The sequence below is a fragment of the Colias croceus genome, chromosome 22 (assembly GCF_905220415.1).
Source record: "Colias croceus chromosome 22, ilColCroc2.1".
Classification (NCBI taxonomy): Eukaryota; Metazoa; Arthropoda; class Insecta; order Lepidoptera; family Pieridae; genus Colias; species Colias croceus.
The window spans coordinates 2,643,921-2,716,009 of NC_059558.1; the positions used below are offsets into that span (position 1 = coordinate 2,643,921).

Genomic DNA, 72,089 nt, shown 5'->3' on the forward strand with positions numbered 1-72,089 from the left:
GAGGATCAACGAATATAAATACAAAATTTCAAAGATCTAGGTGTTGGAAATCTTCACTTATATAAATTAATACTAAATTAATTTTTCAAGTATGACAGCACTTCTTCCCTCTACTAGAAGTATGGCAAATATAATAATGGTCACATTTTATCAAATACTCTCCAAAAATCCAAATGCAATACTGGTACAAAAAGTTTGGCGAAATAAAAATTTTTTGCAGATTTTCGGCGGTATGGCGACCATTTGGAATCGTCCGAAAAGTATGGCATGGCGATTTTCGTAAATGGCTGCACGACGATGGTTACCTGTGCAAAAGTTAGCCTGATACAAATGGTTGAATAATTGTTTTATTTAAATCAACACATTCGCGTCGGTATGGCGGGCTGTAAGTCACAACGGAAAAGTATGGCATGACACTACCGCCTACTTCTTTTTTTATGGGCTATCGGTAAATTCTAAAATTTTTGTGTTACAAATCGTTTGACTTTCGCTATTTTCCGACGAGTTCGACTAACGCCCACGCGACTAAGCCGCCGGTACCAGCGTTCACACCATCGTTTTTCTTTTTGTCATTGCGTACTAAGACCCCTGTAGAACCGCCATCCTGTTAAAAATGACTCGAAATTTTGTGTCAGTATCTCCCGGTCTAATAGATTAAAGCATCAAAATAAATCAACAGAACAGTACAGTTCTAAGAAATATTTCAAGATGCATCATGTAAGTTGTTAAAAGTAGCAAAAAAATTGTTCATTTTAGTACCTGAGAGGCTATAAAAGTATGGATACGACGTTTCGTAAATCGTAATATTTTCAAGGTATGGTTCTTATGAGTATAGTGTTTGTTTTTTTACTTACGCATATTCAAAAAACTTATCTATTCTAGTCACATTCCGGTAATGTAGCAGACAGTTTTTTTTTAAAACCCCCCATATACTAAAATACTAACCAGAGAGCTGCCAACAAAATGATTTCAATGCTAAATCTAACGTTTTTTGGATAAATTTACACTGCATTTGAGTAGTTGATATATTTACACATTTAGTATCAGTACTTTCATAAATATTTGCTAATACAAAAAATGAACATTGCAGTCACAGCTAATGATAAGATCAAATGTAGTCCTGATTTCGTGGGATATTGCTTGGAGAAAACAAGGGTTAGCAGCACTCTCAAATAATGATGACTGTAATCCGAACGAATGACGCAACCGTGGGAACTACAATTATATATTTTACCCAAAATATTGCCAATAATAATAAATATACCCCCCCCCCCCCCCCAATATAGATACTTAGATATATATTTTTAATAAAAATGAAACCTACGTAAATTAAGAATTAAATACGTAAAAATATTACTTACGAATACATAAATAAATATACAGCCTTAATTGTCTTATTGTTCCACGATTTGGACGAATATACTTTTATTCCCACTGAACTGGCGACAAAAAGCGTTTCAGAGTCCTGTGTGTCCTGAGTAGCTGTGCGTATAGGTAGTGTTTGTGTGATGTGTAACTGTTAAGAGTGATGTGGCTCAAAGCAGGTGAACACGCACAGTGGAACGTTGCACTGCCTGCAATATGCAGTTGTACGTTTTTTACATACAACGCAAAATCTGCGCTGGCGTTCGTGTTGCTTTCCGGCCAGAAAGTCATACTGAGCCGGAAAGTGTCCCACTAGTCCAGCTGTAACTGCTGAGGGTGAAGGTGGCTTGTGTTTTGCGACCAATTCCCTTACCAAAGTTTCACGGAACTTTCGGTGGGTAATAGGTTGCTGTGTGCGGAGGAGTATGAACGCATTCAGGACACTAACATTGAACAGTCGTCTAAAAAACTTTTTGTACCACACCCGAGTACGCCGCCTTTCTAGTGGGTACATGGCAATCATTTGATCTTTGCGATCAACACCACCCATGCACACATTGTAATCGGGTACTATTGAAGGCTTTAGTACGTCGCCACACTTTACTGTTGCTAACCCATGGTACGTCGAGATAAGAGAAACGAGGTTCTTATCTCGCCATACCACCAGATCCACATCGCCTGAAGTGCAGCCACGAACTTGACCTACAGCCAAAGCTTCCTTGGTCAGATTAGCCAGTTCAGTGGGAACAAACTGACGGTTCAAGCGGAGAGTACCGGCACAGTCAAACCCCCGTACCTTTAACTCTCGCGCAAGCGCAGGAGAGTTATAAAAGTTATCCATCCAAATCGTGTGGCCCTTGTGCTCAAGACCATTGAGAAGTTTAAGCACAAGTGCCGGCACTTCCCCAGACAAAGGACCATCTCGTGGAGATTCGTCATGCCCTACGTGCACTTCAAACCGCCACAAGTAGCCAGTCTGGGACTCACAAACCTCGTAGGTTTTGATTCCGACTGTGGCTGCTTTATTTCGGATGAATTGATTAATATCTAACCAACCCTTCCACTGTGTCAAACTTTCATCTAATGCAATATTTTGTGATAAAATATATAACTGTTGGAACCGCTTGTTAAGATGGTCTGTAATAGGACGCACCTTAAAAAGCTTTGCCTCCGATCGTGTCATTGTGTCTGGGTTGCAGTCATCATTATTACAGAAGTGGAGACATTTAGAAAGCAGGAAGTAACGGCCACAGCTCATCGTTGCCGGAAACCCAGGAGAAGATAGTAAATCCTGGGCTGTATTCCAGTATGAGTCTACACGTGATTTCACAATAATCCCAGTCGCTAGGACTATTGCGAAATACACGTACAGCTCATCTGGATTCGTATCCCGCCATCGCGTGATACGACTGTTTGGCGAAAGTAGGCCCTGATCAATCTTGGCCGTTACCACTTGCTGAGCATATCTATTTGTCTCCACTGAAATGTGCTCCATTATTTGGCGATCCCATATAGCAGTAAATGCCTCATATGGGCTCGTCAATGGAACTGTGGGACCACAATTAATCTCGGAGAAAGGTTCCTTTCTCAATTCAGGACGAATTTGAGATTCTGGAAACCCTCTCCACCTAAAATCAAATTTATTGAATGGTTCGGCTATAGTTTCGAGGTCGGCGCTGGGTTCGGGCTCGGCGTTGGGTTCGGGCTCAGCGCTGGGTTCGGGCTCAGCGCTGGGTTCGGGCTCGGCGTTGGGTTCGGGCTCAGCGCTGGGTTCGGGCTCGGCGCTGGGTTCGGGCTCGGCGCTGGGTTCGGGCTCAGCGTTGGGTTCGGGCTTGGGCTGCAGGCCTGAGGAAAGTTGAGGTGGCCACTCAAAGTCTATGTTTGCATTTATCGGTGGCACCTCAGTCTCTTCCTCAGACATAAAAAGTCTTTCAGCCCTCCTAGGCAACTGTACTGGCTGAACTATATCTTCATCTTCATCATCGCTGTCAGCATCCTCTTCACTGCCTGTGTAAATAATAATAATAATATACTGTAGTCTGTTTTACCTATGACGCACGATAACAGATGACGCCCATAATTTTTTACCGACTTCAAAAAAAAGGAGGAGGTTATCAATTCGGCCGGTATGTTTTTTTTTATGTATGTACACCGATTACTCCCGAGGTTTCTGAACCGATTTACGTGATTCTTTTTTTGTTCGACGCGGGATGGTGTCGAATTGGTCCCATAAAAATTTCATTCGGATAGGCCCAGTAGTTTTTATTTTATGAGCATTTTTGTCTGTATTTGTAAATGTTGCAAGTGCAAGTTTGAAGTCGGTTGTTTTTAACGCAGTTATCACTTGTTAAATATTTACTTACCATAATTATTCAGGTCCCTTAAAGGACGAGCCCTGACGGCTGATGGTGAAGATGAAGCCCTGGCTGGTGGAAACCTTAGAAAATAAGAAAATCAGTACCGGTATCGCAATAACTAAAAATATAATTTTGCTCATTTTTGAACTTACAAGCATCGCCTCGAAGCCGGAACCTCCTCGCCCTTACCAGTAGAGTCATTATTTCTATAACAACAAAAAGAGCAGTGTTATTGTAAATATTTTTTTACCATAAAATAAAACTTTAGTAACAAATAAAATGAATGAAAACTTACGCGGGTCTCTTAACAGGGGTAATTTGCAGAGTTGACTGCCCGCTCCCACCACATTTAACATTCCTGCAAATATAATATGTATTCGATGTTAATTGTTACAGATAATAACTAATTGCATTTGAAAATTTTAAAAATTACAGTATAATAACAGAGCCGGAGATGGTGGAGCCGAGCACATCAGAGGCTCTTTACTCTTGAAGGGGGAGGCGTCCATTTCTTGGAAGGACGACCATAAGGATTGGAAGGACTATAATTTAACATTAATTTACCCTTCAGGTACTGTCCTCACTGGCGGCAGCTTCCTCGTCCTCTTTCCGTGCAGTGGCCTTTCCATAGCATGGACCTCGTCAAAGCTATGCAACGCTCCACTAGTTACACTAAAATATAAATTAATTGTTTAAAATATTTTGTTCATTTTTAGAATAATAATATTTATAAGAATTTGTGTTAATAAAAATAAGACGCAATTACGAGCCAGAAACTGAAGGCCTATGAGCACCAAGACCAGCACCACCTCGAACCCCGCGCGTAGTCGCTCCACATCCACGTCGTCCCCGAGATCGTCGTTGTCTTTTTATATAAAAAAGCAAAAAAAAAGATGGAATAACCTTTCATTTGTGTATATTTTTTTTATTTTTTGAAGTTATACTTCTTTTGGCGCGATGGAGAAAAATGATGAGAGTGAATTTTTACGATGCGCGCGCACACTGACACTTAAATTTAACAGCATGAAGTTAGTTCTAGGTGGTATGAAAATTGATAACTATGTTCAAGTTGTATATTCTAGTATTTTTTCCATACGCCAAAGAAGCGCCAAAGAAGTATAACTTCTAACGCGTGTACATAAGACATAAGTACACACACTCTTTTTTAACGTACATTTCTAATTAAATGCAGTTTCTAATAATCGTCGATGTATCGTTTAGCGATATGAGCAAGACAAATAATCGAGTCATGTTTATTCGATCATTGATGCGTATTCCCCACCAGTCTATGGTGGAAAGAAGTATTAAGTAGTAGTAATTAAGTAGTAATTCTATTCGTAATCTTCGTTCCGTATTCGTAATCTCTATAGTTTCGTTATTTCCGTTCGTCCGTCAATCAATCCTCACTTTACCATCGAACCGGTTATGGCTAGAAAGATGAAACTTCGCATGGGCATTGGTATTTATTACGCCGTCAAAGTTCTAAAATATTTTTTTTTTATATTTTTCTGGGGTACCTCCTACAATCTAAGTTAGTACTTTAAATTAATTAATAATATTCGTGTACTTTTTATTTCATTTCGTTCAGACTGTGTCATTTACTTTTATTACTACTTTTGATAATGTTCATATGGATATATTTATTTTATTGAAATGTGATGTGATGAATAAATACATAATATTCAAATACAAATAAAATGGCTTTTTCCATATTATGTGTAACATGCTTGAAAAATAGCATATATTGCTTAAAGCGTATATTATGAAGATACATGTATAGTATTTTTATGAATATAATAATTATTTTATTTTTATTTCAACAAAATTATTATTTTTTAATATCGATACATCGATACAGCTTTTCATTGTTTACATCCCTTTAGAGCGACTGTTTTATTATGTATATGTTTATGTGTGATCCATGTTTGTGTGCAAAAACAGGCTAGTGTCACAGTTGACAGATATATACGTACATACAGTTAGGAAACTAAGCCCCTGCGATGAAATTATGACGTAAGCACTGTTATAGCTATAGGGCTGTTACCTTTTTGATATTTAACCGACTTCAAAAATAAAGGAGGAGGTTATCAATTCGGCCTGTATATTTCTGTTTGCTTTTTTGTTCACAGTTGATTTTGTGGTAATTTTGAGATTAAAACCCGTTAAAATACAAAAATGGTGTAGCCTAAATATGAATTTACAAGAAGAAATAATCCGAATTAATACACCTTGTAAAATAAATACGTTTTTATCAGTGCTATATTTCGAAATCTTGCTTGTTAATGTACCGGTAAAACTGTAAATTATAGGACGTGGAGTTGAGAGTCGTCAATTTTTTTGTGGTTAGTTATTGTCCTATGGAACCTAAATCTGAAATTTCACAGCGCGGAAACTTTTAGTTTTTGAGTTACGAATTTTTGAAAATCGGAAAATTGCTATAGAAAGTTACTCCATCTTGTTTTTGTTACGCATATTTATTATTTTGTCAGTGTCAAATTTGGCGTAAAACAATTCGAGACGCTCAATTGTTTAAATTGTTTAACATAACCTAACTTGTTTCGAGTTACGAGCGATTTTTTTTTTTCGTAAAAAGTTAAACAAAATAAATTAAGTGTCAACTGTCAAATTTGGCGATTGATTCCACGTAAAACAATTCGAGACGCTCGATTGTTTAAAAAAGTCTAACATAACCTAACCTAACTTATTTCGAGTTCGGAGCGTTTTTTTTTTTCGTAAAAAGTTAAACAAAATAAATTACTATACATAATGATTAGAAATGTTGTACTTGAAATGAATCACGCTAAGCAGGTACTGCGTGTCAGGTTGACATTGTCAAAACAATAAATATGCGTAACAAAAACAAGATGGAGTAACTTTCTATAGTAATTTTCCGATTTTCAAAAATTCGTAACTCAAAAACTAAGAGTTTCCTCGGTGTGAAATTTCAGATTTAGGTACCATACGACAATAGCTAACCATAAAAAAATTTACGACTCTCAACTCCACGCCCTATAAAGTACAGTTTAGCCAATGTACCTAAATTATTTATAATGCTTGATATTATTTGTATTATACAAATATTCAATAATTATTTAAACCAGAATTTACAATACTTGTATGTAGGTATACCTACTAAATTATTTTTAAAACGATAAATTAAATTAATTTAAAAAGAAACACAAAATATGCAAAAATAAAATAAAATAGTTTGACAGGCTTAGTGCTTGACAAAGTGGTGACGTCACGTATCGATAAAAATATATTAATTATAATATCTATCTTTTTCTTCCCTAATATTTACGTAATAGGCATGACGAAAGATTTTGAAATCCTCTTCCATAATGTGTGTATACGTTTACTATACAAGAAAAACCCTATATTTCGGTAATATACTTAAATTTAACGAAGATAAAAGCCATTTTTCAAAAAATATTTATTAACTGTGCCAAAACAGCTCGCAGGTGTCATGGCGTAGGCGTGACGTCACTCTTTAGTAAATACGTAATTATTTGTACGCATTGCGAAGAAAATTAAAAAAATATTTATTTAATATGTGTTATAGAATCGAATTTCAAAGTTTATAAGTGGTGTGCATTATTGCAGTGTGAATCCACATAAAAATAATGCTCAAAAATGTGTTAGTAATTATTTCAAGCGAGAAAATAATAAGAAATGATTCTATAAAGTTGGCGCGCAGAACCCCGAAACCACGTATTCGTGAATTCGCAATTATATTTCTGTTCTGAGTCGATAAAGCATACGTGAAACAATAGAAAATAAATAAAAATGCGTATTCTCAACATATTCATAACAACAAAATACATCTGACGTGAGTTGTTTACTTAAGCGTGACGTCACGCGTGTTTTAGTCAAAATGGCCAACTGCAGAGTTTCAATGTTTTATTTTATTGATAATCTCATTAATCTTAATGTTTTTAAGATTTTTAAGTCACTATATTTAATTTATTTATTATACATTTTCCCTTAAAAACACTAATACGATCATTTATGGATACTGTCGTCATGCCTATTATGCACATCAATTTAAACAAGATTCTTTTAAGGTTTCCATTTTTTTAGATTTTTGTGCTCTTCTAGATTGCGTGATGAATGAAAATAGATGCAATCTTTAAACAGACTGGACTCCTAATAGTGACTATTTATAGCTATCATTTTGGTAGAAAATATGTCAACATAATTTAAAACTCATGCTGCCATATCTATAGAAATTAGAAATTAAAAAATAGTCTCTTTTTAACTTGTAGTCAGATACGGTATTTACAAATATATTTATTGAAAGGGCTACAAACTGAAACAATCGATATTGGGTCATTGCGCCTGTTCGCGTCCACCTGCCTATTCGCGTCCATTTTGCGGATATCTTTTAGAAAATTCACGAAAATAAGTATACTTTATGTAAAATTGTAATAAGAAAAATTTCCGATAATTACCTCAATGTATAAGAGACATGCACACTTATTCAAATTATGCCTGCGCACCGCCTATCCTATTTAAAAAAATATTTAAGTTTGGCTAATAAACGAGAGAGCTAAAACGCGCGGGATTTTGAGAAAAAAATAGTGCGCAGCGTCGCGTTTGACGGTAAGTATCTTATTGTTAAATGTGAAGTTTTGAATATGTAACTGTTTCTTTTCTTTGCTAACAAAACATGGAATAGTATGGATTATAAATAAGCTTATTTCTCTTACAATTAATAGCTAAAATAAGGTGGACGCGAATTACTACACCGAATTTGTACAACTTCCATTTTGCGTCCACGGTGGGCGCAAACTATACCTGTAGTGCATAACAATAGAACATATTGCGTCCACATTGTTTTTCATTACGTAGCAATGAATTGTTTGTTAAAATATGTAATTTAAAATAGATTGTAAATTTTTGACTAAGACCACAAGCTGTTAATTTAAATTTTCATTCAAATTAGCAAATTTTTATGCTATTTTTTCATTTTAAAATGGGTATTCTAAGAATGAGACCAGTATTTTTGAGAATGAGAGTCAATAAGTCTGTGGTTAAGAAAATAATATAAACAAAAAGGAAATTTAATTCATTAGAAACTAAAAAATAGGGTAGGTAGGTAATCTTAATAGAACTGATTATTATTTATTTTTATAACGTAACTTTGTTTTTTGTTAATTTTTGGTTCTAATAATGATGAGAAGATAAATATAATTAAGTTTTTCCAGTTTCCTTACACAGTGAATTATATTAATAATAATGTTGATTTTAGGGTTCCGAACCTCAAAAGGAAAAACCGGAATCCTTGTAGGATCACTTTGATATCCGTCCGTCTGTATGTCCGTCTGCCGGTCTGTCTTTCTGTCAAGACCCTTTTTCTCAGTAACGCGTAGAGGTATAAAGCTGAAATTTATTTTGAATACTCAAGTCTACGGTCCCTTGAAGCAGTGAAAAAATCAAACTTATAAGCCAAAGCAATCAAAAGATACAGCCGTTTATGCTGCAAATTTTCGCAAATTTCGACATTCGCAAGGGAATCAAAACCTACAGGGTACTTTACGTGAACACAGACACTTGAAGTTTGGTACGAAGCAACGTCTTATAGCACAAATAAGGGAAACATTGAAAAAATAATCATTTACAGTTAAAACATATGAAAAAAGACAGGTTAATACGGAACCCTCGGTAAGCGAGTCCCACTCGCATTTGGCCGGTTTTTATTAAATAACTATATTCGTAAATAAATAATTTATTAAAATCTAATTTTTATTTGCATTTATCTGATAAAATATCACCCAATACACTCTTAATTCCTTTTCTAAGCTGGTGGACGCGAACTGGTCCACGGGTGGACGCAAAAAGGAATTTATGGACGCGAACTGGGTAAAACGCCAAATTCTGCTATTTGTCTAGATAAATAAAAACCACATGATATTTCCAACACAATTGAAAGGAAATCATAAAATAGACTATGTAAGGAACACGTTACATAAATTTTGCGTTGAAATTTGTTCTGGAACATTTTTATTTTCTCCTTCAAACTTTCCAACTGCACTAAGTGGACGCGAACTGGCGCAATTACCCTTTATTTAATGTGAAGTGTATCCTTGACATCACTTTACAAACTTTTTTCTACACATTTCTACACTATGTACCTATCTTTGTCATTCAAAATCTGTGGATGTGTCACCCGCTACTATCGATCCCCCTCAATACCCTTAGCCCTTAGGATACTCGTAAACACGCTTGCTTGTGTGCGTGAGCCATTTCGGCTTAGCATTTCGGACGTTTTGTATGAAGTTTCCTTACTGTATGTACTTATCTGTATATTGTGCTAGTGTGTCGATTTTGTAATAGTGTGAGTTTTGTAAAGACACAAATTATTTTTGTGAATGTGTGATTTTGTTTCATAGTGTGAGTTACCCTCCCCGGCCCCCGCATCAAAATCGGCAGAAGCCAGAAAGTTTAGTAGAACATTTGCCAGCGTGCTCCATCCATTACTTGATGATCCAAGCTTAGGTAGCATCCCAGAAACACAAAAACATGGCTATCATACTGTATGCTGTTGACGTAACCGGCTCCCGGTATGATACTAGGTACGTAGGTACCTATATTACGTATATTTCACTACATATTTTCATGTTTTTGAAAGAAATATAATGAACCTATGAAATATATCAAAACTAATTAGTTTCACGTTTTAGTCTTCGCCACTCGCCATCAACTTGCCTTTTTATCCATTTCTGGCTGAAATATGACGACAACAAAAGCGTCATCACGCGTTCTACATTGAACATGCTGATAGTTACAGTCCGATTTTTAGTGAAAATTAACAGAACTATTAGTTTATATGTATAATCAATAATTACTTACCCTCCCATCGTTTCTTCTAATATTCAGCGAATCACTAAGATAAAAACAAGTTTTCACCAACACAACAAATAAGCAGTTACATAAGCGATGGCGGAGTTTTGAATGACTCCGGAGTCCGGACTCGTCCTGCGTCCAGTGTTAGCAACCTGAAGTGAGCTGATTATCGTACCAGAGGCGTAAAATTATCGTTTTATATGCGCTTATGGTTCGAAATTATCGTACTTTTTTGAATAAAGTGAATTTTAAGTCAATAAATCATATAAATTGTAATATTGATAAGTATGCAAGTCCCTATAGTTAATCTTTGTTTAACTACCGCTGTCAAATCAACGGGACACTGAAACCCAAACGTTTTACGTGCCCTACTATTCATTATGTACTCTTTGGTTTTACGCGTGGTACAGACTATAGACCTGAACCGATTCCATTTCCACTTTATGTTCAATAAACGCGCCAAGTTTAAAATTCAATCTGACAAAATTTCACTGTTCCCATGAAAGTTCGATATGAAACACGTCAAAATTTCATATTTGTATGGGTGAAATAATATAAATTCTCGAATTTTGCATGATAGAAATTATCGCACGATAATACTATGCTATCGTACATCGTACGTAGGCACAAAATTATCGTGTTTGTACAATAATTATCGTACGGTTCCGAACACTGGACTCGTCTGTCGAGACTCGAGAGTCGAGTGTCGTCATTCGTGTTTAAATTTTTTTCACTAAAACAGCGCGAGTTTTGGCGTCACTAGTCGGCCTGTTTCTTCTATAAGCATTTCTAACGTGTTAGAAAGGAAAGGGTGATATACAAATACAATGTTGTTTTGCTCCGAGTACAATGACGTTCTTTATGGTGAATCGCAAAGCTTCTGCTAAACGGAGAATTGTAAAAAGAAGGTAAAAAGTATAATTTTTATTTTATTTCACAATATTCCTTCGTCATTAGAAGCAGGCTACGCATTGAGACCATCATGTTGGCGCATGAGTTATGCAAAAATAATATTTTGTAATGCTTTGCTTGCCCATACCTGAAAATTGTAGGTAAGTGATTTTCAGGATCGGATCAGTGTTTCCGTAGATTACACCCTACAAACATACTGTACCTACATAGGAGGAGGTAAAAACGATTGGTTACTTTACCAACCATAATACAGTCTTGCGATCTTACTTTCAATAAGTAAGATCTAGGGTAATTGCGCCAGTTCGCGTCCACTTAGTGCAGTTGGAAAGTTTGAAGTAGAAAATAAAAATGTTCCAGAATAAATTTCAACCCAAAATTTATGTAACGTGTTCATTACATAGTCTATTATAAGATTTACTTTCAATTGTGTTGGAAATATCATGTGGTTTTTATTTATCTAGACAAATAGCAGAATTAGGCGTTTTACCCAGTTCGCGTCCAAAAATTCCAGTTTGCGTCCACCCGTGGACCAGTTCGCGTCCACCAGCTTAGAAAAGGAATTTAGAGTGTATTGGGTGATATTTTATCAGATAAATGCAAATAAAAATTAGATTTTAATAAATTATTTATTTACGAATATAGTTATTTAATAAAAACCGGCCAAATGCGAGTGGGACTCGCACACCGAGGGTTCCGTATTAACCTGCTTTTTTTTTCATATGTTTTAACTGTTAATGATTATTTTTTTCAATATTTCCCTTATTCGTGCTATAAAACGTTGCTTCGTACCAAACTTTAAGTGTCTGTGTTCACGTAAATAACCCTGTAGGTTTTGATTCCCTAGCGAATGTCGAAATTTGCGAAAATTTGAAGCATAAACGGCTGTATCTTTTGAATTCTTTGGCTTATAAGTTTGATTTTTTCACTGCTTCAAGGGACCGTAGACTTGAGTATTCAGTATAAATTTCAGCTTTATACCTGAACGCGTTACTGAGAAAAAGGGACTTGACAGAAAGACAGACCGGCAGACGGACATATAGTCGGACGGATATAAAAGTGATCCTACAAGGATTCCGGTTTTTCCTTTTGAGGTTCGGAACCCTAAAATCAACATTATTATTAATATAATTCACTGTAAGGAAACTGGAAAAACTTATTTATATTTATCTTCTCATCATTAATAGAACTAAAAATTAACAAAAAACAACGTTATATTATAAACGTTATTTAATAGTTCCTAATGAATTAAATTTCTTTTTGTTTATATTATTTTCTTAACCACAGACTTACCTATTGACTCTCATTCTCAAAGATACTAGTCTCATTCTTAGAATACCCATTTTAAAATGAAAAAAAATAGCATAAAAATTTGCTAATTTGAATGAAAATTTAAATTATCAACTTGTGGTCTCAGTCAAAAATTTACAATATATTTTAAATTACATATTTTAACAAACAATTCATTGCTACGCAATGAAAAACAATGTGGACGCAATATGTTCTATTGTTATGCACTATAGGTATAGTTTGCGCCCACCGTGGACGCAAAATGGAAGTTGTGCAAATTCGGTGTAGTAATTCGCGTCCACCTTATTTTAGCTATTAATTGTAAAAGAAATAAGCTGATTCATAATCCATACTATTCCATGTTTTGTTAGCAAAGTAAAGAAACAGTTACATATTCAAAAATTCACATTTAACAATAAGATACTTACCGTCAAACGCGACGCTGCGCACTATTTTTTTCTCAAAATCCCGCGCGTTTTAGCTCTCTCGTTTAATAGCCAAAATTAAATATTTTTTTAAAATAGGATAGGCGGTGCACAGGCATATTTTGAATATGAGTGCATGTCTCTTATACATTGAGGTATTATCGGAAATTTTTCTTATTACAATTTTACAGAAAGTATACTTATTTTCGCGTATTTTCTAAAAGATATCCGCAAAATGGACGCGAATAGGCAGGTGGACGCGAACAGGCGCAATGACCCTATTGTATCTGCGTAGTATTTTCTTTTTCAGCAATAAGGGAAGGTTTAAAAAAACAATAATTTAGAGAAAATATAATTTTATTCAAAACAACCACAACATTCATTATAATATTCTTAGAAAACTAAAGCTTTTGATTTAAAACGATAACAGTCTGTCGAAATTAAAATAATAAAACTTAACATAATTAAAGCTCAAAATTCTTTTATAAAACAACATTAAGATCAAATAATACTTATTTCTTATAATAGTATCACAGTGATATATTTTAGAAATATAGGTACTTATCGAATAAGGACGAACAATATAGATTTAAAAAACAAAATATGTACTTTAAAATATATAATCATCATTGAAAATGTCCGCTACAAAAAACTTATTTTTATGAATTTTTACTTTTCTGTTGTTTTCATTATCAGCGGCATATTTTTAACATGTTAATATCTAACTACAACATAACTTTTTTATTTTTCCTTCACTTACGCTGAAAAAAATATTTTGACAATAATATGTTGGTACTTACTTAATAACAAAAAATATTTTTTTTCATTTTTTTTTGTATTAAAAAACCCATCTCAGTAAGATAAACAGATATATAATCATCAAATATATAATCATCATTGAAAATGTCCGCTACAAAAAACTTATTTTTATGAATTTTTACTTTTCTGTTGTTTTCATTATCAGCGGCATATTTTTAACATGTTAATATCTAACTACAACATAACTTTTTTATTTTTCCTTCACTTACGCTGAAAAAAATATTTTGACAATAATATGTTGGTACTTACTTAATAACAAAAAATATTTTTTTTCATTTTTTTTTGTATTAAAAAACCCATCTCAGTAAGATAAACAGATATATAATCATCAAATATATAATCATCATTGAAAATGTCCGCTACAAAAAACTTATTTTTATGAATTTTTACTTTTCTGTTGTTTTCATTATCAGCGGCATATTTTTAACATGTTAATATCTAACTACAACATAACTTTTTTATTTTTCCTTCACTTACGCTGAAAAAAATATTTTGACAATAATATGTTGGTACTTAATAACAAAAAATATTTTTTTTCATTTTTTTTTGTATTAACAAACCCATCTAAGTAAGATAAACAGATATATAATCATCACAAGCGTCCAACACAGCTTGTCGTAGAGTTTCATCTCTAGATTGTAGTGCTGCAGTATGCTTTGGTAGGAAGAGACACATTCGTGCTGAGTCTCCCCAGGAATAGTTTAGTGTACCTGGCATTGACAAAATTAAATATTAAATATAGGTATGTAAAAAACAAATATTTTTAATTTTGGAAGTAATTTTTAATAATTTAATATACAGGGTTACAGGAAAAGTCGATGTAGATCCGTTAAGGGCATGTATTACACATCATTTCTGAATGATTTCACTATGTAACCCCCCATCCTAAACTTAACCGTTTTCGAGATATTCGAGTTTTAATTTTTTTTATGAAAATGCCCAATTTTTCGGCTATACAATTGAATATTTTGAATATTTTTGACTCTTATGATTATTTTTTTTGTTTTTTTACATGAAGAATGAGATGCTTAATTACCTCAATGACTAAAATTGCACGTAAGTTAACTAAATAGGTCATTGTAGACGATCGAAACTTAAGAAAATAAGTACAAATTATAAAAAAATATTTTTCGTTTCTGGATATCTAAAAAAATTATTATGGCACTTGCTCTGCAGATGTGCTTAAAAACATCTACATTTTATCAGCTATCCAACGAGGTATAACAACCTAGGGTTGTATTTAAACTCATAGAAAAAAACATAGTTGAAAAGGTTCAGGTAGTAGGTCTAACGGGTCCCTCGGATATTGTCCTTCAAGTTAATCCGGTGCATGTGAGCGAGACAACTTTCGATTTATGCAGATGAGAGTGAGAAAAATAATGTGCAAAAACAAGTTTGGGGATACAAAATACCCATTGTTTTGTATTTGGTCGTTTGTTTGCTTGCCATCCATTTTAGTCTACTCATGCGATTCGTCCATGGTAGATGCAAATTATTGTGCTTTCGGATTCCCACACGACTTATGTGTGTAACTTAGGTGACCTACTAATGATCTCCCATTACTGCGGGACATGTGGTTTCAACATGATGGCTGCCCTGCTCATTTCAGAAGAAGCGTTAGGGAATGGTTGGACACTAACTATCCTAACAAATGGATTGGACGAGGTGGGCCTTTACCCTGGCCACCCAGATGTCTCGACCTGACCCCCATTGATTTTTATGTATGGGGGCACATGAAGAGCCTCGTTTACAGTGAGCCCAACCCCATATCGTCAGTGGAAGTTCTCAAAGAAAGTATAATTAATGCTGCTAACGACATAAGAAGAACATTAACCACATGGTGTAGTGAAAAGTGGACTACGTGAAAGAATGAGAAAATGTGTGTGAAATAGAGGTGGACACGTAGAACATGAACTATAAAATTTTATTCAAAAACATTAGGTGATTAAATGTTATTTTGAACTGATTTATTGTTTCATTTAGCTTACTACAATCACCGACGATCTGTATGCCAACTATGAGTTGAGCGTGAGTGACTTTGTATGCCACCTAGCGTTAACAACGCACCGATTACGTTATTTTCCAAACAATAGCCAGTAACTGACTAGTTACTGGACGTAAGTGACTACTTACGCTGAAGTAATAGTTGGCGTACTTACGGTCATTATTTGTACGATCGACGATGTGAACAAAAAAAATGCTATAAAACTGAATGATCTCCTAGGTCAGGATAGCGGGATATCGATGGATGCATGAAGGTTGTACCTAGCCGAGGGAGGCCTATGTTCAATAGTGGAAGCCAGTAGGCTGAAATGATGATGCTGAACTTAAGTCAAATTAATTAGATTAAATAAGGACTATTTATTCTGACTGCCATGTAGCCTTAGAAACTAAGTTTCACCTTTGAGGTTAATAAATACCCTAGAGTGTTATACCTCGTTGGATAGCTGATAAAATGTAGATGTTTTTAAGCACATCTGCAGAGCAAGTGCCATAATAATTTTTTGAGATATCCAGAAAAGAAAAATATTTTTTTATAATTTGTACTTATTTTTCTTAAGTTTCGATCGTCTACAATGACCTATTTAGTTAACTTACGTGCAATTTTAGTCATTGAGGTAATTAAGCATCTCATTCTTCATGTAAAAAACAAAAAAAAATATTCATAAGAGTCAAAAATATTCAAAATATTCAATTGAATAGCCGTAAAATTGGGCATTTTCATAAAAAAAATTAAAACTCGAATATCTCGAAAACGGTTAAGTTTAGGATGGGGGGTTACATAGTGAAATCATTCAGAAATGATGTGTACTATATGCCCTTAACGGATCTACATCGACTTTCCCTGTAACCCTGTATTGTCTTATGTCAGCGGTGTAGTTGAAAGCTTACTAAATGGCACTGTTTAATTAATTGCTTGAATAATATTCAGTCATTTAATTAAAGAACTAGTAAATGGATTGGTATAGTATTTTTCAAAGACCCGCTTGCCTAGACAAGTAATTCAAATTTCAGATACCATTTACCACTTATCGGTGAAATCTACACGATTAGGACCATATATTTATTAAAATAAAAATTTAATTTATATTTAAGCCATTTATAAACATTTTACATAATATTTCAAAACGAAGCAGGTGTACATCCTTACCATAGTACTTGAGCGGCCACTGGTGCGGCGTATGTGAGCGCGTCAACAAACAGGATGGGGTAGCGCCCGGGGTCAATACCCTCGCCGGCCACCATGGGCAGGAACCTAACTTGTGCCATACTACATCATCATAACTGGAAGATATTCATGTATATTAATTTTAATTAGATATACTTATATTTTAGTCTTAGTTTTATAAGCAAAAGTTATCTTTAAGACTGGGTCGGTTTCTAAATTGAGTATTTGGCCACTCAAACTATACTTAAACGCTATTTAAATATTTTCTTGTATGTGAAATAAGTTTTCTTTAAGAATAAGAAATAAGCCGAAAATAGTCGTTTTTCATATTAGGAATATAATTTTTAACGGATTTAAAATACCATTAAATCAGTTTAAAATTCTTCAATAAATCTACTGTCTTCCGCTACATTCCTTATACTATTCAAAATATTGTCTTCATTTAAAAATTAAAACGCGTTTTAAACCCGTTAAAAATTTAGTTTCTCAACTCACCCAACTTTAGGTCCCCACATGCAACTAGGACATATCTCCAGGTTTTCCTTGTCTTTTTGTATGGAACAAATTGTTCTAGTGCTAGATAGAATCTTCTCAACTAATGTTACTGGCTTTTTCTCCTTTTTGGGAGGATTTTTTCGGTCTGAAAACAAATATATGATTTTTCTGATATCATATTTTAAGAAGTAGGTAATCAATAATCATTATTAATATAATTTATTAATGTTTAAATGTAGTTATTGATAAAGTAAAAAAGTAAAAAAAAAAAAAACACTACACATACACATACATAAATAAGTATAAATAAGTAGTAACTTTGAATTATGAAATAAGTCACTCATATATTTTGTCCTTAAACTCAATAAAACTTTCATAAAAATTTCTATTAACTATTATATTTATAATTTTAGTTTTATAGCATTCAAATGCTTTATAAATATAAAAATAGACATTATAATTAACTCACGTATAATAGATACCAGCCACTCCCGTCTACACACAGTATGGAAGGACGCAGGACAGTTCACACATTCTCGCAGTCTGTCAGTTTCTCCGCACACTAGACACCAGGTTGTATGCACTGTGACTGGCAGGTTACTTGCTGAACGCTATAAAACATGTTATAATTATTATTAAACTAGCTTACCGCCCGCGGCTTCGCCCGCTTTGTCTTAAACCTAATAAATTATATACTAAAACCTTCCTCTTGAATCACTCTATCTATTTAAAAAAAACCGCATCAAAATCCGTTGCGTAGTTTTAAAAGATTTAAGCATACAAAGGGACATAGGGAAATAGGGACAGAGAAAGTGACTTTGTTTTATACTATGTAGTGATAATATTGAAAACCTGAATAATATAGATAAAAAAAATGCTTAAACCCTTGATAAGTGTTCAAAGTTTGAATTAAATCTGTCCAATTAAAGTGGGTCAAAATCGAGTCTAAATGAGTCAATTAGATACGAACATACATGTGAAGCTAATAAACAAGGTAAAAGTGTCTTGAAAAATTAAGCTCTGTCATTATATATAAGATTTTTGAACAGCTGCAAAAAATATTTTAAATATGTAGGTATTATTAATTTACTTACACTATCAGATACTTCCTTATCAACCTGTTTATACACATGATTATATCTCCAGCATTGATGCAAATAATTTTCTATTTCCTTCTCCGATACAATATTCTTAATAACAGTCTCAAATTTATCCTCCGTGCTTGCGTCTACATTTTGCAAGTAATCCAGGGTGTCATCATTAGTGTTTATTAGAGCGAAATAATACTCATCAAATAGCTGCTCCTTACCACGTCTCACAAACTCTTTGAAGGCATTTTCATATTTACTCTGAAAAATATAAGTGATATTATAATTTAATTAAGATTTTATTGTGTAAAAATATAATTTTGGAAGTAGCTATAATTCTCAAAAATTATGAGTAATATCATGGACCCAATATACTATATTGGTCCATGGTAATATTAAGTACATATCTCTATATTTCATATATTTATTATTTAAGTATTTATCAGTAATAAAATAACTTGGCTCATCATTTGCAGTGTAAAAATTTCATTATGATTTGTTAATATAAATAAATTATTAATTATTAATAGATTTCATACCTGTTTTAATGGCATTTGTCGGATCTCATAAGAAACGTTGAGGTCAGGCTCCTTAGATTTGGATGGTTTCACATTCAATGGTAGAGTGTGATCTTCTTTTAATTTCCTCTGTAAAAGAATATTTTTTTTTAAATAGGTAAGTATTATCACTAGGATTATTACTATAAATTACACACTACACAAAAGTTAATGCCTTCTCCACACTACTCGCGAAGTTGAACGAGGTTAGACGAATAGAATAGTGTAGAGAGGCACTTCGGCTAACTTCGTCCAACTTTACCTCGCCTCGGCTGACTTCCGTTTGTTGTCGGTTTTTGCGCCCGAGTCAAAGGGCACGAAGTAACCTGAAGTTCGTTCTGAATATGAACGTATGCGTTCCTCGCGAAGTTGAACGAGTGTGTAGTGTAGCACCGCGGACTTCAGTCAACTTCGGCCGAGTACTTCGCCGAGGAACTTCGCGAGTAGTGTGGAGGAGGCATAAGAATTTAATTTAATTTAAATGCAGACCTATTCAAAAGTCAAAACCTCTTTAAATTCTAAATTAATAGAATTTACAACATAAACCTTAGCAACTGTAGGTACAAGGACACAACAAATAAAATATTCCTAGCAATGTTGATTATATTAACAAATGTTTAACATTTTTACTTTTATGTATTGAAATTCCTAAAAGTTTATATACTGGCTTCAGCCTCTCGACTACGCTCGCGCATTATTTATATGGAGGACAACGAACATACTCATGATTATAATAAGTATAATAATTGGTTTTATATATTAATAAGTACCTAAATTAACTTTTTACCTTTCTTGGTGGAGCTGCTGGTTTTTCCTGTGGTTTCTTAGGTTCCAATCTATTCGATCCGTAGAAAGGTCTGGAACGCTGAGCAAGGAACATGCCTGTGTATGGAAGCCATAGCCTCTGTTTTGTTCTTATAATTTCCACGTAGTAACATAATTCTTTTGTTATCTTTATCCCATCACCATCCGGGGATATACCTAGAACTGTCATTTGCAATGATTATGAGTCTGATTATAAAATAAACAAAAATAAATAACTTTTTGATAGTCGAGCAAAATGAAATACATTCAGCTTAGTTAATTCTTTTGTTAACTGTCTTAAAAGACAAAATAAATTAATACAATGTAAACAAAACACAACCTTTTTCGTCATAAAATAAACCTTCTTCATTTTTAACAACTTGAACCTTAGCATATAACTTCTTGCATATTCTTCCAAGTGCAATATCGCCTAATTTCCAGTTGTAAATAGGATTCATTGTGTATTAAAATAAATATTAATTAATAATAAAACAGTATGTTGCAGAACGTATGCCATCTAAAAAATCAAAATATTACCTACAGATGATAAATGATTTTCGTGAGAAGAAAAGGGAAATAGTTAAATGTTTACCGACAGGAAAACTTGTCTCGTTTCCGTCGACAATTCAATATTATTTTTGTACCTATAAACATATTAATTTAATATTATAGGTACCTATAGTAATAATTATTACTCAAAAAAGTCTAAGTAATAACCATTGATTTAAAGCATAAAGAAAAGCGATTATTAAACTTATTTCCGACAAATTGTATAGAATGGAGTACTAATTTGATCATTTGATCACTACTTTGAGAATCAAACTCGAATCAAAGCATGTTCATACAATGTTCATATATTATTATATAAGAAGTTCTTGTAAAGGTTTATAAACAGGAATATTGATAAATAATTGTGTTTTATTTTTATTATTTTATAACATTCCAAACGTATTATGTTCTTTTAAAATAAAGAGAGCCTGCTGGAAAATTTTCCCCTTAACATATTAAGGCGGGAATTTCAATTTTATAGAATTACGATTGATATGCTATTGTTAATATTCTATGAATTCCTACTATTATTACATAATATTTTTTGAAAAATGTATAAAATGTAGTAATACTAAAACGTGCCATAGAAAAATTCTTTTGGAAAATATACAACATTCCTTTAAATTGGCTTTCTATATAAATTCACGTTATTTCCACTGTAAGTTATCAATTAACAAACGCGTTAATAAAACATTATTATAATGAGTAAGATTATCTTTTTCTTGTTGGGACTGACGATTTGTTCAGTCGCGATCTGTAAGGAGGTAGGATTTAAGCATGATGTAGAGGAATCTGTAGAAGACGATGGAAAAGTAATGTGCATTGTGACTGCCGTTTTGAATTTCTTGTCGTGCCTCAAAAAGTACATTCCCTCGGACTCCAACCCGGAGGCGGAAGGCAATCTTCGCGGTACGTGTATCCAACAATTCGTGCAAGATATAAAAGGCTGTAAAAATTCATAATGGTGAAATGGTATGTTTTTGTTTAAAAGAAAATCGGTTTGTGTAGACTTTATTTAGTGAGACAGCTAGCACCTACCTACTTTGGTTGGACTAAATAATATATTATAGTTAGTCTGGTTTCATTTTTTCACTCATTAAACGTTCTTAATTATTTTTTATATATATAGTACTATAAAATCCTTCGTCGCGCCCGTAAACTCAAAAACTATTAAACAGATTTTCATTCTGTTTTTACCGTAAATAGATAGTGTACCTAGTTCTTGACGATGGACTTAAATTTAATAAAAGGTTTATTATTATCAATTTTTGCTCACTAACTTTATCTTTCAATGTAATATTAGAAATGAGAATTAATTATGAATAGGTAGATGAACATTATTAAATTAGGTATTAAATAATGTATTTGTAATGTTATTTTTCTTTTCAGATATGAAGGCAACTCTCCTGAAACTGGCGAATTGATTTAAATATCCGTTATAATAAATATGAAGCATTATTATTTGTGTTTCTTTTCGCATTCATCCTACGCATTTTTTTTACATCTGTAGTATTTACCCAAATCTTTATAATTGAACATTTTTTTTGAAATATTTGATTTAAAACATTTTCTTCTTTCCAAATTCCATAACTTTATTACAAAAATCTATGTGTTTGGAATTCAAAGATTACAATACATAATAACGCCATCTATTGTCGAATAGCATTACTACTATTTTTATAAACAAACAACAGTCGCACGCCATCTAGTGTTGAGAAGCAGATTTCAGTATTGAATATCAGTCAACAGATGGCGCTAAAAGCCTTAACTTCTAATAATGCTTTTGCTATAAATTCTGTTACAATGAAAGCCATTCACAATGCAATTTTTTTTTATTTAATGCAGTGATTTTAAAAATATAATAGGTACTATGTGAATACTGTATGGTATTTAAATTAAATAGCGCCGCTTAAAAAATTAAGATTATTAAATATTTTAACTACCGCAAATAATTTAACTAATAATTTAATTTAAAAATATAAATATTTAAATCTAAATTTAAAGCTTTACTAGGTACAAGAAATGTCTTATAAAATTAAGGTGTTTTTCTTTTTATATTCCAATTATCATAAAACTTAAAATTTAACAATTAAAATAACTTCCAAACACTTAATCTCCAAGATAAAAACATACGCAGTATATCAATGACATAGCCAAAAGCGGTACAATATATAAGAAATAAGATGCTGTGCTCTGATTGGCTGATCTTGTGAGAGGGCGTGGCATTACGCACAGCTTCCAATGGTACATCGATACCTAGGGACCAGATTTAGTTGGGGTTATCTACGTAATAGTAGGTACATTACATACTCTGTGCTCAATAGATGTTTAGATTGCGCGGGAATGTCATTTGTTATCTGTGACAGTTTGTACCTACTTGGCGGGAAATCTGATTTTAATGATAATCTTAAATCTTAGTGATTTTATATTGAACATACGACATATTGTTTAAAATATACTAAGCATACCTAATGCCCATAAGATTTTTATCTATACGTACTTTCGTTAAAATATTATTATTTCATTCGTCTGAACAAATTATTACAACAATAATAATATCTAGATATATACATTATACATCGTTATTAGTCTAAAGATAAAACCATAAGTTGCACTTGCACCCCGTGCATCAACATTAGGTAGATATAATTTAAAAATTAAAATATATTTATAAAAATCATTCTCTATAAGTTTATCAGAACACGAACTGGGAAAAATACTCCATTTTTCATACACCTAAGTAATTAGATAGAGCATTTGCCGGACCAACTACCTAGTTATTTTACATTTTGAGTTCTTTTTATATTTACCTATCGAACCTTTTTTAGTCTGTTTTACGGACAGACAGGAAGAAATTACCTACCACCAGGACTGTCCGACTGATTGACCCGTTTACATATACTTACCTATTATGAAATCGCATACATTCGTATTTCATACCTTTTTAGTCTCTTTTAATTCGGACAGACAGGAAGAAATTACCACTAGGACTGCCCGACTGGTTGACCCGTTTACATATTATAATATTATGAAATCGCATACCTACATTAGTATTTCATATTATATGTAAGTAAGTACAAACTAGCTGCGTCTCGCGGTTTCACCCGCGTATACCTATGAGTTGTTCCTTGTCGTAATGTGTCTGTGTGTTCAGGATAGAAAGTAGACTAAGCCTTATAACATCATCTATCTGTCAGTGTATCAGTATCGTCAAAATCGGTCCAGCCGTTTTAAAGATTAGCCGGAAAAAACAAACAAAAAAGGGTAAAAAATGCTATTTTGGTAGTTACTTATATTATGGTAAATAGTACTTAATTTAATATGAATTTAGTTAAAAGTGGTTATTAAATACTAGCTTTCCAACCGCGGCGTCGCGTCGCCCGCACAGTCAAAGAAAAACCCGCATAGTTCCTGTTCCCGTGGGATTTCCGGGATAAAACCTATCCTATGTCCTTTCTCGGGTATCAAAATATCTCTATACCAAATTTCATGTAAAATTGGTTCAGTAGTTAAGGCGTGATTGAGTAACAGACAGACAGACAGAGTTACTTTCGCATTTATAATATTAGTATGGATTACAAACGGACACACCAATTTTATTATTGATATAGATATTGCGAACAACTCGCAAGGTGCGTCCTTATTTATTGTAAATAGTGAAAGTAAAAAGCAGATGTGGCGGTTAATTTATGGCTTTCACAGCACATTGGCATTATTTGATAGTTATGAAGATTCGCTTGTGACCGATTTGTTAAAAGGACGATTGGAGTGGAGGAGTGACGATTTATCAGACGAATTTTTTATCCAAACAGTATGTAGGTAGGTACCTTTTCGCAAGATCTTTTTTAATTAACAAAATATATTTTATAATTTCAAGTTGTGCTTTCGTCCCTTTTAATATATTTCTTTATTATAATATTATTGATTTAAAAATTATTAAGTGAAACGGTAATCTGTAAAGTCGTGTCTAGTCTAGCCTTAGTCTAGCTTTACATTCGACAAAATGTAGGTATAAAAGAAGCCTATTGAACCATATATTATTTTTGTTTGCAGATTTCATATTTTGTCTCAATATATTTAATGAACATAATATTTAAAAAAAAACATTAATAAAATATTTAACAACCTAAACCTTACTATAATCCATACGCCATTATAAATGCGAAAGTAACTCTGTCTGTCTGTCTGTTACTCAATCACGCCTTAACTACTGAACCAATTTGCATGAAATTTGGTATAGAGATATTTTGATACCCGAGAAAGGACATAGGATAGGTTTTATCCCGGAAATTCTACGGGAACGGGAACTATGCGAGTTTTTCTTTGACTGCGCGGGCGATGCCGCGGGTGGAAAGCTAGTTATATACTTATTATAAACGCGAACGCGTTTTGAAAGTAAGGTTTGTGCAAGAAATTTAAAAGATAGAGTATAGCCGCGGACTCGTGTACTTATACCTATATAATATTTTTTCGTAGCTACTGTTATTAAAAGTACCTAACTCAATACATTTCAAAAATAAAATACATTGCCATAATAATTTTTATATCCTTTCCAACAAAATCAAGAAAAGTAGCTTAACTTCTTACATTAATCGAGAAAAAAAAATATTTTCTATCGTTTCGCTTAATTCAAAATGACCCGAGTCAGATCCGTTTTCTATTGAGAGTAGAGACAATTGGTTTTTTAAGTTTTTTGTTGTATAGCGCGTGCCGTTAGCGATCTTCCTGTACAGGTGAATGGAGAAGTAAAAAACATTTTGTAGAAGCTTGTCATTTTGGTTTTAATAGATAAAAATGAGAACTAACCCTTTAGTGTACGCACACAGAAAAACAATAGAAGAACTTTAAACTATACGGAAAAGGAACCAACTTTAGGCGAAATTATAAAGCAGAAAATACCTTTAACATATTGCAATATATTAATATTATTATAATACATAGTACCTAGGTATCTATCTCTGTCCAAAATTTCAGAAATATATATCATACATTATCAGCAATTTGTTACTTAATAATAATTTTCAACTATAACAATTGAAGGATATTGCCATATTGAACAACTGTATTAAATAGTTAGTTAATAGGTAGTTGGATTAGATTTTCTTCCTTCAATCTTCAACGGAGCAACGTCTTCATTTTTTTATAATTATTACTGATTTTTTAAGGCTTAAGCGAAAGTAATTATTTTATTAAAAATCGATAACAAATTTTCTACAGAACTGTACACTGCACCTCTATTGTCAGCATCTGTCGTATTCTTTTTGGTAGTTCCGTCTTTTTTTTTGCTTTTTGTCGGTCTAGTTATGTCTTTATTAAATGTTGTATTATTTTTAAAACTATAGTGTAATGGACCTTTGATAGATCCCTGTGGAACTCCGTAGTAAATATGATAATCACTGCATAGTATAAAACAAAGTCGCTTTCTCAGTCCTTATATCCTTATATATGTACCTATACTCAAATCTTTAAAACTACACAACTGATTTTGATGCAGTTTTTTAATAGGGTGATTCTCGAGGAAGGTTTTTATACATAATTTATTAGGTTTTAGACAAAGCGGGCGAAGCCGCGGGCGGATAGCTATACTATAACACTGCAATCTGATTAGATATGGACTTTATTCTATGATAACTTCCAGAAATTTTGTTTTTGATCTCCAAAGGGGTTATCCCTTAATGAAGAAAGATGATTATTTACCAGATCTTATATTAGATATTTATTAATGATTGTGGGTACAAATAGTTTGTCTACTTTACTCATACGTAATTAATCTTCTTAGACCTTGATAATTCTTATTTTTGTAAATGGGATAAATATTATACCTCATAAAAGGCCTGTGGCATGTAAATAAAAATTGCTAATGTTCGTATTGTTTTTGGTGATAAAGGAGTCCATACTGAAAACCTCTCTTTTTCGAGGAAACTATAGTAGTTCAGGATACATCGCCCATTTTTGCAAGTGACTACCTACTATCAAGCTAATTTTCCGTTTGTAGCTTTATTTTGATGAGACGCCCAATAATTTCGTGTACGAAAGTCTCGATTGTGGTAGCTAACAGAGATAACAAGGATAAAAAATTTTGATTTGATGGTTCTCAAATATTTATTACTAACTGAATGAATTTTTTTTTGTTCAATCTCAAGATAATTACCTAAATTATTCGAAAAAATATTTGTCCTACAAAATCTATGGTTTGTTCAAAGAGTCCCCCTTTCCAAAGTGTATCGATAACGAGGTCATCATAAATGACTAACAAGCTGATTTTTTTGTTTTCACTTAGTTAATGTTTATATAATTCAACAGACATATTGTCCTACAAATTGTTTAATAAATATTTGATAACCATGAAATCAAAAAATTTTATCCTGTTAGCTACCACAATCGAGAGTTTCGTACACGAAATTATTCGTTGTCTCATCAAAATTAAGCTACAAACGGAAAATCAGCTTGATAGTAGTCACTTGCAAAAATGGGCGATGTATCCTGAACTAAAGTACGGTCTAATAAAAAATAAAAATTCAGTATAAGATATTTAATCTTTACTTTTTAAAGTTTCTTTATATGTATTATTATCATTTATTAGAAATTGACATTGAATATCATTGGAATTTAGTTAATAGATACGATTAGCATGTATTTAATGAAATGTTTATTATGTAATAAGCATTATGTAACGGGCAATCGAGCGAGTGATATTGGCACGAGATGCTCAACGATCAAGATTACACGGTCAATGTCTTAATGAGTCATGCGGTCGCGAGCTATAAGCGAATAGCGGTAAGATAATAATATATGATGTAGGTAATTACCTATTATTATTTTACATAAGCTTAAGCTTTGGTAGTATTTTAAAGGTTTTGTATGTAAAGTCAAATTTCTTGATAAGTATTATATGTATTTTTTTAATTCAATAGTATGTTTAGGATTTTTATAGCTGCAATTATAATTTCATTATACCCTAAGTATAGGTCTCTTCGTCAGGCGAAGTTAAAAGTAACATAATCCTGAATACTGCAGTATTGGAAGTTGAAGTAAAAATCGATCTTAATTATTGTTTAAATAGGTAAGCATGAGAAATTTTAAAAGTATATTTGAATGAAATTTGTTACCATAATTAAAGTTTAAAATGTGAATATAAATCACTACCTAATACCTATATCATATGATAACCATATTATATAATTTTCAAAATAATCTTGATATTCGCACGCTCGCCGCTTATAGCTTACACAATCGAATGTAGAGAGCTGGATAACACGCGCGTCAGTGAGATGCGCAGCTGACTTGCTGACCGAGCGGGTAGCGCGACGGGTTGGTCTTGATACTTTATACTTAAAAATATTGCATAAAATATAAAATGATTATAATTATTTTACTTTTATTTTAAATATTTAAATGTCCAATTTTTAGGGTATTATAAAAATGTTGATTGATGACTCTATAGCTGCTAGCTCTTTTCTCTATATCCGGATAATTCATTACCTAATTTAGCACAAACTAACATAACAATAAAAGCTTTCGAATATTTCACTAAAACTAAGTATATATAGCAGGTTTACTGCTGAAATAATTTTGAAAAACGGTTATTTCTTCAGATTTCTGATTTAGCTTTATAGTTTTTGTTTATCATTAGGTTCACAAATAAAAGATTGTGTGGATTATTTATTTTTAGTTTGGTTTCAATTACACACCATAACCATTCAATTATGTTATGACATTATCTTAAAAAAGTATGGAAATGAAACTAATAAGAAGTTTTTTAACTAGACCTTTTGTAAGTTATTGGAATAGAAATTCGTTTATATTTAATTCAGAATGTATCTGAAACAGTACAAAAATAATTAACCATTAAATTTATAACAGTCTGATAGATATAACATCTATGTCAATATGTTTTACAACAGAATATATGTATAAATATAGATTTATGATTTTACTCACTGGACAATTTCCTGTATGAAAACAAAAAGTTAAAAACGTTCACATTTTATTCACAATGTAAATTCTATTGTAACTAACAAATTATCCAACTAGATTAATCCTATAAGCAAACTTTCCTCATAAGACTAAAGTATCAAAACCGTTCATACAAGATCTGCGCACGCGCCTCGGCAGATGTACGCAGCATCTGTCGCACACACACGCACGCACACACACACGCACACAACAACCTGCAACAGCTGATCGCTACCTGCTTTCTTTTTTTTAAATTTCTCGAACAACGGATTTCGATTAAACAGTTTTTTAGATCGTTTTAACAGATACTGTTGAACTTTAGAATTTATAGAATTCGCATGGTTTCTGTTTGTGTTTAATTGGAGATATTTTTTATATTCACTTGTTGAATTATTAGTCTTCTGTATTTTGTTACACTAAATAATATCATAGTATTTTTAACCAAGAATATATTTGACTAAGTAGCTTAGATAGCAAATCAATACATTACTATATAAGACACTTTTCATACAATTTCTGCAAAGTACCTACACATTCATTAAATTTTATATCTCTATTAGTCATAATTATCAGTCTATATGTGCTATTATTCCATTTTGTGAATAAATTACGACTGATATTTGTTTTTATATCTTTTAAGTGTTTTCTGAAATAAAGAATTCCTTCTTCATTACGTTTTTTTTAAATTACAATTATTATTTTTTACTTTTTGATGTAGAAATTGCATTAATTTTTCCTATTATCCCAACTTTTATAATAACTATTATGTCCTTATACCTCTGTGTATAATAACCACAAAATCATCATTTATCATCTGGGATTTTGGCACGTTTTTAGGTTAGCTTTTCGCGCGTATTCCTTTTTGAGATTACGTGACGTATGTCATTGAAACCGGCCTTCGAAATTGCTAACAAGGGCAATATTGGAGTTACGAGGTTAATCTCACCAGCTGTAAAACCATCTGCGTTATAATTAAAATAATATATTTCCAATCGAATCGTCGAATCTGTGTTAATCAATGTATGACTGAATCGATGTCATTTGCATTTATGAATTTTTTGATAGTCTGTAGTTTCATTTCGTGCCTATTAATTATTTTAAATTGTGTATTGTATATTCTTATCAGTAAGTGAAATAAGAATAATTGCTTATTTCTATCTGTCTAGTGAATACGAAATGGATACACGAATTTATGAGAATTTTATAAATGTACATATTAATTACTCAACATAGCAATTAATCGTTTTGATTAGCATTTTGTTTGCCAAATACGTTTGACTTTTTTTTATAATAAATAATTCACGTAACTATTTACCTATCTATTAGAAAAACAATGTTAACTAACAGTAAATTCGGTAACTACAATTTTACCGGTAAAGTTGGGTAAAGTCATTATAGTAGAGAGAATAATTGTAGAGATGATTTACTTATCTGAGATTAAAATTTATTATAAAACATAAATTCTACTTCGAATCTTTAATGTAGCGTTAAATCATTCGAATCAGACATAATAAATAGTATAAATTATCTAAAAAATATAATTTGCTAAAACGTTTTAAATACATCGCGAATGAACAACATATTTCCGTGCAATGTTATTTCGCACATGGCAAAGATAAACAGTTTTTTAACTTTTTTACATCTAAGGTCGATGCTCGGAAAATCCCTTGGCAGGTGTGAAGCAGCTGTGATACCTCTGAGAGGGGTGATCCATAGATACTAGATAATTTATCTATGCCGTTCGTAGGTGTAGGGCTCTATAATTGTCTTTGGTTCGTTTTTTGACGTTTCAAATGAGAATGTAGTTCCTCTTTAATTGTTTATGATGTTGTACGCTCCTTTTTTGATATTTAACTCGTTTAATGATGGTAATCTATATAAAGAATTCTATTTGTAGATTCGTAGAATCAAACACGTGTGCGGAATTACTTCGCATAGAATGTGTTTATTTCTTTATTATTAAGTTTGAGGATTAAAGACTTGAAGTAATTAGCTAGAAAACGATGGGACGTGGGATTATTTTGTATTTAAAGGAATTGTATAATTAAAATTATTAATTTTAATGATGCATACGAATGTTACGTATGACGTTGATCTTTTGAAAATAAATTGTAAAGTACAGTTAGATCTATTTGATTCCAGTATATATTTCAAGTATCAAATCAAATCAATATTTTGTCGGTATGTAAATAAATATAGATCCAAATAATTTACATATTATATGTATATTAAAAATGATGTCTAGCCTAGGCCAATAGTCTGGAATTCAAGTTTAAACGTAGACCCAATGACCTATTATACTAGTAGACGCGGCATACGCCAACATCATTGCACTAAAAAACAGCGTAATTAATACATACCTACTTACTAACGCATTATCACCAATACAGTTGTTCTCTCTTTCACTCTCACGCACGAGACATAATACATGTCTCACTCATGTACTTCGTAATAACAACTGCCGATTAAAATATAAAAAGAACGTCCAGCCATGACGCGGAATGGTGCGTGACTAAGTGAAACTCGGGCACTTAGCTGAGTTTTTTCTTGCCAAAATAGAGAGCGGGTAACGTATCTAGCTTTTTTATATATCATAGCGTAGACCAGTGATTATAATGACTGTACGTCACAGACCAGACTATCTTTTTATTATGGCTCTATACTTAGATTACAAAATAAAAGACAGATGGAGCGTTGCCGAACTAAAACGAATAATTTATCGTCATTTTCAATAAAGCTATGTGTGCTGTCATTTCACCGCTGCACTGTACGTACACGGTGCTTCTGTGTGCGTGTAATGTTGCCAGATATTGAAAAATTTCCCAAATTTTTCCCCGACTACGGAAAAAAGAGGGTTATGTTTTTCGAGTTTATGTATGTATGTATAATATTTCTTTGACACGCCCTGCAGTATAAACCGTTGGACCGATTTTGAGTGGTGAGGTTTCATTGCAATGATCTGAATTATTATGTTAGTGGCGGTAGTGACGTAGGCTATATACATAAATGAGAAGTCAAGTTTTAATTTTTATTTAAATTCTTTTATTACATAAAGTACCTGCCTACTAAAGTTATATATGGACAAAATAATTGTATTCAATTTTTTATTAAATAAATTACATAAAAAAAGTTTCAATATTAACTATAATAATTATATTATTTTTTATTTTTCATAATATATGAATACGAATAGCGGTAGTTTTTAGTCGAGAATACGGGACATTTTATTTTCATCATATCCATCATGGATTCACATAAATTAAATCGCTAGCGAAAACGACTATGACGTTTTTAAGCTTTATAAAAGTAACAAAATAATGTATTATGCTTATTAAAATAATCTAATAATTATCATGAACCTTTAGTGCACTATACAAATAATCACATTCACGATCGAAAAATCCAACAGCATTACCCTGAAGATCTTTTAACCATTTTACCGTTTTACCAATAAAAATGGCAAATTCATTTTCAAAATACTGGCAACATACGTTGAAGTTTTGTATTCCTTCATATCTGTAAAATTATTATTCGTATTAAAGAAATAAATCAGCCAAATAATCTACAGAAAACCTGTGAAACGATGTTTTATCTTTTTTTTTGTTTTCGGGAACAAATTTTACAGCGTTTTATTATCACAAGACGGCATTTTTTTACTAAAATTGCAAACCCTTTTTGACGTATTGCATGACACTATATGCGCTATAGCACTGGTGCAGCGACGTATTTGTTTTTGATTTCGTATTTTCTTTGACAAGGGCGACGGGCGGTTGTCATGCTCCATCTGTACTTTATTTTGTAATCTAAGGCTCTATAATTGAAAAAATATTGTTTGATTAACGTTGGTTTTACCGCCTTGATCCTGTTCCTATCGCAGAGCATATACTTAAAGTTAGTTATTAGGACTTAGTTTTTAGTTTTTTAAATGTAATTACTAACATTAATACTTAGGTTATTTTATTTTACTAACAAAATATGGATCTGCGATATCCGAATTTTATGCTAAATAAATAAAATAAATAAGTAGGTATTATAAAAGCGATGCTTATCAATTCTCTAGTTAGACAACAAGCCTCATAATTCCACACCAGATGGCGCCACATGAAATGTCAAACATGTACCGTTAGCAAAAAATGTAAACATATAATTTTTCGTCTCTAAAACCATAACAATGAATCATTTCTGTATAAAAACATTCAGACAAGTGACGCGCAGACAGACGTGACTCAGTCTGGGAATGTGTGAATCACAAATGGATTAATTCATAACGTTACATGCACTTTTTATGTCAACTTTGTTTGAGAAAGCGACGGTGGGCGCGGTCGGGATTTTGATGGGTTACCGGATCAATGTAGTCATTATGCATTTTGCTCAGATATAGGTAGAGTATAGATAAGATGATAAATATCACATTAAAGATGTAGAGGATCCAATCCTTGGTAGAGATGGTAGAGTGATGGTCAAATGCAGCTCAAAAGCAGGTGCTCACACCTGCTTTTGAGCTGCATTTGACCAATATATCTTTTTGTGGCAGAGAAATCTTGTTAGTAAAGCCAGCTAAGACATAGGAATGTATAGTTAGAGCTCGATCCTCCACCATTTGTAGCCCATTTCAAAAAATAAAAGACTAAGTACGTTCCCCAATACCGAAAGAATCTTCTTAGCACATTGCATAAAGCTAGCAACATTTACCTACAATTAACCGACTGCAATAAATAAGAATTAAGAATACTAATACTAATAGTCTATGCAATAGAAACAATCTAAGCACATTGCAAAAAGCTGCCAAATTATAACTAAACAGATCATGACATAGATCGAGCATAAGCATACCGATAACCCACAAAGATTAACCAAGAAGAATTTATCATGCTAAAAAGCAAGTTATTCAATACCCAATCTTACACGCTGCAAAAGCTATAGAGATGAATAAATAAGAGTGCGTTGACTTGGCAGGTGGTTGGCGCGTGCGGTGCACACCTTGCGCACGAGATTATCCAGATTAACGTATTGTTGGCGATTAACTGGCTAAAATAAGTTTTAAAGGACCTTTTTAAATATACAGCATTATGTGGAGACTGGTGGAATCGAGGTTAGATATGAGATATGTCTGTTTAAATACTTTATAGGAGGAAATGTGTGTGTGTAAAAGTAACAACCTCCCATGGTTGTTTGTTACTCTGAGCTAGCACGCAAGAGCAACTTTTGTATCCGCAACTATTTTGTCTCTCGCATCAACTCTATGGGCTAGTAAGAAAGTGCGCGCACGTAGCGACGCAACTCCCCATACCTAGAGGTAATGGGAAAGACAAAATAGTTGCGGAGACAAAAGTTGCTCTTGCGCGCTAGCTCTGATTAAACTAATTTCGATAAAATTTATAATACTGTGTAAAACACATTTGTCTTTTAATGTATTCGTTTAAAAGGTTTTTCGTATGTTTTTTTTTTTCAGTTTCCATGTTAAAATATAAACATTTAGTCAACTCAAATATCAAAATCAACGAAAAATACAGACAAAATTCTCATTAAAGGCATTAGATATGATAATTACTGTTTACGATAATCGATTAAAAAATGGCGGCAAAAGTTTGACATTCGCCCCGACGGACGTCCATTTGCATTTATTAACATTAATCGGCCATTACGGAATGGTTACGACAAAAGAGCGGAAACATGACTATAGTCGTACCGTTTTAATAAAAAAGTCTGCCCCTGTAAATACATTTAAAATGGAATAGATAGAATTTCAATAAGTAACGAATACAGGCTGTATAGGAAGTTAGGAAAAAATTGTTTGTCATAACAAACTATTTTTATTAAGTAATTATTATCAGCATTACATATAGGTAAACCAGAATCTGATGGCAATTAGGGAAATCAAAATTTTGAGTGTGCAACCCTAGGGAAAATGGACTGAACGATCTTGATACTGCCTATTTTTTATTTTGACCTCAACATCATTAGTCACATTACATAAGTGAACAATACTGTACTTAATAATGAGATATCCACTTAATATTATGTAGGTACATACTTACATATTACTTTTATCTATGTAATGTATTTTATTAATGTATTATTATTTACACATACCTATATTTGTTCATTCATTATCATTATGCCATGTAAAAATATGGATGTAATGATAATGCAGATCAAAACAAGATAATGCTAATATTTTTTTATAAAATAAATAAAAACTATGTTTATTTTCGTAAGTATTAACAGATACACACAATATAAAATTGACTTGGACAGCTTGGACTTGACGAATAGCCGTATTGGAAACTCCTGTAATAAGTTTTAATAAAATTATATTGTAATCAACAAACAATATTATAGCTACCTACTTATAATATTTTTAATTTTAAGTATCAAAACGGGTAAGTCCAATTTACCAATAAAATATTCAAAATTGAAAATTGTAATGTGTTTGACCCTTCTTCATCGAATGTTTTTCTATACACATTATAAACTACACCTGTTGCTTGTGATCGCAGCGGCTTTTTCGACATTTTCGAAGATTTTTAGACAAAATCCTAAAAATTATTAATAAATTCCAAAGAAGACAAATAATTTGACAATCAATTTGATAGTTGTCAAATAAAATTGCCATATGAAAATCTTTTATTTCATAATTATAAATATGCCATGAGATTCTGGTAGACCTATAATATGAACATTGTTAGTCATTATGATAATTTGTAAAAAGAGCGGCAAAATTTTCTTATTGACGACTACAAATTCCAATCGTTTTTGTATTAGGATCATGCTTGGGATCATGACTTCAAAATTTTTCTTTGCAGCCATCAATGATAGTGACCAAGGAGTTCTTACTAGAACTTCGAAAAATAATGTTGTGGTAGCTCATAAGCTATACCTACCACAAGTAATACTATGTATAAAAAAGGGTAAAGGAATTAGACTTTTTTCGTATTCAAGAGATTTTCTATTTCATAGACGCTCCGCTAAAACTACTTTTGATACTTGGAATTATTTTTTTGCGATTTGAAATTTGCAAACATCCTACAACTTACAAGCTATACAATAAATAATGAAAGTATTAAATTACGTCAATCATTGGAGCATCATACAAATGATGTATGCGACATATCGCATACTAGTTACATACTTGGGTTCGCACGGTGATTGTCACTGGACGGAGCTTTCTATTGTTTCCATTGTTGCCAGCAATAGCCGTTTATGTAAATAAAATATTATAATCGACAGAAAGTCGGTAGCTTAGAACCAGGAGAAGGACTAGGATAGCTGGTAACTTTATTCTTAAAATTTTGATAAAAAAAATACAGCCGGGGCGAATAGCTAGTAGGTATTTATTACAAGAAATAATAATAATTGATAAAATGAAATAAGATATCAAGAAATAAAACAAATGTGCAGTTTTAGTGAACTATGGAGTAGGAAGAAATTATTAAAATATCCCTGAATGGTTTACAATACAAAATACTGATAGTATTCTACTATTCTACTATTATTGGGATCAGGAGTTGCTACTTGAAAAAAGAAGAAGAAGAAGACATTCGTAGGTATGCTTCACACCTAAAGGGGTGAAGTATACCTACGAATTTTCTATAGGAATTTCTGTGAGCTTTAAAAAGATCCATCTCAAAACCTTAAGTTACAATCTTCTTAAAACATTTATACAAATGCAATCTCATCAAGCTTATCCGATAAAACCGTATGTCAATGGAAACGTGCCTTATTACGAGTCTTCAAGGAGGCATTAATTTGTCGCTAACAAAGCCAGCAATTGGATTCACTCCGCTGAACCTAGCTCTGATCTAATATTTCTAGATCCAGGTATCTCTTTAATTCCACTGCGCTAAAAGTAGTTTAGTAACTTATAAGAAAGGTAAGGTAAAATATTTCGGTTTTAGAAAGAAAATAAAATTACATTACAAATATTTATTTTTGTTATACCACAGTCCACAGTGTAACAACAATAACGTAAAGGAATAAGTCTTCACTCCTTACGGCCTTACCTAATGGTTGACATGAAAATTATAAGTTTAGCCAATAGCCATACATTCCTATTAATTTTTGACAAGCTTAGAGCGACCCTGCGTAAGGTCCAAACATAAAACATGGAATCTAACACTATTAAAAAGTAATTATCAATGGAGGAATATCTATCAAAAAACATTGACAAAAACTTCGTCTCCCATAAAATTAGAGCGAACTTCCTCAATCTGTATTCAAATTCAAAAGACAATATTCCATTGGATCTTTAGCCCGGATGTAAATTTTCATACAAAACTCATAACGGGATGAACCTCCATTATAATTTGAGCTTTATATTGCTAATGATTGTAAAAAATCAGAGGTCAGGGTGAGAAATTTGCATAATTTAGCCTTACCAATTTGCCTTGAGCTCTGTTTCAAGTATATTTACAGTAAAGGAGGGGTCTTGTTAAATGGTCGATGGTAAACTGTTCGATTTTGAGTTTCCGTTATTTAATCACCTTATTAAGGGTGAAGTTGTTAATTATTTGTATTTGATTTAACAAATTTTGTCGTTTATTCGAATTTTATTGTTTCTGTTAAATTGTTTTGCATAGTTTAGGTTCGTTATGTTAATTTATTCAAACAATATACTACTAAAAAGACAATATGTTGGTATTTTACGATCTTATTGTATTTATTAACTAGCTTCAGACTGCAGCATCACTTATTAATTTACCGTAAATTATTTCAAAAAGAAATTTCATTTTAAATGTAAAAATGTTTTTTGCTTGAAAAAAATGTTTATATGTTAATAAAATTACTTACTAAATATAGATACCTACAATATTTTCGAAAAACTGTATAAATCTTTTAGTCTACAAAATATAATCATATTCATATTATGCAGTTACAGTATATATTATCTACTGTTTTTTTCCTTAACAAACATGTTTTTTCATCCATTATCAATTTGGTACACCGCAGCTTCCCGCTCTGAGTTCTGATGGGAACATTTTATTATCTTTTGCCTTTGCGGTTTTTGATAAAAACGTTTATAAAAAGGTCAGATATACCCTGACCTTCCTCAATATAACTGCATATGAATCGGGATGAAAACTAGAATATACTGAACATAAGGAATATATAATTTAGCTTACCAGATGTGAAAGAAATTTTTAAATGAATTACTTAAAAGTTAAAATACACAAAAAAGTTTTATTTTTCTTTTTTTATTTATTTATTTATTTATTAATTCTTTATTGCACTTAAAGAGAATAAAAAAGAAATACAGACACTTAAATATAGCTTAAACTAAGTACAAATGGCGGTCTTATCGCTTTAGAGCGATTTCTTCCAGACAACCTTTGGTACAGTAGAGGAAAATGTATAAAATCAAATAAATGGGTAGTGCAATAGTTAATAATAATAGTAGGGAAAACATACACATACATATTTATATTGTTATTGATAATAAATAGTGAAAGGGAAAGAGAAATACAAAATACCATAATATGACATAATACATAATAATTAATAATAAGTATATAATATAAGTAAATATTATGTTTGGCTATGACTAAGGAAATGAGCTTTAACCATAGTTTTAAAACTTTTTAAGGATTGAGCATTTTTTTTTAATATTAGTGTGAAGGCGTTTGCTTTTAGGATATAGAATTTCTATATCTATCTTGATAAAAAGTCCACGAAAAAAGCCACGGGCTGAAAAATAGCGCATTTAATATATACGTACTAAATTACCTTTTATTCGTATACCTATCTTTAAAATTATGACAATTTCCTCAAAAAGTAACAATTTTCAAATTAATATTCAACGAATGAATAAATGTTACCCTTATCAGTATCATATTTTCTAATCCTACACATATTATCTACATTGTATTACTTCTGACATGAGAAAGTTCGTATGTCTGTTTATTGATCACGCAAATATTACTGAGCGGTTATGAAATTGTCACGCAATTACAGTCACTTGACATTGATATAACATGATAATGAGCTAATTATAATAATCGAGTTTCTCAAAATATTATAATTGTCATCAACTTATATTACTAACTAGCTGTGCCGCGCGGTTTCACCCGCATTGCTCCGCCCCTGTTGGTCTAAGGCCTTGAATCCACTTGTGCACTTGAGCATGCTCAGGCGAATGAGCGGCTCATTTGGCCGAGCTAAGTAAGTGGATACAAGGCTTTAGGGTGATGATATATTAATATATAGCCTATAACCTTCCTTCCAACAAAATTCCAGTCTTATTATTTTTTATGTTGCAAAAATATTAACAGCAGACGAAGTTAAATGGCAGAGCTAGTTAAGTGTTTAACATATTTTTAAATACAATTCATTTGGCTGTCGCTATAAGGCTTCCAGTATATATTACCTTCCGTTCGGATGTGTGCTCGGAAGTGGTATGTAGCGTGAAAGATGAGATTGGTAAGCGTCGGTGAGAGCGGTCAGCGAATGGATGGGACAATATTGGAGACTGGCCATAAGGAAAGGAATTAGGAAGTTAGAAGAAATGAAACGAAATCTTTTTCGAAATATTTGTTTATAACTATAGAAAGCTTAGGTGACAAAAAATAAGTACATTTAACATATTGTGTTAAAAAGTAGCATAGCTACGCTTTTTTAAGTTCTCTTATACTATGGTAGTAAGCAGCATAAGCAGTAAGCACCATCTGCAAAACAATTAAATAAAATGATTCGCATACAACAACAATTCGAGAACCGAATGACATCTTCGCCACAGAAAAAAAAAAACAATTCGACGCGTTTCGCGCCAAAACGCCGCCGCACCAAAAAGTCTGAGGTCCGATATTAAAAAACTCAAGACGTTAGATCAGCAGAGCGAGACGGTGGGCAGATGTGCACACATCTGGTGCTGTCAATAATTGCTTGCAAAAACAGTATAAATTAGTAATAGTAAACTATATATTCAACGTACAAGTGTTATTTTATGTGAAATACGTATAATTACGTGACTGAAGCTGCGTTTTGTATAACGTGGCTGTCAACGGCAACGGAAATTCAAATTCGAATTTCGTCTTGGATAAACCAGGGGAGTACTAGTTTTAATATATCTTATTTAAAGATACACACAACATTCCCATTCATTTAACTAATAACACTGCTCATATTTTATGAGTAACGTCACAATAAATACATGAGCGCATAGTTATCGTCTCACTTTGCTTGACAAGTTGGAAGCAATTTAGAGGACAAAAACTAATAGCTCCAGACAAAATATACTTCATTTCTACTAAAAACTACTTTTTATCTATTCACTATCTATCTAACACAAGTAAATTTTTAGTATAACTGCATCATAAATACAATTTTTTAACATCTATTTCACCTGTTTCAGCAATTAAAATTACAACATGCTGACCCGCAAGGCGGTGGCCAAAGACATGGAAAACAAACTAAAGGCCACATTACAGGATTTAAAGGCTTCACAATCCCTGTGTGAACAACTCTTGCTGGAGAGAGAGGAACATGAACTTGAAATCCAGAAAATTATAAAAAAGAACACAAGTTTGAAGGCCGAGCTAGCTGAACTCCACACTCAATATATAGACAGCCAAAACAAGTGCACAGCCCTCCAAGACATTGTTGACAGCTTCCAACAGTGTTCCAATGACCACGAGAAGGCTCTCAGTCGTATCGTTGAGCTGGAATGCAGTTTAATGGAGGTTCAAGAAGATAACTCCAAGCGGCTATGCACTTCATCGAACAGTCTTCTTGGTGAACTGCTTGAATGTGGACAGTTAAGTGGCTTTGAAAACAATACAAAAATCAAGCTAAATTCACATAATAAATTAAAAAAATATCTCAAATTAAGTAGGTTCATTAAACGCACTAAATCAGTTATGAGAAATAGATTTTCATTAAAAAATGTAGCACAATTGCAAATTAAAAATAATAGCCTTTTGAAAGAGTTAGATAGATATCATAGGGACTTAGAACATTATAAAATGATGTATGAGGTAGAAACTACAGAACTTAAGGAGAAAATAGACTCATTAAATGATACATTATATGACCTCAACCAAAAATATTCTGCTGCCCAGTTACAAATTAATGAACACATAAAAGAGGCAGATTACATATTAAAGTTAAGCAATGAAAATATGGAACGCTTCGAGTCTCTGACCAATAACTATGTATGTAAGTGTTCCATAAGTGACAATGAGCAACCGTCGCGGTCGCCCCATAAGACCATTGACTGCACTAACATACATAGTATTCAACCAACGGCAACACTTTCATCTAGTAAAACAAAACATCTTTCCATGCAGGAAATTATTGTGTTGTCAGATAATATAGGTCAGGGTTTTGGCGCTTTGCTTAACAACTTAGGGCATAAAGTTACTAATTTTTGCACTCCTAATAGTTCATTTACATATATCATGAATTCATTAGATAATTTTAGTTTTAATGAAAATAGTATTGTTATTATATTATACGGAGATAGTTTTAATTTAAAAAAACATGACATTGATATAGGATTTCAAAAAATGTTAAAAATTAGTGGTGAGACAAAATGTAAATTTATGTTGTGTACATTACCGTATTTGCCTGGTTTGACACAAAATCAATATAGGTTTATCTATAATATTAACTTGAAATTGTATAATTTAACAAATCATCATAGTGATGCATTTATATATTTTGACTTAAATTCCTGTATAAAATCTTTTTGTATGACAAAGAATACAGTGTATCTGCCATTTAGATATAAGAAAGAACTTGCTATGTTAATAGCATATAAAATTATTAACCAGTCTGGTACATGTTCTGTATCAGACCATCGATCTACTATAATTTTATGTAGTAGTAACTATATACACCAACCTAGGTTAAGTGTTGACAGAAAATTTAGCCCTAAGCTAGATTTAAACTAGTATGTAAGACAACAGCTAAGCAGCCTTTTTCCATTGTACATCAAAATATTCAAGGCTTGGCTAGCAAATTATTAGAAATAGAATTATTCTTAAATCATTATAGTATTAAAGTTTTTTGTGTAACAGAACATTGGCTTAAACAATGTCAGTTGTTAATAAATGTTGATAATTATGAGTTAAAAAGTATATACTTTAGGAAACATGCTATTCATGGAGGTTCTCTTATTTTTGTACACAATAGTGTAAAATGCAAAGAACGAACTGACATTGTTAGTCTATCTGTAGAACGCACCATTGAACTGTCCTGTGTTGAACTTGAGCGTTACATTATTGTTTGCGTTTATAGGCCTCCTTCCAGTGACTATAATATGTTTGAGACAGTCATGGAAGAAATATTAAAGCGTTTGAGCAGAAGTGAAAAGAAGGTTATAGTATGTGGAGACTTTAATATTGATTTACTTTCACACACACAAACGGCAACACGAATAGTTAATTTATTTCAATCATTTAATTTACATAAACTTTTTGATGAACCCACACGAATTACACCTAGTTCTGCAACTTGTATTGATAATGTTTACTGTGATTGTAACTTTTTAGAAAAAAATATTCTCAATACACTGACTTCGGATCACTGTGGCCAGAAAGTAGTTTTTGAATGGGATTTCATACCTACATTTAAAAGAATTAATGTTAGGCCTATAACTAAAAAAGGCATTCATAAATTTAGAGATAATATTAATAATAAATTGCCTGGCCTGAATGATCAATCCTTTCATAATAATCCTTGTGAAATGTTTACAAATCTTTTTAATTTAATTCATAATGAGTTTGAAAAAATCTTTAAAGTTAAATCTTTAAGTATTACCAAGGATTTACCATTTAGCCAATGGGCAACACCTAGTATACACAGATGCAGGAATGTTTTATATGAGTTATATGGCATGAAGCAATATAACAAAGACATGTCATTTCTTAGTTATGTTAGAAATTATTCAAAAACTTTTAAAAAAGTTTGTTTCACTGCCAAGTGCTTGTATGTCAGAGATAAAATACGCAACTCTGATAACAAAGTTAAAACGGTTTGGTCAATTATTAATGGTGAAATGGGCAAAAGCCAATCAAATAGTACCATAAAACTTGTTAATGCTGGTAGGGTCATTGACAAAAGTGCTGATGTTGCGCTTGCTTTTGAAGATTTTTTTAGTAGTGTCCCTGTTAGTATTACCGAAAAATTAAATTCGTCATCAGCGCTTGCGGAGTCCTACTTGAGGGACCATGTTGCTGAGTGTAATGTATTATTTGAATTGCGACATGTGACTGCAGAGGAAATTGTTAAAACTTTTAAAACATTAAACTTAAAAAAAACATGTGATCTCTGGGGAATGTCTGTAAATTTAGTAAATAATATTATAGAAAACATTGCCAACCACTTAGCGTTTATATTTAATCAATGTTGTGACTGTGGTATATTCCCTGATTTATTAAAGTTAAGTAAAGTAATTCCTTTATTTAAAAGTGGTGACCAGGAAGACTGTAATAACTATAGGCCAATTTCCATTTTACCAACTTTGAGCAAAGTCTTCGAGAAATTAATTTTAAACCAATTATGTAGTCATTTTGTATCAAATGGTTTACTGCACGCCAAACAGTTTGGTTTCACAAAGGGGCGCTCTACTACTGATGCTGGAATAGCTCTTTTGTCACATATATATAAAGCATGGGAAAATTCAAAGAATGCTTTAGGGATATTCTGTGACCTTTCTAAGGCTTTTGACTGTGTAGAACATACCACTCTATTACGGAAACTAAATTTTTATGGTATTAAAGGTTTATCTCAGGACCTCATAGCTTCATATCTTCAGAACAGGGTACAAACCGTTGTTGTTAATGGAGAGAAATCTCGCGGTGCGCCGATTAACATAGGTGTTCCGCAGGGATCTATCTTAGGACCGTTTTTGTTCTTAGTATATATTAATGACCTACCTTATTATTTGCAGGATATGTGTGAAATAGTACTGTTTGCAGATGATACCTCATTAATATTTAATGTGGATAGACATGACTCAAACGTTGACGAAGTAAACTCTGCTCTTTTACGCATATCCAATTGGTTCACTGCTAATAATTTATTATTAAATGCAAAAAAAACAAATTGTGTAGAATTTATCCTTCCAAATGTAAAAAAGGTAAAAAGGGATATTATTTTAAACGGGGAGGTATTATACCCTGTGGATTCTACTGTTTTTCTTGGATTGACACTAGATGAGAAGTTACAATGGGGGGCCCATGTTGCCGCCACCGCTGCTAAGCTTAGTTCAGCTGCATATGCAGTTCGAAGAATAAGGCATCTCACCGATGTAGACACGGCTAGATTGGTTTATTTTAGCTACTTTCATAGCATTATGTCCTATGGAATTCTTCTATGGGGCAGGGCTGCAGATATTGAAACTATATTTATATTACAGAAAAGAGCCATACGCTCTATATATAATTTACGTGCTAGGGACTCACTAAGAGATCTCTTTAAGAATACTGGTATCCTCACTGTACCATCACAGTATATATTTAATAATATTTTATATGTACACAAAAACGCAGACTTACACACAAGAGTAGGAGATAGACACTGTTATGGCACAAGGAACAGAAATAAAATTGAAATGCCATTTTACCGGTTAGCTAAAGTTAAAAATTCATTTATGGGTCAAGGTATACTTTTTTACAACAAAATTCCTCATAGTATTAAAGAGTTTAGTAGTGCTAAATTTAAGAATTATGTAAAAAACGTCTTAGTTCAGAGAGCCTATTACAGCATTAAGGAATATATGGAAGATAAAAACCCATGGAGGGTTGTCGCGTGAGAACCGCAGGACAGTTCTTTGGCATATTATGATAATATATACGTACGGTTACTTACATATTTTGTAAAATTAAATTGTTATACTGAAATGATTTAAAAGAGCAACTATGGAGTTTCTTGCCGATTCTTCTCCATAGATACTGCTTTCCGAATCGGTGGTAAATGATAAAAATATGTATTGACGTTTCAAAAGTGCTTCTCGAAGAAGTCTAATTGAATAAATAAATGTTTGAGTTTGAGTTTGAGTTTGTCAGCGACCTTGCTATCTATCTAGCCTTTTATCTTCCCTTATTCCCCTTTCCTGGACGGTCAGTGACCTTCGGTTTTTTTTAATTGCCCAAGAGGGCTGAGGCTCGAGTTTAATGTGTATTTTTTGATATTGTTATTTTATATTTTTAGTTTTTTGTCTATGTCCATTAAGAAATTATTATGCTCTTAAGTTATAAGCATCTTTTAAGTGTAAAAATAAAAAAGATAAAATTCTATTATTTTATCTTTCGATGATAACTCTATTTCAAATTGCTTACACCACTCTCTTATGTTTGAGGTTATAGAAATAGTTTATAATTAATGGAATAAACCGAAGTCTACTAGATAGAAAACATTTTCAAAAACGCAATTCAAAATCATATTTATGTAACATTTTTTTTTAATTTTAAGCGCCAAATCTGTGAAATATCACAGATAGGTAACACACGAGATGTTATGTCAACAGATGCATGACATAATTTTGACACCTGTCAATGGCACGTGCCACATTTCCGATGGTCTGCAGTTAATGGTAATTTAATTGCCTTATATCATTTGCTATCAGGATTAAACTAGTTCATACTTTCACACTTATGTTAGCGAAAGTATGTTTATCAGAGTTTGTATCGAACAAACTGTACCAATATAGAGCAAAAAATACCGAGAAATACGAGTTGTTTGAGAACCTGCTCCTTCTTTAAGTCGGTTAATATACTTTGTTTGTAGGAAGTTAACTCGGGAATTACTTTACTGATATTGAATTCTAGTAGGAAGCTAGAAAGATAGTTTTAGTCATATCGAAGCCTGGAATAACTTATATCCTACTTCAAACACTTTAAGCGGTTTGCATCCTCCATTATGTTAAAAATATTCTTGAAAAATGTATTTTTTGAAAGGTTACACGGACATAACCTTTACAAAATAAAGTCAGGTAAACAAAATTATAGTGTATTTATTCATCCTTGATAAAAATACTTAGCTGTAAAGGAAGCGTAGGAGTCGATAGGGGTGCGCACAGCACCTGTTTATAGCAAGATATATTTGTTTGATATTTGGTGTTTCTTGTGAATAAAATATGCTTGGTATATATATATTTTTTTTAATTTCTGTTTCGTATAAATAAATGTTCAGTGCAAGTACTTCAAGTTTTAGTTTCGTAAAAATAAAATGTTTATGAATATCGGAAATTAAATGTTTATCGTGTTGGATTTTGAATATTGAGTACTTTAATTTTGTGTAAGTATAGGTTAGCTATATTGAAATGGGAATATATTTTAGCTATGTTGGTTTAGTGGTTATAGAATCATGGTGTAAAAATACACACTTTTTATATTTTAGCAAAACGGATAAAATAAAATATAAAACAGTCGGATTTGTAAAAGCCAAGCTCAGTGAGTAACACCTGTATAATTGTTTGTTAAATTATAAACTGTATAGTGATCTGAAATTATGCGTGCTAAGTTACCTGAAAACCTTAAAAAACATAAACATAACAATTATTTATAATTAACAAGCGACATAAGCGGTACTTTATCTTTATCTTCATACAAACAAACTTAAACATTTACAGAATAACATACGATAACTCATGAAATGTCAGACATGAAATTCTTCGTTTTATAGTGCACGATAAATAAAGGAAAAATAATTGGACTTAAAGGTTAGATAAATGTAAAGTATCAACACGCGATCGTCCGTTGGTCATCTCTCAAGAGTTAAAAGGAAGTAACTGGGGTCGCGAACCTTTTTAAACAAATGAGAATATAATATACATACTAAATATAACATAATAGAAAAAAATGTATAAATACATATTATTTCGTTATCATGACGTAATGAGTAGATAATATTTCAATAACTAGATTTAATAATCTTAATTCAAAATAAAAGAAATATTGCTAAATCTAATTTGTTCAGCAACCTTTACACTAAGTATTAAATAGGTAAAATTTGTCTACAAAAAGGCGATTTCACTACGACGTATTCTTCACCTAAATTATACAACAATAATATTCCCTGAACTGTTTATTTAACTGTTGAATCAAAGGTTTTCTGTACCAAAGGTTGGTGGCATCTGAGCGCACCTGCCGGCGCACGTGCCAACTGCTACCTACCCCTGCATCCGGGGAGCGCCCGGTCTCGCTTTTAAGGCTTTATCACTTTCTTTTTTTATTTCAGTTCACAGACAGCATTTTTTCGATAAACCTTTTAAATTACGACACTGCAACTGGACCAAAGTGTAAGAAGTACGAATTTATAGATATTTTTTTAGTTTTTCATTCCTAGAGGGACAATGTTAAAAATTTTATCTAATGTAGTTCGTATCTAAAAACATCTAGATACGTATACTAAGGATACACTTTTTTTGCAATAGTCATACAATTTTGTAAGCATTGAACATATGTGATTAATTCATATTTTAATATATTTTCCATAAACAGAATCATTTCAAGCAAATATCATGCATTATAAATATAAAAAATAGCATTTAAACTCATAATATAACATATTCGTCATGGATACAAAGTAAATGCTTACTTCATAAAAATGAAATGGATTTAACTACGCATCGGTATGGATTCATATTTAATGTACATTTGACTAAATACCAGATTATGATAATTGGATAACTGAATAAATTCTAATGTAACATTTACTTGTGCAAAGGCAATAATTTTAACGTTGCAACGCGAATATTTAGTTTTTTAAGCAATTTCGTATTAAATATTACATTTGTTTCTCTAGATGAGATTGTATTATTGCTAAATTACATTCCACAAAATTTTAGAGAAAGTATTCGTTGAAATATGGTTTACTTCAAACATAAATATTATCTTGCTATCGCTAATAAGATTATATCATGTATGTATTTGCAATACGTATTCCCATATTCCAAACTCTTTCCTATGTTTTATTGTGACTATTTCTCTATACGAATTATTTTGGGCATAAAAACATCATTCCCAATCGTGACTCTGCATACTGAATTCAACCGTTACACCGCTGTCTTATATAGCATCGTCAAATCCGTTGCCAACGGTCACAAATGACCGCCCAAGAACTGTATCAAAGGACCTCCTTAACACAATGGCGAATCATTAAAAAGAGACCACTTTGTCGAATAGACAACAGAAATTCACTTTCCCATAAAGAACGGACGCATTGTCCTGCGGACGTTACAGTTTTGGCAAAGAAACTAGATCGTTCACACGCAAAAATTTCACCAGCCGAGTGTCCATCAGGAACTGAATAGAGAGCGAACAATAAAATAGATTCGCGAAAGGAATTACAAATAATGGCTTGTAAGAAAGGGGTGGTTTTGTAAAGGTGAGGTCAGTGGGGTCATCTTGGCGCGGGGTTGACCCCATCACTCACGCTGCAGCGATTTTGGGGTGTTTAAACTGGCATAAAGGTCTGTTGTGACCCCAGTATTGTGGTGGGTCAGCGCGGGTTGGCTACCTGAGCCGGACGGGACGCGCTGACCCTGCCCAGTCGGTGGACAATTAAAACGAGACCGAATTTAACGGTTAAGAAAAATCGCGATAACCCTTCATGTAGATTATTCGGATAACGTAATGTAGCTAAGGTTATCTGTTGCAATTTGTAACGTATTTATGTTAGTATGGAATTTGCATTTTTTATTTTATTGAAAACGATTAATTCTTTGTGTATTTTAATTGTTTTGGATTTAGATAAGCTGCTATGAAACGTGTTGCTGGCTTCTATTTAAAACATTATTTAGGTACTCAAATGTTTCTTAAATTAAACATCGTTATCAGCTATCACTGCTAAATATTGTTATTAAAATTGTCTTATTCATTAACTTCACGTATATATCAAGAACATGTATCTAGTAACGACTGTAAAAATACTTTTCATGGCCTATAGTGCGCTCTATCATTATGTACAACATATTTATACTTTATGACCGTTAAAACTAGCTAACTACATGCTATTCACCTGTGTAACAACGACACGTTTGACGTATAACGGTCATATATCCTAGCACAAAGCGGCCAAAACATCGCACCATTATATTTCGTTAAATTAAAATCGAATAATTCGCCAAAGGCGAATCCGTTGGCCATTCAAGTATGGACAATGCAAAAAACTAGAGCATAGAAGTTTCCCATAAAAATTGTAGCGAAAGGGTATGGTCATAGGCCGTCTTTGTTGTTAGTGGGAAATTTCGCTAGACCGGGGCTTTGCAAATTGATATGGGTCAGTTCGGCCGGCGAGGTAAGACAGTCCTTTGATTCTTTTGTGCGCTTCGCAGGGTTATGCAAATCTGTAGACAATGGACAGACGGATGGTAAGAATGTTGACTCAGCTTGCTTTGAGATGAGCGGCTTTGATGTTCTTTGTTTGAAGTTTTTGAGGCGATTAGACGGTCGATATAAATTGAGAGTAAAATGTTTAGATGTGGTTTAGATTATGTAATTTAACATTGAATTAATAATATTTGATTCCTAATGAAAACAGTTTACTTTATCTAACTAAAAATGTCATCTCTTTAAAACTGCTATATGGAGTGAGAGAGTATATTATACTATATATAAACATAGTTGTAAGTACCTATGTAACATGATGATTGTACAGAGCTTCTAAAGAAATCTAGTACATAATTGTTCGATCATTTTTATTGCCACTTAACATGTATGTTATAAAGTTTCTGTATATAAAAAAAAAAACATTCTCATTTGTTAAAACGTAAGAAAAAAAAAAGAAATAAGACATTACTTGCAAACGGATGTTACAAACTAAGATATCAAAATAAATTGGAACTGAAATAATTTCGAAACCAATTTCTTATAAGAATTTGAAATAAGATACTCTGTTATCTCCATTAAACATTTAGATTTCAATTAACGTTAGAATAATTTAAAACTTATCTATACAGTATACATGTACATCAGTACATGTAGTTTTAAGAAAGAGGGACCTAAATTTCTTGTCAGTTGATAAGAGAGCTTCCAATCCAAGGTGCGAAACGTTGACCTCGATATCCAAAAAACAATACAAGTTTACACCTTATTTCCAAGCTATAGAACACAAAACCGTACAGCATAGTTTAAAATTAAACTTATAATGCCTTAGTACATCTATTACTCCGCGAACATCAATAATACTGTTCTTTATTACAACGGAATAAGGTTGCATTCAGTAAAGCATTTGTTATCAGTACTGTTATCAGCTATGGCTCGTTTACATCGGGTTAGCACTCGCGTTTATTGCGCAATTGTGTTTATCACATATCTATATGACGATCGAGCTACTGGTTACACCTGGTAAAATAATGTACTAATTATAAGTATTAGTTATAATAATGAGATTAGAAACTCAACCAATCTCGCCATCTTGTATTTAGTGTGACGTGACTATAATAACGGCACCGGCAACGGCACAGAAAAGAAGAAGAATAAAAAAAAATAGCCAAATATCTAGAAGCATCCAATGATATTTTTTGTTCTAGACTTTTTTCTAAATGAATCATGACCATGGTTTCCACCAAAAATGTTTAAGTCAATTTCTTTCAAATTCACTAACATGTTTTTTCTTTTTATTCCACGGTTGTAGTTGGCATTCCGCATTAAGGCTTAGTTTTATGACAAACTATAACTCCTTATAATACTGCTTTATGAGGTTTTATCCGCCTTTATTGTTAGGCTCTGAATAAGCTAGGACGGACGCTATATACATATTATATAAGAACAATATATTAATTACTAATTTAGACCACAGTTTTCCGTATATATTTGGCAGTGACAAATTAATTTCATGGGTATTTAAATCTTTTTCGGTCATTAGTCTAGCTAAATTGATGAATACTCTACGAAAATTCGATTAACAGTTTTTGAGTAACATGCGTTCAAACAGACACAAAGGAGTTTTTACTATGTTTATTTATTTTCAATATTAATTGATAAAAAATTAATTAAAATATAAATTAAAATTATAAAATGTAAATCAAAGTAAACGCAGCATTTTAAAACAGATGTAGATGGAACATAGGAAATAGAATTGAGTGTTGTAACAAATAATCGATTTTTTGGTTCAGATTAATCGGTATCTTATCGATTTATGTTGCATCATTTGAGACGTATCTATTAGTAAATCGTTTTCTTTGTAGTCACTGGTATTACATAATATAAGAATTTGAAACTCTAATTGAAACATATTAAAAAAACATGTGTGCGTGTACTAGTGTACACACGTAAGAAGTAAAACTTCTTTATGACCTTATTTTTGAAAAAATAATTTACTATATGCAACTTTACAGAAATACGTCGAATCACGCGTGGTAGGGATAAGAAAAAGATGGCGCGTAACGGAAAGATGTCACTCGTTACGAAAAAATGTTACACTTAATTTTTCCAACCCCGATAAAGAAGTTTCACTTCAGTAATTACTATTTAATATCAATCACTGTTTATTGTGTTTGTTAAAAATTGAAGAATAATACGTATTCGCGTAGAGAGTAGAAAAAAATGTCAGTTAGTTTTCAAAGCTGCTTTCTTTGCTACAGTAAGTAAAAAACAAAGATAGAAAGAAAGAAAGAAAGAAAGAAAATAAATTTATTTGTACCGATGCACATTAGTAGATAATAATAAAATAAGTAAAATTAACTTATAATTACTAGTTACAATGCATGCAATGGCACAAAATGGATAATATCCACTCAGTAGTTTGAGAATCTAAGGACATATAAGACACTTAGATTCTCTACTGATTTTCAGTGGACACCACATATTGACATCCTGACAGTGGCAGTGTACATATTATTATGAAATTAAAAATAAAAGCAATAATATAATATATAAGAATATAAAGTAGTGGATAGGAAATATAAATTGAAATATACTATATATATTGTAAAGAATTATTACATACATAACTGATAATAATACATTCTAAAAGAAGATACAACACTCATACGCGATACATTATATAATTAATAAATAAACAAATAAATAAACAACAACTACAAATAGTATTATCATCAGAGCCGTACCGAGTCACGTATTTGGAGCCCCAACCTCAGAACCTTTTTGTAAGCAGAGCAAATGGGACTTCATTTTGTTTTTGAAGCCCAATACATAGATGGTTTTTAATGTAATCTAGAGGCATTGCAAATCCTACAAACAAAAAACTTAAAAAAATAAACGTATTAATTATTATTCATAAAATGTTATTAAAATTCCATTTTGTACATTGACGATAGGTACATTTACAAAAACGTTACTTCACCTCATTTGTATTAGTAAGTAGGTATGTCTTCAAAAGATTCCTCTTCTGTAAATTAATCTCTCAATTGTTTCATTTTCCTTATATCAATTTTTTCATTCTCCACTCTCTTGTAAACCACATTAAACCTCTTTTGTCCAAATTGGTCATACCTTGGTAACATAAACCGATGCTTCAGAATAATTTTATCATATCTTCTCAATACATTGATATCGATTTTTTCTGAATTTTGTATGAAATTTTTTTCAATTTTTTCCGAATTTTGTTGAAAATTTTTGAAGTCCACAAGTGTATGTTTGTTTTCGTAATCCATGGATACTGTATGAGAAATAATAATGCAACAGATGACGATCGAGCGCATGTTATGTAATGTTATTATTGTAGAGATAGTGAAATCGCTTCGTCTCAGAGAAGGCACGTGCTGTTTAGATACAAAAGTAATTAACATGTCTGTGTATCATGTTAAGTAATTAAAGATTAAGATTAAGATTTTTTTTAACTTAGTTATGGATTAGATGTGGATTTTTTTTTTGTAAAATGGGGTTCCAAAGACCAATTTAAATATTCTTTACGAACTAGCGGGCCGTTATCGTAAATAATATGTACTAAATCTGAAGATTTTTTGTTGGGTTATAAAATCTCTTGAACTGCTATTATAATATTACATCTTATTTATATTTTTTTAGGGTTCCGTAGCCAAAATGGCAAAAACGGAACCCTTATAGTTTCGTCATGTCCGTCTGTCCGTCTGTCCGTCTGTCCGTCTGTCCGTCTGTCACAGCCGATTTACTCGGAAACTATAAGTACTACAGTGATGAAATTTGATGGGAATATGTGTTGTATGAACCGCTACAAAAATATGACACTAAATAGTAAAAAAAAGAATTGGGGGTGGGGCCCCCCATACATGTAACTGAGGGATGAAATTTTTTTTTTCGATGTACATACCCGTGTGGGGTATCAATGGAAAGGTCTTTTAAAATGATATAAAGTTTTCTAAAAAACATTTTTCTTAAAGTGAACGGTTTTTGAGATATCAGCTCTCAAAGTCGTAAAAAGTATGTCCCCCCCCCTCTATTTTTATAACTACGGGGTATAAAATTCTAAAAAAAATAGAGGTGATGCATGCTAATTAACTCTTTCAACGATTTTTGGTTTGATCAAAGTATCTCTTATAGTTTTTGAGATAGGTTGATTTAACTGTAATTTTGGTTAAGTTATTGTGCTTACACTGAAAACGATGGCTGAACCTTATAAGATAGATCAAAAAATATACTACAGTATTTGTACACCTTTAAAAATCCGCGATGATATAAAATCTTTATAATGTAGGTACTTTTTACGAGAAATATTAGCTTATTCAAGCAATACGCCATTAATCCTTATCCAGTAATGTACCTTAAATACATTGTGCATTTGATAAAGTTTAATATTACAAATGTGATTGTTGAGTAATAATAGGTTAAACATATCCATCGAACCAATATTTTTAAAACGCGTTAAAGGCAAAATATCGGGAGAGTTTAGGCTCCATTCACCAGGTGTATAAATTGACATAATAAGTTTATTATATTTGCTGCTACGGAACCCTTTGTGCGCGAGCCCGACTCGCACTTGGCCGGTTTATTTCTATTTCATACTTTTTGCAAATAGCCGACATTATCCCATAGAATTAACGAATAAAAACGCTAAGCGGCTGGACATAACCACGCGGCAAACCAAGTATAAATTTACTTGAAATTTGAAATGAACATTTGCAATGTACCTATGTGTAGAATTGGCCTTCAATATTCATCAAAGTGAATTATGAGACACGTCGAAATAATTACTTTTATAAGTTTAATTTATAAAACCTTGACCAAGTTATATGTATGAAAACTATCTTAAATATTTAAATAATCTTGCAAATAATAAATGGATGATTTTAATCAGGTTGCCATATTTTTTTATTGCTAAATGTCGAGTATAATCATTTAAATATTATAAAATAAATAAATAAAGATGTTCGTAACAATGGTTTCATTAATTGAGATTAAATAGATTACTAGATTACTAAATGCTGCAGATTACTAAAAAAATATTATTTGTTAATATTTTTTGTATAAATATGACAAAAAACTTTATGTTTTGTAATTTTATAACGATATAATTATGCGTATGTAATATTATGTATATTTTTATATACTACATAGTATAAAAGTAAGTCGCTGTCGCTGTCCGTCCTTCTCTATGTATGCTTATCTTGAAAACTACGCAACGAATTTTGATGCAGTTTTTTATAGATTGAGTTATTCTCATGGAAGGGTTTGGTACATTTTATATTTATTGTAATTTATTAGATTTTAGACAAAGCAGGAAAAGCCGCGAGCGGATGGCTAGTACAATTATATGTGTTAGCCACAAATCTCTTTTTTTTTCAAAATCAAATCAGGTAGGAATATTTCCAAAGATACCAATGATATTAGATATTTTTCAATAGTTATTAGACATGATAATATTAGTAACAGATAACTTAAAGATTCTAACGCATACGTCCAGCTGCATCTTCCACAAAGGACAAAGACCGTTACGTGCAAAAATTTAATTGCCAACATTAGCATAAATACGCGAAGGGATGTGCAAAAAATTAAGAATAAGGAAGGGGCAGTTTGATTGATTGTACCTGGTCACACTACTATCCTTTTTAGGGTTGTCTTGCGTGTTTTGACAGCTTCGCGCCAAATTTTTCCCGCCATTTTGGCATTTTTTTTCGTTTTTTTTTTTTTAATTTGGACATCGCGTTATAAAATGTTGCTTATGGTCATATCTAAAATGACTAAAATGTTTTCCATATTGTGTTGAACAAGTTATAAATGTTACATTGCAGGTGTGATATGGCTAGTTCATAAATTTACCTTTAGTTTTATTGGATAATTAATATCTAAAGCAAATATTATTGCCTTATTAATGTCTCATACATAAGTTCGAGTGAAAGTCTCATCCAAATCGGTATATATGTTTTCGATATACATAGTTACCTAAGCGTGATTCAGGCTAATAATACAATATTGTTTTACAGAAATGTGTCAATTGCAATTATGGGCAAAAAACTACATAGTCATACATCCTGTTTCAAACTTTTTTTGCATATAGGAATTAGGAACATTAGAGTGCCAGTTAACTAAACTATTAAATGAATGATTTTTTGTTTTTTTATTAAACGACAAATATCATGATTAAATGGAATGGCCGATTTTTTGGAAATGTTTACAGTTAATCTCGAAAGAGAATTAAAAAATGACTGCGTGTTAATTTATAGACTTACTTACTTAATAATAAATAATATTATATTTTACATCAATTTTTGGTGAAAGATCACAAAATACATTGGCAATACAATGAAATATGCGCATGCGTGAAATGTCAATTTGACAGTACAATAACGAGTCATGTAAAAACCGAAATAATTCTTAAAAGTTTTTCGTCGATAACATTAATTATGAACTATGCTGTATTTTATTCTGCTGCTTCCATTTTCAATTTATATAAACACAAGCTTTTGAACCAGCCCTAGGCAAAATTCCATTCGACTCCGTTTACACTATTTTGTAGTATCAATAACATACATCCTAACATAGCCTTATGGCTTATTCTGAAAATAAATTTATAACTTCTCGTGTGATTAACAACAAGTTTCTAATTCCAATAAATATCCTAAATTACTCCTACTTACTTCCTAATACTTTCGAAGATCATTTCCTTAGAAATTAGATTGGTACAGACAGTACTTAAGAAAACTTTGCTATATGTACTGTGTTAAAATCATTAATTCAACCTCACTATATTGCTCTTTGATTTTATATGTAATTCTTATATATCGATTTGACTCTTCCTAAACGTATAAAACACTCCAAATACCATACAGCTGATACCGAACCCGTTCAGCTACAAGACCGCTAATCCCATTCGAACAGCATCCGAAATCCCACGTAAAAAACTGCACACAACGCCAAATTACCATAAACAACGCATTACCACAGATAATATAATACTACAGCATTACGGACCGGCTAAAACCGGTTTCGTTCACTTCCGACCATGGACGAATATAATTCCGACACCGTTTGACAATCGGCTTTTGTTTTTTTTTTTTCATTCTCCACTTTTTGGCGCGAAGAATGTGAGCGATTAGAGATGGACAGAAGGGCTTTAATACGTGTAGTGTTTTGTTGGTTTTAATTGATTTAAGGGTTTTTTCATCTCGTGAGAACGATGCCATAGACTATAGCTTGTATAATAATAGCGCTAGGTGGTTATGGTCCGGTTTTATCTATTCATATCTGTTCGTATAATATTTTCAGTCATGAAGAAATAAACATTTTATAAAAAAAAATGAGTTACTATATGTATTATGTATAACATTCCAATTATTGGTTTATAGCTTGATTTTTTTATTTACCTAATAGCTAAAAAATCACACCTCGATCTCCATTTCTCAATATCTGCATCTGTAAAAAGAATTACATAGGTAGCATAAAATTAATAAAATTAGCATCTTGACCCTTCGCTGACCAGTAATTTAAAACTATTTAACCCTCACGTAATATGACCTTAGGGTCATCTGGACCATAGTGGACAAAAGTGGACATAAGAAATACTTTTCATTGGTGTGTATTAACAATGGTCCGTTTGACCCATAGGAAGGGTTGTCTTATAAGGGTCGGAATTAGAGGTGTAACGGATAATCTTATGAATAGGGTATTAAATCTTTTGTAAGTTTTTTTCATGTTATTGTAGGACTTATTTATGAGAAGATTGTATGATGTGTTGCTATCACTTCTGTTTGTTTTAAACACGGTGGTAAGAATTATTACTTTTATACTTACGTATGATGTATTTCAAAGGATGAGTTGAAAATGATAATTTAAATAATAATTTGATTAGCAGAATATTTTAGAAATTATCCTACAGCTATCTCATGGGCGTAGCCACGGTGGGGCAAGCGCCCCACCCAGGCTTTGACCTGGAAGGTACCTAACCAAATCTAAAAATTGAATTATCCAGGTACTAACTACTAAGCTTAATATCCGTAAGAAAATTCACACTCGATTCTCGAAAGTCGACAGTCGACACAGAAAATGAGACCAAAACATTAGTATTATTTACCTCTACAATGACTGATTAACAAATAATTGTCATACGCCCAGCGACCAAACGGCTGAAGATAGGGACACATTTTGGATCTATTTCGTGATGTGGTAGGTGAACAATAAGGTGTTTTGAATAAGAATAATTCGAATAACGAATTATACACGAAAAAAGAAAATAGCTGAGGCTTCTATGTTACATAAACTGTAAGAAAAATGAGTGTAGTACAGTTAGTTACCCCACTATTTTATCCAATTTCAATTTTGTTTTAAGTTTCACGTTCTAAAGAACGTGTCACGTGAGTTACAACTCAAAAAAATATGGGCCTTAGAAAAAAAAACTTTCAGGAAATATTACACAGAATAAAGTGAGTGTTATAAAAAAGTTTTCAAGGTAAAGAAGATGCCATCGCAAATGCCATCGCAAATGCGTTCGCAAGCGCTTTCGCAGGCACGTTCGCAGGCGCGTTCGTAGGCGCGTTCGCCGGCGCGTTCGCAGGCGCGTTCGCAGGCGCGTGTCGCAGGCGCGTTCGCAGGCGCGTCGCAGGCGCGTTCGCAGGCGCGTTCGCAGGCGCGTCGCAGGCGCGTTCGCAGGCGCGTCGCAGGCGCGTTCGCAGGCGCGTCGCAGGCGCGTTCGCAGGCGCGTCGCAGGCGCGTTCGCAGGCGCGTTCGCAGGCGCGTCGCAGGCGCGTTCGCAGGCGCGTCGCAGGCGCGTTCGCAGGCGCGTTCGCAGGCGCGTTCGCAGGCGCGTTCGCAGGCGCGTTCGCCGGCGCGTTCGCAGGCGCGTTCGCAGGCGCGTTCGCAGGCGCGTTCGCAGGCGCGTTCGCAGGCGCGTTCGCAGGCGCGTCGCAGGCGCGTTCGCAGGCGCGTCGCAGGCGCGTTCGCAGGCGCGTCGCAGGCGCGTTCGCAGGCGCGTTCGCAGGCGCGTTCGCAGGCGCGTTCGCAGGCGCGTTCGCAGGCGCGTTCGCAGGCGCGTTCGCAGGCGCGTTCGCAGGCGCGTTCGCAGGCGCGTTCGCAGGCGCGTTCGCAAGCGCGTTCGCAAATGCCCTCGCAAATGCACTCGCAAATGCCCTCGCAAATGCCTTCGCAAATGCCTTCGCAAATGCCCTCGCAAATGCCCTCGCAAATGCCCTCGCAAATGCCCTCGCAAATGCCCTCGCAAATGCCCTCGCAAATGCCCTCGCAAATGCCCTCGCAAATGCCCTCGCAAATGCCTTCGCAAATGCCTTCGCAAATGCCTTCGCAAATTCCTTCGCAAATGCCTTCGCAAATGCCTTCGCAAATGCCTTCGCAAATGCCTTCGCAAATGCCTTCGCAAATGACTTCGCAAATGCCTTCGCAAATGCCGGCGGCACAGCCGCCGGCCGTGCCACCGGCATTTGAGGTTCGAAGACCTGGATATGACTTTGGGTACATACAGTTGCTAGTTACATATTATTTTTTTATTGTTGCCCCACCTTGAGCCCATGGCTAGCTACGCCCATGCTATCTGTATTTAGTTCTGGGGCCGTATTTATGACCTCTTATTCCCAGTCAGTTTACGCCGTGAATTGAACTGACTGGCAAATTCATATACCTAATACCATAATTAAGCATGGCAGGTTATTGCGATCATAATATTATGAATACGTCCCCAGCTATCTGTTTTGCTACGTTTGTGTCTGGTAGAGATCGCTTGTAGAGATAACACCACTCTCTGTTCATTTTGTATTATAATATTTTTTTGATTGTTTTAATGATAGGATGCAATGACGTATTTAATCGTTTATTTTTAGCACGCGTATGTATTCTCAATTCTTGATACTATTACGAGTTTATTCAAGTATAAAAAAAATTTATTATCTTAGCTATGATATAGTAAAAAATAGACCCTACAAATCACTGAAACAGGATAAATAGACCTTAAAAATATGTTTTATATATTATGTAATATTTCAACTCAAAAAAAAATTCTGAAACTTCTTCTGAACTGAAATAGAATAATAGAATACTTTATTTCCAAGTAACAGACTATATCAATTCGGACATAGCCAGGGTTCTAAATTCTAAACATTTGAGGTCACGCACTAATATTATTTCCTATACATTTTCTCAGTCTCGCAACTCAATGGCCAATAAATCATGAAACGAGATGATTCTCATGATGCAACAATCGTATTTGCATAACGCATTCATTGGTAATCGAACCTGGGAATCGATAGTGAGAGTATATTTACATATTTCTTATCTGTGATACGTGTACGTGACCCCAGCAAACAAAAATCGATGTACTTATTGTAATTACATTTTCTGTTCCTACTTATTCGAATGCAATTTTAATCAATGATTAAAAGGAGTTTGCATAAAAAGATCATATGTTAAAAAATTGGGAAATATCGATGTGTCTAATATATGTAATAGTGTATGCTATTTTTTTATCCAAGATCCAAACTATCTATGTATTTAGTTTTATATACCTAATGCGTTTTACAAGACCACACACACATTTGTTAAGACAGATATCCTTTACAACAAAGTAGATGATAATCGTTTATATTCAAAATATCTTACACAATAATTTATATTTAAATAATCTTAAAGTTATCTAGGTATTCATCCGTGTCTCGTAGAGCTTGTTGATATACGCGCTGGTCTAAACAAATAAGTCAAAGTGAACCGTTTGCGGACGAACCCGGGTGATTCAGCTAGTGTTTGGGCGTGGAGATAATTAACTACCTACTTTTAGTTCCATCCAATCTATGCTTAGCTCTAAGATGTAAAAAGTATGCGCTGATCTAATCACTTAATCAAACTTTAACAAATTAGTCTAAATTTGCAGACAAAACCGGGTGATTCAGCTAGTGTTAGGGCGTGTTGTGTATCTGTTCGTCCCTCGAGAGCCGCGTGTCTCGAAATGAAATATTAAAACACCTCACTACTCTTTGTTATAATGTGAGGGCGGTGGATTGGTGTTAGGTAACTTTTTTAATATGTATTAGTCATTTTTGTACGAAAATACCTATAAAAGTATGAAAAATTAATATATACTAATGTTTCAGTAAATTGAATATCATATAGTAACAAAAAACAAAACATTCCTAAGCATTTTTGTTTTCTTTTTAGTAGCATTATAACTTTATCAGTAGTGTGATAGATTTTTTCTTATTTAATTTATCTTAAAATATGTTGTATCTTGAAGTAAATTAGCTTGTTTTACAAAAAGAAGTGATTCTTTCAGTTTTTCAATTTCCAGTTTTAACATTAGGACATTATATCTGACCAATTCTCGTTGAACCCAGTACTAGAGTGACGCCAGAAAGTCTGCGCACACACGCGCAAGGACGCACACACACAGACGATAGGCGTGACTCACCTGACGAAGGGTGTTGTGGTGTGCCCATGCTTTTTGGACGAAATAAATATTTTTAGCATTTTTAGAAGCGAAAATAACAGTTACAATTAATTTAATACGTTGATATTGGATTGATGTAGAGACAATCTGTAAAAATGGAAGCATACATAAAACTTGTTATACATTTGAATAAGATGATAGGTTTTATATGCATAAAAAAAGGGATGTCTTTTAATTTTTTATGCACTCATACATAATAAACAAAAATAATGAACAATACAATATGCCACAAAGCTACATTAAGTATTTAAATTATATTAATGAAACCAGATAATTAAAAATAGTACGATTATGCATTCCAGAATTTATGAAATACATATGTATTTATATTTACCAGAAGTTAGAACTATAATTTACACAAGTAAAGAGCAATGTTAAAAATTCTGTGACTAAATTTGTGTGCACATTTACGTAATCGGTTTAAATTATTATTACCTTTTCATATTATTAAAAATGTATATGGAATACATTTTTAATACAACCTTTTCACTGAGACCAGTCCCGCTATTCACTAAATTATATACACTACAGGTACGTTTAGCTTGCATATCGATTGAGTCTCCCTCACAAGGGGAGTTCTCTTTTTATATGCAGCTAAAAAGCCGGATAAAAGCGGTTTATTTCCCAGAAACGGGGGAAAGAATTCCTTCAGCCCACCCCCTTGAAATACCAAATATTGTAAACGATTAATGTTGTTGGAAATATGGCAATTGTATTCTTTTGGTGGCTTTTCAATGCCTCTATAGAGGTTAACAAGTTGGTCCTTGATCGTTTCTCCATTAGTCTACAAGTCTAGTCGTTTAAATGTAAGATTTGATATCAATTGATTTATATTTCCATGTGCAGTTGTTTCGTAGTATTGGGGTACATTCTTATATTAAGAAACATTGGGAAATGCATATATTATGTCCTTTTGCAAACATAATTTTATAATATTACTTATCAAGTGTGGTAATATAAATGTAATTATATGTATATAATTATATATATTATATAATGTAAGTATTATATAATTGTGTATGAGTTGGAGTTATTTAGAGATAAATTACTCCGTGTAAACATTTATGCAGTTTTTTTTATTTAATTTAATATTATAAACACCTTCAAAATTACAGATCCTTTCAGTTCTTGTAGTATTTCATAATAGATATTATTTACATTTACTAAATCAGATACATTAGACAGAGTAGAATTTTCGATTATAATAATGCAAGGAGTAAAAATATTGATATGTGATCTACTTATAATAATTTATCTCTATCTGTCCGAACCACAGATCACAGAATCTCTATGGTCCGAACCTATTCTTTTGCGAATAATCAACTAGTTCTGCATTCATGATTTGACTATCTTACTTACTTAAACAACAAAAAATATAACCTATATTCATCAGGCACAATGTAATATTCTAATCTACTTACGTACTTTTAAATCGGTCCAGTACTTTCGGAGCCTATTCAATTCAAACAAACAAACTTTCCTCTTTATAATATTAGCGAAGATTAGGTACTTAGAAAACAATCCGAGATACACCTTCCCATAACATGACATCCAGGAGAAACCTAAGATAATAGAATTGAAGCAATCCCACGTCGACCAATTGCACATTATTACATATACTTATGTCAAATTACTGACAATGTACTATAATGAATCGAGAATGTCTCGAGATGGGAATTTGTTGTGACAGTATGTATGGCTAGTGTGTGACCAGGGTTTGGCTGGCTTAGGCTGGTTGTAGAGCTTGACCGACCGTCAGTGCGTACCGTTGGTCCTGACGATACGCATCAACAATTGTATTACTATGACACTAATGCGCATGACAATACGCGTGCGTATGGTCGGTCTAGCTATGAACGGTTTTATGAATTTCCATACATATGACAAGCGCGACTGACGTACGCACTGATGGTCGGCAACCAGCCTTAGGGCGTATTCAGAAAGAAAGCTTGAAACTTATAAGCGCTTATCGGCGCTTGTCAATGCTCAAACCAGCTTGTCAAAACCAGCATTGACAAGCTTGTCAAAACCAGCATTGACAAGCACCGATAAGCGCTTATAAGTTTCAAGCTTTCTTTCTGAATACACCCTTAGGATTGAAGACAGTGGCAGATTAAAATATACGTACCAGAAAAAATACAGTTTAAAAAAAGTAAAAACACGCTTAAACTCTGTGCTTAAACCAATGCTTAAACTCATGAAATTATTGTATTGTCACTGATTCTTGATAAGTGTACAAAGTTTGAATTAAAGTACGTTTAAATTGGGTCAAAATCGAGTCTAAAGAAGTCGGTTACATACAAACATGTCGAATACATACAATACAGGTGAAACTTATAAAAAGCGTGATATGGCCTAATCAATTATAGTTTCAGTAGATTATTATTAGAGATTATTATTATTATAGATTCTGTAGATTATTTGGTATATAACATATAAAATCTTTTCTCTTTATAATACTGGTACAGAGTACAGAATTAAAAATAATTTCTCTGCAAATAAAGACAATCCAATACCATGTAGGTACATATAAATGTGAACGTAAATAAAAAAAAAATATAGGTTTTCAGAAGTGTCGAAAGATCTGGTTTGTACGATTTTGACTATTTTTTCTTTCTGATTATAAAGTTCAAGTATTTTCAGTATTTTTTATCATATTGCAAAATTTCTTAAGATTGTTTTAAATGTAAAAACATTTATATCTCTCGACTTCTGAGTGGTGTTTTAGTAAAATCTTGACCTAAAGTACGGAATTATCTTAAAAGTCCTTCTTGTTCTTGGAAAAGATAATGGCTGCATAGCCCGGAGATGAATCCAACATCCGTGCCATAGAGCTAAGTAAATTAAGACACGTCATATATGTTTTTTCTTTTAATCTAATATATAAAAATCAATGCCACTTTTCGTTGTAATTCCATAACTCGAGAACGGCTGAACCGATTTCGATAATTCTTTTTTTATTATATTCCTTGAAGTACGAGGATGGTTCTTATGTAGAGAAAACGTTAATATGTACCACGGGCGAAGCCGGGGCGGACCGCTAGTCTAATATATAAAAATCAATGCCACTTTTCGTTGTAATTCCATAACTCGAGAACGGCTGAACCGATTTCGATAATTCTTTTTTTATTATATTCCTTGAAGTACGAGGATGGTTCTTATGTAGAGAAAACGTTAATATGTACCACGGGCGAAGCCGGGGCGGACCGCTAGTTCTAATATATAAAAATCAATGCCACTTTTCGTTGTAATTCCATAACTCGAGAACGGCTGAACCGATTTCGATAATTCTTTTTTTATTATATTCCTTGAAGTACGAGGATGGTTTTTATGGAGAGAAAACGTAAACATGTACAACGGGCGAAGCCGGGGCGGACCGCTAGTAAAGTATAAATAATACAATGAGGTAATAATTATAAATATTTGAATTTTTTAAATGTAAAAGTCATATGTACAAGCTTTTGAACTTATAATCAATAGAAATATTCGGTGAGAAATACGTTTCTATAGTTTCTTTATTCTGCTCTACATATATTTTTTTCGTAAAATAAACTAGTAAAACAAATTTTTTTTACAATACTTCAATAACAGAATAAATCCTTAATATAAAGATTTTCCTAATAAATCAATTTATCACTATATGCCTTCTATATTTTTCTAATTCCATTTTAATTGGCGTGTCTAAATGTTACTAACGCTAAGCGGCGCGTGCGCAACAGATAATGTCATACCAACAAAGAGGTTAAACTTTTCGATAAGCCGTAAAACGTTTTCCCCACACTAAGATAAAAACCTTTTTAGTTATATTGCCTTTACATCCTAATTGCGTCCTTCTACTGTATTTTAAATGTTTTAGTTTTTGCAAGTGATGATTGTAAATTAATACTGTCAAAATAGATGTTAGCAAGAGCAATAAGATTTTTTAATATAAATGCATTTTTAGGAATTGATTGTAATTTGTATTACGACTGAGATCTGCACATAGACTGATTATTATCAGCGCTGTCTAATTGCGGGTGGTCAGCTTTTTCTGGTTAAGTTGTTAAGTTGTTGTTAATATCCTAATTAAGTCACAGATGATATAGATTTTGTCGTAGTTTTACTGGCTACTATCGAATGTTGATTATAGGATTACCTACTTGAATATAGTTTTTTTTCTTATTTTATATAAAAGATGTGGGTAATTTAATAGAAAATAGAGCATACTTACATTGTAACACGACTGAATTAATGAGATCGTGGCACCAATTATGATTGAATCTTAATAATGTTTATATGGCTTTACAATGTACACTAAGAGAGGTAGATGACCTGAAACTGGTCTATTTCTTTTAGGTCCTGAATACAATTCTTTAAAAGTCCTTTTATAACTATTTTTTAAAAGTTAAACACTTTATTGTGCTAATAACATTGTTATGTTGTTGTTACAATTGTTACAATAAAAACAAAACATATACAATTATAAAACTAGCGAATTTGTTACAATAAAAACAAAACATATACAATTTATACAACTAGCGAATAGTATACCTACTTATTAATTACTAGCTGTGCGCCGCGGTTTTACCCGCGTCACTCCGCTCCTGTTGGTCTTAGCGTATTGATATATAGCCTATTATAGCCTTCCTCGATAAATGGGCTTTTAACACTGACATAATTTATCAAATCGGACCAGTTATTCCTGAGATTAGCGCGTTCAAACAAACAAACAAACTCTCCAGCTTCATAATATTAGAATACATTATATTATCTGTGCTTAAGTGTGTAAGTGTAAGTGATAAGTACCTACTGAATTTTTTAAGCTCCTTTAGGTATGTGATGTAGGTATGTTTGTATGTTCCATCTTAACTTTTATGAAAATACTATCTCATGCTTTTAATTTAATATGTAAGGATTTCTAATTGTCTTCACAACATTAATTTTGGAAATTGCGAACTACCCTATAATACCCTAAAAATACTAAGTTCACTTCAAAAATCCATATACATCATGAAAATCTTCAATTTTCCAAACAATTCCAAACTTAAAACTGCATTTATTTTCCTAATAAACCCATATACATGGAAGACTAAATAAGAGAGTCCATTGCTCCCTGCCTAAATATGAAGTGAGTTGGTGACGTGGAACATCTGCATTATTCGCTGATATGTTCGTAGAAGCTCATTGAATGGCGCTCGGCCTGAATAATAAAAGTATAGACTGAGAGTTCGCTGGATATTCAATTAAGCTATCTATTTTGATATGTATGATGTATTCGAGAAATCTCAAGACTGTCGTTCGCCGTTTTATTATTTGTTTTGTTATTTAGTACACATATTATCGGAAAAAATTCGAGATAACTAAAAAAGACGCTTTTATCTCGCCCGTGAAAAAAAGGGAGTAAGGTAAATTTTGAGATAATTCGTATTTTTAGTTCGAGACGTTATGTTGAGCATATGCTCAACATTACCTAAATAATATTATTTAGTTTAGAAATTAAAGACTTTTTAACGGATTTTAAACGCGATTTAATCATTATATTATTTTCCCGACGTTTCGAACACTTTACAGCGAGCGTGGTCACGGGGAGACTGGTCTCCCCGTGGTCTCCCCCCTTTAATTTCTAAATGTATAATACTCGCGTAAAATCAAACCCTAGAAAATACTATTGTTTCGTTGATATATTTGTAGCTCTATAAACGTCATTATAAAAGAAAAACAGCATAAATATTCCGTGATAGAAAATTAATCAACAAAATATCGTAATTTTGTTTCTAAAACAATTACATAATTCTGCATCCACCTCTCGGCCTATAAGTCTATTGTGTTTAGACAGGAGCCGTCGCTACAAATCTAAAGAGCTAGTTATGGTCCGAATAGACCTGTCGTCTCATTATAATATGTCCCAATTACTCCTATTGTGTTATAAATTAAAACAGTACTCGTCTTTTTGGGAAGTTGGTTAATGATTATTGCTAAAAGGTACATGACCTATTTGGTGAATTATCTCATTAGTGAAATTAAATACATAGTTGGTGAGTAGTAGTAAGTATGAGTAGTTAGTAGTATTAAGTTTAAATATTTTTAATTTTACCAAATATGTTTCCAATCTCAAAAGATGCGTAAGTATCCAAAACGTCACAAGATACAAAAATACTAAAACTGACTAAAACTAACTTAATAGTAAAAATCTCAAATAAAGAGGTCATAAGCCGAGGACATGTTGCGTGCTACAAAAAATACATCATATTTGATGAATGCGCTACATTTCATGAGGCCTCGGTTAATTAAATTATTTTAGTATATTTTACTTTAACTCCCTTTCGTTTAGAAATGTAAACTAGTTTGTTACATTATCATTTACGTGTGTATTTTTGTTGATGAAGTCTGAATTATTTTTTATGAATTTACTAAACGTTTTGATCGATAGCTGGACTCTCTGACTCATTTATGTTGTCAAAATATCTAGAATAAGTAGTAAGTTATATAGTTACAACATTATCTATAACAATAACACATAAGTTGAGAAATACTCGTTTTTGACCACGGTTTCGTCTGCGGGTGAAACCACGCGGCACAGCTAGTACATATTATAATTATTACGATATTAGGATGGATGTATGTTTGTTACTCTTTCACGAAAAAACTACTGAACGGATTTGAATGAAACTTTACAGTAATATAGTATACTTTACAGTACAGTACACAGTAATATAGTACAGTAATATAGTATACTTTACAACAATGAGCGATAGAAATACTTGCTTTTGCCCGCGATTTCGTCCGCGTATGTAGTTTTTTTTAATTGTATTTCTTTCCTTCTTTCTCTATTTGCCCAGGTCGGACAAACCCAGGACCACCAGCTAGTCACAAATCGTGCCATCCCGGTCACACGTGCCACTACGTCACGCGTCTCCACAATGTGATCGTGTGCGCACGCGGCGTTGCGTGTGATATGAATACATTACTGAACCGATTTGAGGTCAACAGTGACTTGCTTGGTGGTGGGTTATTATTGCTTGGTTTGAATGTTTTATACAGAAAAGATACCTCATCTGTACTTAATATTATAAAGCTGAAGAGTTTGTTTGTTTGAACGTGCTAATCTCAGGAACTACTGGTCCGATTTGAATAATTCTTCCGGTGTTAGATAGCTCATTCATCGAGAAAGGCTATAGGCTATATCATCATGCTAAGACTAACAGGAGCGGAGCCACACGGGTGAAACCACGGAGCGCAGCTAGTGCCTTATATCCTTCCAAAATGCAATATGAGGGATGTTATACTTAAGAATTTGTGGCTGCTAAGTTAAGCGCCCTTTTAATCTACAAGTCCTGCAACAATGATAATATAATGTTAGGTATATTTTGTCGGACATACACATAGGTATATGTGTCTGATACTGTATATTCTTGTGGCATTAGTGCCAAAAGCTAGCGCCGTGCACGCAATCTAAAATGTAGATTAAAAAAATAGAGGAGTTTGCAAAATATTATAGAAATTTTCAATTTATCTGGACTATGTTATTTAATGAAAATACATATTTATGTGATTAATAGGTCCATAGATTCAAATAACTAGAATTTTTTCGTTTTCCAGCTTCCTATTGTTACCTTATTATAACTAACCTTCCTAACTTTTTTGTTAGAAGAAGACACTGTCAAGGCTCTACCTTTCCCTAGAAAAATCTGGAACCTTCCTCCACATATAATTATAGAAACAAATCATTTATCTGACTCCTATAGGTACATTAACCTGGTACATTTAGTCAATATACAAGGCAATAAGTAATGATTAGCAGCTTTGAGGGGGATGATGCAACAAATCAGCCCCATTTATTGGTTCACAGATAAATGCGTTACTAATGCGCTAATTTGATGGATAAATTAACCGGTTTTGTTAGTTTGTATGTTTGTTTGTTGAAATATCTGGAACTACTGGTTTGATGTGGTATCTTTCGAGTTCATTTGAGTTCTTGAAAGCTTCGAGGGAGGTTTTGTTCAGCAGTAGACTTCTAGAGGGCGAAATTACGATGTGTTAGCTAAAACTATATTTACATCATAGTTATAGATATGTATGATTCATTTAATAGAGTTATAAAATATTTTAGTCGCTAGATTAGCCATTACCAATGTCTTTATTGATTTTTATTTTTTAGTGTAAACAAGATTTTAATTATTTTATTTTTTTCATAAATATCTTTAAACTTATTTTTTCACAGAAGCCCTTCTCGTATCATGGAATCACCAAAATTACATCACAATTTTGCTCAAACATACGAACCTTTTTAGCCCTCATTATTTTTGCCCAAAAAATCAGCTCACATCATCAAAATTAACGAGATGGCCGTTCCCAGCTGCCTCATATTACTAAACAATTTAATCAATGTAAGCGGTTTTTTCCAATCTATTTGGTTTATCCCACCGCGGACGATCTTCGTCGCGTGACTGAACGCAGTTTGCTTAGTACCTATGTGTTCTAGAAGCATAGTCGAATTACAGTTTAGAGCGAGTTTAACGTCGAATATGGTGTGATTCTTGTATCGTCTAAGCAGTAAGCATAGTCGAATTATAGACTGTATCGAGTTTAACGACGAATATAGTATGTGGTGTGTTTCTTAAAAATTAATCCTTTAACGTCTTTGAATGTCGATTCGACTTTTTAGATAAGATCAAAACATTTTAAATCAATCGTCCAATAATTGTAAGTTTTACGTCAGTGGTAAGTGGTCCTATTTTGGATGTTCCTCTGTAGTAAATAAAAATAAATAATTTTTGTGAAGTTGTTTTATGACCAAGCGTTTGAAAAATAATCACACCGTTTATTTATTTATATCATCAGTGAATTAAATATGATAGTTCAAATTACAAATACTCAATATGAAGTAAAATCTAAAACATAGATCTTTTTTTTATCGAGTTCTCATAGTAGGGGTGCAGCCCCCTCAGTGTTTGTGTTTATGTACCACCAATTTACTGATTGTTCGGTAACAGACGCAAATTGAGGGGAATGGCGTGGTACCGCGTTAATCAATGGTAATGATGAATAACAGGGATTTTTCGATTTCACCTATTCATTTATAGATAGTTTTCCGCCCGCAGCTTCGCCCGCTGTGTCTAAAACCTAATAAATTATACACATAAACCTTCCTCTTTTATGGCTCTATGTATCAAAACGACTTTAAGGATTTGGATGAAACTTTACAATAATATAGGCATTAGGTTATACTTCAGAATACCACATGAGCTATACAAATATTGCTTTTGCCCACGGATTCGTCCGCGCAAACCTCGTGGCACGCATAGTGACTACATCGCAGGACTACATAGTATATAACAGAGGCATAGACAGCGGCAAGCGACTTCGCGAAAGCGAAATGTATGACATACGCAACTTCATCTGCTCTGAAAAGCAATTTTTTAAATAAAAGTGATGAAAAAATTATGATAGAAGTATACTCAATTACAGCATAATTCTACTTGATAAAATATGTATTAAGAGAACGCTATTATTAATAATTATTCTGACATTACTACGAATTGTTGCCAGAGCAAATAACGCCTAGTGTAACGGTGGTACAGTCGTGGATAGATGTTAAATGTTCAAAAGCTTTTTTACTCATTGTATCATGTCAGAAGGATTCTCCTTTTTTTAAGTACTTTCTCTCGCGGTTTTTCTTCATTGCAGTTCACGACAAGTTTTATCTTCGATTAAGAAATGTGTGTGTGTGTTCATGACTTACCTGTACATAACAATACTATTCACATTGACATGTGCTTATACATTTCTTCTTAAAACTCACTTATATTTAGTCTGTTCGTTTCGTGTTATGTTTAAAAGCTCTATAAATTCCGTGAACAAAATACTATAATTTCAAGAACAAATTGTGTTTTTTTCACAATATAAATATACTAGATTTCCGCCCGCGGCTTCGCCCGCGTTTGCAAAGGAAAACCCGCATAGTTCCCATTCCCGTGGGATTTCCGGGATAAAAACAATCCTATGTGTTAATCCAAGTTACCCTCTATATGTGTGCTAAATTTCATTGTAATCGGTTCAGTAGTTTTTACGTGAAAGTGTAACAAACATCCATACATCCATACAAACTTTCGCCTTTATAATATATGTATATTAGATAATTAATCCGCGATAAAGATAATTAATTAAATAAACTAAATGCTATTATATCCACGATTGTACATCGATCCAAAGTTCGTGTAATGATGTTTGCCGACTCTCCCCCGAGAGTACGTGCGTTTTACGGGAATTAAAAACTGCCCTTTCATTATGGCATAGACAATTTTATGTTTTTTTTTTGTCATAACTTTCGTGACTAAGACGTATGTGAGTCAGCCTGTAATGCCTAGCCGCCCTAGCTTGTAGTATTAATTATTTTTTGTGTTATTTAGAATTTATGAATGACTATTTTTGGCACAATTAATTAGTTTTAATGTTTTTTTTTTTATATTCAGGAATAACCTATTTTTGAGATTATTAAATATGCATGCTATTCGTGTATACGACTTTTCATTAACTTAATGTGTGATTTTAGTCATTTTACCCTTTCTAACGTACATTGCTCTATCTCAATTTATTTTCATATAGCATAAAAAATAAATATGTTAATATTAAAATAACACTTATATTTAGTAGGTGCAATGTAAAAACTCCTTAAAAAATATATACACTGTCCCTTCAGCTGATATCACAAAAACAATAATAGAAAATAACAAATCAAGGTAGGTAGCCTTAATTCACTTCCTGGCCAGCTGGTAATTTGTGGAACAATGGCTGCCAAATTTCCGAACGAAACGGAATAAAAAATGATCTGTCAAACAGACAGCTTTCCCGCCAAATTGTGTTCGATTCGCGCCCTCGCGCCCTTTGTAAAGGGGGACCATGTTTATGTTGTTTAACATTTTTAAAAACATACATTTTAACACCATTTTTAATTTTTTACACTGAAAACCATTTTTTAGAAATTTATTATTAGACAAACTAACATGAAACTCACATAACTTTAATAATATAATTGATTTACATATTTCAAAGCTTCTGTAATTATAATGTGTTTCTAATTTCAATAATAGACTCTTCAATTTAAAATAACCTCATTTGCAACAAAAATTACTTCATATTCGATAATAAAATTAAATTATCCATCGACCTCTTCTAAATTATCCATCAATAACAAACATTACTGTCTACCACGCCCTTTACGGGATTAATAGCATCATGTTTAGATTTCCGTCGCCATGACACTCGGGAATTGACAATCTGCTAAAGGGCAGCTAAATACCACATCTCGGGGGGAATATCTGTCTACAGTTAATTGAATTCATTTTTATAAGGTCATGGTGTGATTCTGGCTTTAATAGTTCATTTTGAATTGGGAGATTACTTTTGTGCTCTTTTTAATAGAAGTATTGTCGCAATTGCGAGAAATCTATACTTATAATATATAAATAAGCTAATATCAGGAACTACTGGTCCGATTTGAAAAATTCTTTCGATGTTAGATAGCCCATTTATCGAGGAAGGCTATAGGCTATAATATATCATCACGCTAAAGCTAACAGGAGCGGAGCACTGCAGGTAAAACCGCGGGGCACAGCTAGTGAAATATATGAATATATTTTTTTTAAATAATTAATGTCCTTGTAAAGTTAATTTTTTGTTACATTTAGATTTTATCGCGTTTAGAAAAGATTCCCTTAATG

General features: G+C 32.7%; 2 protein-coding genes and 1 long non-coding RNA gene across 3 annotated transcripts; 1 reads left to right on the forward strand and 2 right to left on the reverse strand.

The window, feature by feature from the left end:
* Positions 1–557: 557 nt before the first annotated feature.
* LOC123701920 (piggyBac transposable element-derived protein 4-like) lies at positions 558–10,686 on the reverse strand. Its single transcript, XM_045649538.1, has 7 exons — positions 10,575–10,686; positions 4,489–4,587; positions 4,287–4,394; positions 4,018–4,080; positions 3,875–3,928; positions 3,729–3,802; positions 558–3,372 (listed from the first exon to the last, which is right to left on the reverse strand). Exons 1-7 carry the CDS (start codon positions 10,580–10,582, stop codon positions 1,520–1,522), a joined length of 2,259 nt encoding a protein of 752 aa, XP_045505494.1. The 5' UTR covers positions 10,583–10,686; the 3' UTR covers positions 558–1,519.
* Positions 10,687–14,350: 3,664 nt separating this feature from the next.
* Positions 14,351–20,603, reverse strand: LOC123701927. The gene is made up of 8 exons (XM_045649550.1): positions 20,465–20,603; positions 20,108–20,307; positions 19,303–19,410; positions 18,770–19,024; positions 18,145–18,286; positions 17,676–17,820; positions 17,163–17,296; positions 14,351–14,721 (listed from the first exon to the last, which is right to left on the reverse strand). The coding sequence occupies exons 1-8, from the start codon at positions 20,580–20,582 to the stop codon at positions 14,576–14,578; spliced, it is 1,248 nt and encodes a 415-aa protein (XP_045505506.1). The 5' UTR covers positions 20,583–20,603; the 3' UTR covers positions 14,351–14,575.
* Positions 20,604–21,208: 605 nt separating this feature from the next.
* LOC123701941 lies at positions 21,209–22,131 on the forward strand. The gene is made up of 2 exons (XR_006752797.1): positions 21,209–21,645; positions 22,063–22,131. It is a non-coding gene; the product is annotated as an uncharacterized LOC123701941 (long non-coding RNA).
* The last annotated feature ends 49,958 nt before the right edge of the window (positions 22,132–72,089 follow it).

Coding starts and splice junctions, on each gene's coding strand:
- LOC123701920 (XM_045649538.1), bottom strand. Junction 4,395..4,488: donor AGGCCTTCAGTTTCTGGCTC/GTAATTGCGTCT, acceptor TTTATATTTTAG/TGTAACTAGTGGAGCGTTGC. Junction 3,929..4,017: donor ACCCCTGTTAAGAGACCCGC/GTAAGTTTTCAT, acceptor TTGTTGTTATAG/AAATAATGACTCTACTGGTA.
- LOC123701927 (XM_045649550.1), bottom strand. CDS start 20,582: ATGAATCCTATTTACAACTGGAAATTAGGCGATATTGCACTTGGAAGA. Junction 18,287..18,769: donor ATAAGGAAGTATCTGATAGT/GTAAGTAAATTA, acceptor CATGTTTTATAG/CGTTCAGCAAGTAACCTGCC. Junction 17,821..18,144: donor GTGGCTGGTATCTATTATAC/GTGAGTTAATTA, acceptor ATTTGTTTTCAG/ACCGAAAAAATCCTCCCAAA.